At 34.5% G+C, this 72,089-nt stretch overlaps 2 protein-coding genes across 6 annotated transcripts; both read right to left on the bottom strand.

Moving 5' to 3' along the window:
* Window positions 1–15,969: 15,969 nt before the first annotated feature.
* On the bottom strand, window positions 15,970–39,551 carry LOC141909829 (uncharacterized). 5 transcript variants are annotated; one of them, XM_074800470.1, is made up of 24 exons: window positions 39,425–39,551; window positions 37,797–38,067; window positions 37,245–37,295; window positions 36,627–36,888; window positions 35,855–35,965; window positions 35,292–35,450; window positions 34,353–34,614; window positions 33,557–33,667; window positions 22,447–22,598; window positions 21,734–21,797; window positions 21,377–21,508; window positions 21,167–21,300; window positions 20,805–20,895; window positions 20,598–20,726; window positions 20,248–20,483; window positions 20,050–20,161; window positions 19,505–19,755; window positions 19,307–19,415; window positions 18,946–19,202; window positions 17,869–18,007; window positions 17,417–17,461; window positions 17,128–17,253; window positions 16,903–16,946; window positions 15,970–16,808 (listed from the first exon to the last, which is right to left on the bottom strand). In XM_074800470.1, the coding sequence occupies exons 8-24, from the start codon at window positions 33,651–33,653 to the stop codon at window positions 16,632–16,634; spliced, it is 2,295 nt and encodes a 764-aa protein (XP_074656571.1). In that variant the 5' UTR covers window positions 33,654–33,667; window positions 34,353–34,614; window positions 35,292–35,450; window positions 35,855–35,965; window positions 36,627–36,888; window positions 37,245–37,295; window positions 37,797–38,067; window positions 39,425–39,551; the 3' UTR covers window positions 15,970–16,631. The 5 variants fall into 5 exon arrangements, with proteins under 5 accessions (XP_074656571.1, XP_074656572.1, XP_074656573.1 ...); XM_074800471.1 differs by having other exon boundaries at window positions 35,330–35,450; XM_074800475.1 differs by lacking the exons at window positions 15,970–16,808; window positions 16,903–16,946 and having other exon boundaries at window positions 17,178–17,291.
* A 3,631-nt stretch (window positions 39,552–43,182) lies between these two features.
* LOC141909701 (uncharacterized) lies at window positions 43,183–51,435 on the bottom strand. The gene is made up of 4 exons (XM_074800284.1): window positions 49,870–51,435; window positions 48,205–48,389; window positions 47,014–47,134; window positions 43,183–45,837 (listed from the first exon to the last, which is right to left on the bottom strand). The coding sequence occupies exons 1-4, from the start codon at window positions 50,993–50,995 to the stop codon at window positions 45,611–45,613; spliced, it is 1,659 nt and encodes a 552-aa protein (XP_074656385.1). The 5' UTR covers window positions 50,996–51,435; the 3' UTR covers window positions 43,183–45,610.
* Window positions 51,436–72,089: the final 20,654 nt, after the last annotated feature.

Here is a 72,089-nt window from a genome sequence, read left to right as displayed (position 1 = left end):
TCCTGCCATCTAACTTAGCAGGACAATGTTAAATAATACACAGGGGTTCTTCTGAATATTGCTTCAACAACACCAGAAGAAGATGATGAATGGGGAAACTATGTACCGTGTTCTAAATGTAACCGTCTGTTTAATTTTGAAAACGAGATCGTCCAGTGTTCCAAGTTCAGTCAGTCAATTTGTAATAACTGCTCCAACTCAGCTGAAAATGCAGAGAATCTGCCGGTAAAATATCTGTGTAGTCGATGTTTGACTGATTTTCAAACTGAGCAGAAATTTCAAGAGATGGAGACCATTAAGTTGGAGATAAAGAACATGAGAGAAATATTCTTCAACGCTATAGAAATTTTAGAATCCCGGATTACCAAAATACATCAAGAAGTTTCTGCAAAAGAAAGCTATAAAACAAATAAATGCATAGCTGACATCAGAGAAAAAAATCAAGACCCATAGTAGACTATTGGATACAAACTCAAAAAATCTCGATATTCTTTCAAATCAAATTAAGCAGATTGAGGGTGAAAATATGGTCTTCAAGAAATCTACCCATAAAATGGAAGCTGGATTTAACACTTCAACAAAAACATCGACTGAGGAAATCAGTGTTTCAAATAGCTCTTCCAATGATGAGAGACAGTCACACATTATCATATATAACATACCTGAATCAGATAATAAGATCATTTTTTTTTCTCGGGTGGAAAGATTTCTAAATGGTATCATTAAACTTGGTGCAGTCAACTTAAGAGACATCAGAAGAATTGGCAATGAAAATCAAACGAGACCACTTCCTATTAGAGTGATATTTACCAGTGTAAATGATCGGGTTCAATGCGTAGAGAATTATATAAAATTAAAAAGGTCCGAACCTGCAACACTCAACGGGATCCAGTTAGCTAAGAACAGAACAAAAAAGGAGCAACAACAGCATGTCAAGAAGAAGAGTGGAACCCAACTACAGCATGGATGTGTACCGGAACAGAACAATATATCAAAAACGACACTTAATTTATAATATTCATGATATATCTAAATATTGATATCACATTTTTTTTTATCAATGTGGAAATAACTGAGAAAAACTTATTTAGATAACTTGAGTATGGATAACTAATCTCAATAGTCTTTCTCCAAAAAACTATTAGAACTTATTAACTATATATAGATAACTTTATTATTCTTTAAAATCTAAACTCGAAATGATAGATTATTGATATCAATATTTTTAACTAGTCATGTAATGTTACAATACTTGGCAACCATTCTAACTGATCTTAAGAACATTTAACGCCCATCTTTAAGATGGGCTAGGTGCATATCAAACTATGAGCATTGAGAAATACTTTAAATATCACCTAAATTTATGTAAATTACCAAACCAGCCGGACACCAATAGGCCTCAACAGGCCTCCATAAGTCCGTGATATTGATGATGATGATGATGATCTATCCTGAACTCAACTGAAACGAACTGGACTGGGCTTTCTGAACTATCTCAAAAATGTTAATTAGGTATTTTTAAGTGATGACTAGAGTTGACATAAGCGTAAAACTGACATGTGAGAGAGTGCCAAACTTACAATATACTATTCAGAACTATGATGATATTAATTGTCTTTCTCCAAAGTTGGTAATTACTAAATCAATAGAGTATCTACTTAAATTGTTTTTATTTTACTGATAATCATAAGATATACATCTGATATTGAAACTATAGTGTAAAATCCTCATTTCATAACACTCACTCAGATCAGGAATTCCCCTTAATAAGTAAGCTAATCCTAACGACTTCTTGAATAAAGCTCTTTTTCGAGCCCGTCGCACTCATTTTTGTAATTCTCGAGTTTCGCGCCCTCAGAAACAGCCCATCGTCGTACCTTTTGTTCCTTTCTTGGAAAAATCAAAAACCCATTAACAAACAGCTCATTTACACTTACAATAATAAACTTAGTCATAACTTAACTCAAAATTCCTGCAAAACGGAACCTTTAAACATTGGTGTATACAAGATACCTTGTAAAGTATGTAGTGAAATATATATTGGTGAAACCGGGCGTGATTTGAACAAGCGCCTCAGAGAACATAAAAATGACGTCAAAAATTTCAAACCCGAGAGTGGATTAGCTAATCACATTTATGAACGTCTAGTCATAATTTTGATTTTGATAATGCCGCTATAATCTTTCCCTGTCCCGATAAAACTAAACGTCACATTACGGAATCTGCCCTAATTATTGAAAATATGGATAAATGTGTTAATTTGAATAATGGTTTTACTCCTCACAATATTTTGATCTAAATTTCTCGCTTCACTTGTACCCTCATTATTCTAATCCTGTTAGCTTGTTTTCCTCCGTTCGACACTTCCACTCATTCACTCACTCACTCACCCACTCAACCACCCACCCACCCACCTGACCACTCGCTCACTCACTCACTCACTCACTCACTCACTCACTCACTCACTCACTCACTCACTCACTCACTCACTCATTCCTTCATTATCCCTTTGATGTGCTTGCCTTTTGTTTTTGTCTGATTACCCCTTAGTTTGTCTGCCTTCGAACCCTCAGGCTTTGTTTTTAGATTACTTTAATCTCGCACTACATCCCCTTAATTTGTCATTTGCCTTATTTGTTTTCTTCCTTAGTGTTCCGGTTTTTGTTATTTAATTACTTTAATCTTAATCCTTTAATCTTAATCATTTGTCATATTCTAGTATAAATATCCTGTTATTTGATTTTATTCTCAGTACACCTGATGATGGCTAACAGTTGTACGCCTGATGATGGCTAACAGTTGTACGCCTGACGATGGCTAACAGTTGTACGCCTGATGATGGCTTACAGTTGTACGCCTGATGATGGCTAACAGTTGTACGTCTGATGATGGCTAACAGTTGTACGCCTAATGATGGCTAACAGTACGCCTAATGATGGCTAACAGTACGCCTGATGATGGCTAACAGTTGTACGCCTAATGATGGCTAACAGTACGCCTAATGATGGCTAACAGTACACCTGATGATGGCTAACAGTTGTACGCCTAATGATGGCTAACAGTACGCCTAATGATGGCTAACAGTACGCCTGATGATGGCTAACAGTTGTACGCCTTATGATGGCTAACAGTACGCCTGATGATGGCTAACAGTTGTACGCCTTATGATGGCTAACAGTACGCCTGATGATGGCTAACAGTACGCCTGACGATGGCTAACAGTACGCCTAATGATGGCTAACAGTACGCCTAATGATGGCTAACAGTACACCTGATGATGGCTAACAGTACGCCTGATGATGGCTAACAGTACGCCTGATGATGGCTAACAGTACGCCTGATGATGGCTAACAGTTGTACGTCTGATGATGGCTAACAGTACGCCTAATGATAGCTAACAGTACGCCTGATGATGGCTAACAGTTGAACACCTGAAGATGGCTAACAGTACGCCTGATGATGGCTAACAGTACGCCTAATGATGGCTAACAGTACGCCTGATGATGGCTAACAGTACGCCTAATGATGGCTAACAGTTGTACACCTGATGATGGCTAACAGTTGTACACCTGATGATGGCTAACAGTTGTACGCCTGATGATGGCTAACATTTGTACACCTGATGATGGCTAACATTTGTACACCTGATGATGGCTAACAGTACGCCTAATGATGGCTAACAGTACGCCTGATGATGGCTAACAATTGTACGCCTGATGATGGCTAACAATTGTTAGCCGAAACGTCGCTCCTCAAATATAATAATCTTTCTGATATAGAATTATCCAATCTTGGCTTCGTTATTGTGAGAATCTCTCGATATTAATAAATACTTAAACGTGTATAATCGTCTCTGATTGAAATATCTAGAGGGGTAGGTCTGAGGGGTAGGACCAGTAGAAGTCATATATACCCTAGGGGAGGTTGGGGTAAACCTTCAGACGATTTGCGATCATTTCAGAGATTGAGATCTTTTTATTTAAATGAAAAAACTGCGTTGTATCATAGCATAGTAGACCATCATTTTTTGACAGATAATTTCACTTCCTTGAACGAGACGTTATTTTGTGAATGATCGGGATCATTATCTCTCTCTCTATCTCCTCTTCTATTGACGCACTCTGATAAACTATTGGAAACTAGAACACATAAAATTGAGAGAGGGTTAGATTTAACTTTGTCATATACATCGGGATCTAAGATCTAAGAAAATAATTTTTCAACCTTTATCCAGTTTTGAAATTTCAACCGATTTAGATTTTTGGAGTTTTTGTTGAGCGAGGCAATGGGGTAAAAATAACGGATGTATGGTCAAGGAAAAAATGGCCACGAAAAAAAGGCCAAGGAAAATGTATGTGAACTACTGCCAATGTTAATAAAAACATTAAACTTTCAATTTAAAGACATCATTTATTTTTCATGGGGCTTAAAACAATTAATAACGGTAGTAATGAGTTCAGAAATGTGATGAACTTACATTTCATTTCATTACATATAATGAATATATCAAGAACTATCCTGCAAGTGGTCAATGGATAAACTTACTAGTGATGAACTTAAACTTAATAAGATAACTAAATTGATTATTTAAAACATCTAAGTAAGCTATTAGGGCACAGACTGTCATAAATCATCAAAGGTAAATGCATCGAAATTGTGTGATACAGCAAATTGGTGCAGTGTCTGATAACATCAAAGTGAGATATGATCAATGTAAATTTACCTAAAATAATTCAGGAATTGGTCTAATAATCTCGAAAAGTGACATGCCAAAACATCGGAAAACATCAATGCAATTGATTTCGTGTTAGTTAATAAAATGACAGTCAGTTTTCCATTTAATCTTCCTTGGCCGTCTTTTCCGTGGCCATTTTTTCCTTGGCCATTTTTTCCGTTCACCAAAATAAACTCGTTTTGAGTTGATCACAAATCAGCTGAATGTTCATAAATATGACATTATATGTTTTTGAATGAGAAAACTGCGTTGTATTATAGCATAGGAAACCATCGTTTTTTGGCAGATAATTTCACTTCCTTGTACGAGACGTTATTTTGTGAATGACCCGGGATCATTATCTCTCTCTCTCTCTATTGACGCACTCTAATAATAAACTTTTGAAAACGAGAACACATAATCGTCTCTGATTGAAATATCTAGAGGGATAGGGGCTTGAAGGTTGGCGGATAATTGAACATAGCTTCCTTATATCACAGTCGATATTGCCAAAAAATGAATGATAAATTGAGAGATTTTTATATGTATAATAATCAATTTCGATTCCTGCTCGAGTTGCGTGGATTCAAAATGCTTCACTGATATATTTGCGTTTTCTAAAACCCTTTCGAATTAATTCACGTTATTACCAAATTCCCCTCAGGTCGAGAATCAATCTGCGAGGTCCAAACAGTCGAATTATTTGCCCCTAAATCAACACGAGTTTCCATTCAATGCTTATTGTCTTTCATTAGTTCATTAATTAGACGCGGTTATTTTCTAATCATATTTCTACTATCATCCATTCTATCTTTATACTAGTTACATTAAGTGTATAGAATAAATCCTGGACCTTCGTAATCTGAATTGAAATACTCTATGATAAAGGAAGGATGGCTGGATATCTACCAGAATCTATTTATCATCTTGCCTTCCTTGTAAATGGTCACTATTTTCGAAATAACCTAAAGCCCGGCCCACGCAACCGCTCGGCAACCGGCGACAGAAATCGCTCGTCGTCGAGAGGATTTACTCCGCGTCGCGCCCCAATATCAAACATGTTTGATATTCATGCGCGGATCCAGACTATCGCACATGCAGCACGTGCGGTAGTCGCAGTTTTCAAATGCCCTCGAAAATTTTTGTTTCGGGAAAAAGTAAATAAAAAGGCACACAATTTGTGAGCCATAAAAAAATAATTACCTTTCTGTACTAGGACTAAAGCAAAATGTGAATGAAAATAAATTGACCAAAATCAAAAAAGGCAATCGATCTAAGGCATTTTCCTTTACTCAAAAGGCTCTATTCTAAAAGAGACATTATTGTTGCTCTATAAATCTAATCGAAAATGGGCAAATTTCGCCAAAAATCTAAAAAAGGCACAAGCAAATTGAATGTTAAGGCAAATTAAGTGGCATGATACCAATAAATGGCACTCAAACTCAAACTCGCTCGCTGGGCATTAATACTGGCCCTTTTCAAAGTTGGTGCCCTTTTTTCACTGTGCTGTAGTCACCGAATGGCTCTGGATCCGCGCCTGATATTGGGAAATTGCGGTCGTGTGCTAGCTGGAGCTGGAAACGCCCGTCGACAAGCGAGTCATCGACTAGCCAATGAATGTGCGAATAATTATCACGTGATACTTTGCGGTCTGAAGCGCGCATAAATGATAAATGATGGCTGTATAATAAAACACCCGCATCTATTAAAATCATCATCTTGTCACATTTCACACTAGCTGCGCCTTCCTTGTATATTGTCACTATTTCGGGAATGATACAAGAGATCATTGTCTCTGAAGAGCGTTCAAAAAATCCTCGGAAATATTATCTTAATTTTGCTGCGTTGTGATTTATTCTAATCATTCGGATTAAACTAAAAAACGTTTTTGTTTAAACACACTTTCAATTTTGAAATCGAAACTTCATCTTTTTTTTGATAATTAACTTTCTTTCTCTGCAAAACCATAATTAACTTTCAATTGTTATAGCAATCAAATAAACTATAGATTTCTACACATAACCATAACTATATCAGGAGCAGCAGATGCTGAAAGATTGGCTAAGAGTTAACCAGTCGATAGTTGACATAAGTCGCGATCACACGGAGACGATTTGGCCCGGGCCAAATTGGCACGGATCAGGCTCGGGCCAAATTGGCACGGATCAGGCTCGGGTCAAATTGGCACGGATCAGACCCGAGTCAAATAATACAAACCAGATAATACAAAAGCAATCTCATGCTAAACAGTTCCTGGAAATTTCTGGAAAGACTCAAAAGTTTTCCAGAAAATTTCACCCTTTCGATATAGGCCTACTTATCGGTTATGATCTCCGTTCACAAACCTGCGTCGCTAAAAAAAAAAACTATATACACCCGAATTCAGATTATATTTATAACTCAACATTACAAACCCTCATATGATATAAGAGCGCATTTAAAGAACTTCTTAAAAAAGCTACGTCCGGGATGTTTAATGCGGCGACAATCGCCTATATTTAAAACAAGATGATGGTGTAACCACGCGTAGCCACTTAGACCCAACTCTAGTAGCCGAACTCAATCCAGCAAATTCTGAGAGTTTGTTACCGTTTTATTTCCAAACTCAAACCCGCATCGTACCTTAGAAAAGTCGATGATATTTTTTTCTATTTTTTTGGAATTAATTCTAATTACTAATTTGCACGTAGATATTTCGTTATTACTAAACTAGAAATATTTGTTAATAGAAATTTTTAAAACTAGGATAATATAATTTCTGATGCATGTATCGCGCGTGTTGTTTGCTGAGTCACAGAATGACGTCATTTTTGATGCGAGTAGCTAACTAAAAGTCACCGATTATCCAAGGCGAATATTCGAAAAAATCCAGACTGATCGTTAAACACCTACGGAGTGAATGATATAAAATCACCGGTGTTAGATATATTGCTAACTCATACTATTCCTGTTTTCAGGTGGTAGAATAAGCAAGTTTTCGCGGTAAATTGGACAGAAACGGATCGGGCCATTAACCGGTGTTTGGGATAACCGGAGACATTTAGATGGATGGACTCGTCTTACAGCAGTTATCAGCGGGAAACACGAATAACCAGTTTTCAGAGTAGAATTCCGAGGTGTAGATTCATTCTATGAAATTGAGCCCCAGAATCCAAATTTAGAATTCTGGAAAAACTTTCCATCTGCGATATTTCATCAGATCCTAACCGCACTTTCAGGGTTAACGATGATACATTTGATGGATTTACATATATCCGCTATTTCTGATATTTGTTTCGTATATTTTTGTATTAAAACTTGTGTGAAATAAGCTTCAGAATAACATAGCATACGAATATTAGTGTTCCGTTTATGAGGATTGGTTTATGTTTCTAAGGATTATCTGGTCGAGGTTGTTCCAGGATTGACAGTAGTTCCAATTTCATGTAGTCATAACGTGGCTCATTTCATATCATTCTGTAGTTCAGTTTTCTCACTTTGTTTCTAGTCTCTTTCTAGTGTCTGTAAATCTTACTGTGAAGTTGTCACTTGCAGTGTATTTTTATGAGTGTTCTCAAACGGTGGATCATTTAGTGAGTTGAATTGACTGTAGACGGCAGCACTAGCTGGATAACGCATACATATCTCAAAACATCCTACAAACCAGTTTAATAAATTCATCAAAATAGGATTAGATGTTTATAGATCCCTCTAATAGTTGATATATTGTAAATAGTGGATGTTTGTATCATTAACAACTTTGTTATATTTTATCGAGAAAAGTTCCTAATTCCTAATACATTATTTTACCTATTCCGTTCACTCATAACATTATAATTTTATTGGCGTTTACTGATAAAATTTGAATTTCTTGCGATTTGTTTACAAATATTTTCACGAATTAAGAGAAAAATAAAAACATTTCAATGAAAAACATAACAAGGTTATTTACAATATATACAAATACATGTACTATTTACTAAAACACACGACAGACAGGAGGATAGAGATTAGACTGGTCTCTTATTACCGATTAGATTTATACAATTAAACCGGTCTTACCTGTGTTTGAGGAGATTGAGATCCACTTCCGTCCAGCACTATTCACAGAAGGCGAAATCAATTCACGGATTAAACGTCTGAATGAGTTGTCAATCACGAATCAAACTCCGCCTAAAATAGAAAATCATACATAACACAATGAGAAATGCTAACACACGAGGAAGGGCCGTAATCTGGCGTGGACGTATAATTTTTAAAATCTTTTTTTCAACCCGCTAAGCGCCACGCAGGGCATTAAAAGCGGGTTCCACGTTTCTTTCTCCCGATGGGGGAGAGACCGAAGAAGAACCTTCGACCGAGAAACTCTGTCGCCACCGGGGTTTGAACCCGTAAACCCTGGATTGACGAGACCAGTGACCGGCGGCTTAAACCAACTCGGCCACTGCGTCGCTTGTATCATTCCTCGTGTTTGTGGTCATTCGTAGAATTACCATCAAACTTCTCCTTATACGGGTAAGTCTCAGTTGTAGATCAGGCAATACCCGAGGTTAATCAATAAGAGTAGAATCCAATGACAAATGAATTGATAGCTTAAAAGTTAATCTAAAATATTAGAAATATTTCGGGTTTCTTCGGTCTGAAAATGCATATTTCTAGACCGAAGAAGGATCTTAGCAAACACCTGCAATATTTCTAATATTCTAAATAAACTCTTTAGGTGTCAATTCATTTATTGTGTAATTTTACGGGTAAGTCGTGTTTAATTGTATAATTCTACTCATTTCCACAATTCACACGAAATTCTACGAGATTTCAAATGAAAAATTCATTTCATCGATAAATCAAAAGCCCGTACCGACTACAGTTGTGCAGATCCTCGCCAGAGTATTCTCAGAAGTTCCGATCATCGGCTTATTATAAAACTGTGCAAACGTGTCTTCGCAGTACGACCATCTGAAAGTGTTCGCATCGAGCTGCTTCAACAGCTGAAGCAACCGCTGCCCGAGTTGAATGACTCCCACATCTAGAAGTATCAGTTCCTGTATCCGACATAACATCTTTCATTCACGACTTATATATTGTGTCTCCCGATACCTCGGCATCAGGCTCGATACGACCTATAAATAAAAAGCAAAAACCAGCTCGATTATTAGCAGACGACAGTCAAATAGAACTCAAAATTAGCAGACGACAGTCCAATAGTGAATGGAGTGAATGATATAAAAACACCGGTGTTAGATATATTGCTAACTCATACTATTCCTGTTTTCAGGTGGTAGAATAAGCAAGTTTTCGCGGTAAATTGGACAGAAACGGATCGGGCCATTAACCGGTGTTTGGGATAACCGGAGACATTTGGATGGATGAACTCGTCTTACAGCAGTTATCAGCGGGAAACACGAATAACCAGTTTTCAGAGTAGAATTCCGAGGTGTAGATTCATTCTTTGATATTGAGCCCCAGAATCCAAATTTAGAATTCCGTAGAAACTTTCGATCTGCAATATTTCATCAGATCCTAACCACACTTTCAGGGTTTACGATGACACATTTGATGGATTTACATATATCCGCTATTTCTGATATTTGTTTCCGATTTTTTTGTACTAAAACTTGTGTGAAATAAGCTTCAGAACAACATAGCATACGAATATTAGTGTTCCGTTTATAAGGATTGGTTTATGTTTCTAAGTATTATCTGGTCGAGGTTGTTCCAGGATTGACCGTAGTTCCAATTTCATGTAGTCATAACGTGGCTCATTTCATATCATTCTGTAGTTCAGTTATCTCACTTTGTTTCTAGTCTCTTTCTAGTGTCTGTAAATCTTACTGTGAAGTTGTCACTTGCAGTGTATTTTTATGAGTGTTCTCAAACGGTGGATCATTTAGTGAGTTGAATTGACTGTAGATGGCAGCACTAGCTGGTAAACGCATACATATCTCAAAACATCCTACAAACCAGTTTAATAAATTCCATCAAAATAGGATTAGATGTTTATAGATCCCTCTAATAGTTGATATATTGTAAATAGTGGATGTTTGTATCATTAACAACTTTGTTATATTTTATCGAGAAAAGTTCCTAATTCCTAATACATTATTTTACCTTTTCCGTTCACTCATAACATTATAATTTTATCGGCGTTAACTGATAAAATTTGGATTTCTTGCGATTTGTTTACAAATATTTTCACGAATTAAGAGAAAAATAAAAACATTTCAATGAAAAACATAACAAGGTTATTTACAATATATACAAATACATGTACTATTTACTAAAACACACGACTGACAGGAGGATAGAGATTAGACTGGTTGCCGGTCTCTTATTACCGATTAGATTTATACAATTAAACCAGTCTTGCCTGTGTTTGAGGAGATTGAGATCCACTTACGTCCAGCACTATTCACAGAAGGCGAAATCAATTGACAGATTAAACGTCTGAATGAGTTGTCAATCATAAATCAAACTCCGCCTAAAATAGAAAATCATACATAACACAATGAGAAATGCTAACACACGAGAGAGGGCCGTAATCTGGCGTGGACGTATAATTTTTAAAATCTTTTTTTCAACCCGCTAAGCGCCACGCAGGGCATTAAAAGCGGGTTCGACGTTTCTTTCTCCCGATGGGGTAGAGACCGGAGAAGAACCTTCGACGGATAAACTCTGTCGCCACCGGGGTTTGAACCCATAAACCCTGGATTGACGAGACCAGTGACCGGCGGCTTAAACCAACTCGGCCACTGCGTCGCTTGTATCATTCCTCGTGTTTGTGGTCATTCGTAGAATTACCATCAAACTTCTCCTTATACGGGTAAGTCTCAGTTGTAGATCAGGCAATACCTGTGGTTAATCAATAAGAGTAGAATCCAATGACAAATGAATTGATAGCTAAATAGTTTATTCAAAATATCAGAAATATTTCGGGTTTCTTCGGCTTGAAATTGCATATTTTTAGATCGAAGAAGGATCTTAGCAAACACCTGCAACATTTCTATATTCTGAATAAACTCTTTAGGTATCAATTCATTTATTGTGTAATTTTACAGGTAAGTCTTGTTCAAGTGTATAATTCTACTCATTTCCACAATTCACACGTAATTCTACGAGATTTCAAATGAAAAATTCATTTCGTCGATGAATAAAAAGCCCGTACCGACTACAGTTGTGCAGATCCTCGCCAGAGTATTCTCAGAAGTTCCGATCATCGGCTTATTATAAAACTGTGCAAACGTGTCTTCGCAGTACGACCATCTGAAAGTGTTCGCGTCGAGCTGCTTCAACAGCTGAAGCAACCGCTGCCCGAGTTGAATGACTCCCACATCTAGAAGTATCAGTTCCTGTATCCGACATAACATCTTTCATTCATGACTTATATATTGTGTCTCCCGATACCCCAGCATCAGGCTCGATACGACCTATAAATAAAAAGCAAAAACCAGCTCGATTATTAGCAGACGACAGTCAAATAGAACTCAAAATTAGCAGACAGAAGTCAAATAGAACTCAAAATTAGCAGACGACAGTCGAATAGAAATCAAAATTAGCAGACGATAGTCTAATAGAACTCAAAATTAGCAGACGACAGTCGAATAGAAATCAAAATCAACTGATTCAAATTGTCCTAGAGTCACAGATCCTGTAAGTTACCTCTCACACGCCACACGTCAGCAGGCTCCGCATCTCGAGATCAATTTCTTCCTGCAAGGTTAAACGTGAACTCGATTATTACACATTCTCATCAACTCGCGATACCAGACCTGAGTAGTATATATTAGACAACTCGAGAAGAACGCCCTACTTTCCCGGTTCCTTGAAACAAATCCGTGTTTAATGAATCAGTTTAGTTCAACTGTTTAGATTTATTTTACTATCAATCAATCAATACGCTCTGTTAGGAGCTGAGTTAGAGAGCTACTGTAGTTAACCTTAGTCTGATTTGTGAACAAATTATATTTTATCGAAGCCAGTGAAAAGAATAACATTCGAATAGATCGTTTCGAACCAATGGCTCCGGCTTTCCTGGAACCAGGGCAGGTTCAAATCCCAGAAAAAAGGCCATTTTTCAGGGGCACACAGGAACCTCGAAGCCCCAAAGAGGGTCGGGGAATTTTTCGAATTTTAAAAGCCTCAGTCGCTAGAAGCCGTTTCCTGCATTCTGAACCTTGGAATATGAACAAGTTACTCACCACTTACACCGCTATTGTCTGTGTCTCCGTCAGAAAACTTTTAAACTGAAGCACCCCGAGGAGGATGATCATTCTGTATTGCTTGCCGATTGTGAACAGTATTGAGATCATTTGTCTGTTGTATCAGAAGTGTAATAGGATCAGCAGCGACATCCTTTTGCTGTGGTCGATTGTCAGATGATTGTGGAATTGGATTATCGAAACATCAGACGATTGTGGAATTGGTTCATTAACATGATTTGGCTGTGGTCGGTTGTCAGATGATTCTTAACTGAAATTATAAATAAACTAGAATTGTAAAAAATCTTTGAAGTTAGGCTGAAAAGAAAATTGATACATTGTTTCTCCGCTCTGCTGAGCTTAAAACTTGACCCGGCCGGCCGCCTATCTACCCTATACATTACTTTTTTTTTAAAATCGTGATCAATTTTACCATAACAGACCCGGCCGCTATAGAAATGAACTGTTTACAAATTTTACAAAAATGACCCGGCCGCTGCGGAGAAATATTAAGGTGCTATCATTTTTGTTTAGCCTTATCTAAAAAAACCGATTCATGTAATTTTATTCGACATTAAGGGGAATCTTGTTTTAATAAGAAAGGCAATTGACCGGGATGAATTACTACCTAAAGACCCTGTATTAATGGACGATCACATGTCGGCAATCAGAAGGTTTAGGATCTTAAAATCTAAATACTGAAGACAGCATGATTTTATTTTGTTATTTTAGGCAATGTGAAGGTCAGTAAAACGGCTGCTGCAGAAAGAGGCGTCTAATGGGATGAATTAAGGCTAAACTAGAGGCGCGTGATGGGACAGTGAGCCTCACGAGGGGAATTTTCCAAAAGCAGCAAATTTGAAGTGAATATAAATTATTGATGAAATTAAGCTTAAAACAAAAAAATTGCATTATCATTTAGTTATTATTATTAGTATTATTATTATTGCCAGGTTTATGTTTCTAAACTGATTAATGTCATGAAGATGCTATTTTGAATTTAAGAGGCCAAGTTTGATTTTCAGCTATTCTCTTTATGAAATTGATAACAGATAAATGGTATTTATCATCGGAATTTAAATCAATTTGCGATCTAGCCTCAACTTAGCCCGCGAGTGCTACGAGTGTAATGATCTTTACATTTTTAGTCCACGAGTTCAGGAGATATTGAAGTTTGTTTCTATGAAATATTGCCTTCTTAAGATCATTGTATTGAAACGTGAAGTCGACACTTTTTTTCGCCGAAATTTTCAAACAGCAATTAGTCTAGAAAATCAAAATCTATCGTTTAATTTATCATCACTAACCAATGACAAGATTACTAGCGACACCTAGCGGATTCAACAGGAGTCAGTGGCTCTGACAGTTCTATGAATAGTCTATATGTACACGTGGCGATTTGAACACAGACTACACTTGACATTAAAATAGTGGATAAAAAGCGTCTTTTTGCAAAATTGACGGGGAAAATGCTGATGTTTTTACATTTCGCTGTTGCTTCGACTTGTTCCTTGTCTTACGCCGAATCGAGCGGTCTTTAGTCAGCAGTTTTTATCTGAAAATCATTATTTTATGCGCAGCGAAACAGAAATCAAAACAAATCCGCGCCATCCATTTCAAAGACTGGTTGCCTGTTCTGGAATTTTCTCAATACTAAAATCATTTGATCTTCATGGTGTTTGATCTAATCATGGCTCCAACCACCCCAATAAAATTATCAAACTGCTCCAGTCTAAAATGTATCTTTTATATTCTTCTTCGTGGCTATTTCAAATCAACGACAGTAATTCCAACCCCAAATTAAGAACTTACAAACTTTTTAAAAAACGCTTTGAACTAGAAAAATATATAATTTCGAACTCTTTCCTTAAAAGACGCGAATTTTCCAAACTGCGTCTCGGTTCCCATCGGCTTAGAATCGAGACGGCGCGTCACTGTCGTCCATTTTTACCAGCCAATGAGAGATTTTGCCTCTACTGTACTGTAGATAAAGTCGTTGAGGACGAATCCCACTTTTTACTCGAGTGTCCCTCGCTTCATCCTGCCAGAGTTTCCATTTTATCCTCACTTGTATGTTTCACTGAGTTTGAGTCTTTTTGTGTTTTCGATAAATTCTTATTTTTGATGTCTTATAACAACAGAGACTATGAAATTGCCAGCCTTATGTGTAACCTAGTTAACTCTTTACTTTAACACTTTGATTCTTTTTATATTATATTCACTTGATTGTATCTCCACCTAGTTTCCTTTTGCTGTAGTATCATATTTTGTTTTACATTTTACATATTTTATTTGCAAATATTCTCTATTCCTATTGTAGCGGAAATTCCTGTTAAATAGTTTAAAATGTTGTCGTTATAATGTATAGTTTCTGTTTTTCCTCCTCATTTTTTTTAATTGTAATGTTTTTGGGCGATAATTAGCTCGCGCCTTTCATTTCACGTTCTGTGCACCTCATTTTCTCTGCATATAGTAATATAATTAATTTCAGCTTTTAACAATCAAAACTGTAGGTTGATCACTTTTCGCTCTCACCTTATTTTACTACGTAAGATCCCGATTTACTATTTGTATAGTCGTCTAAACTTTTAAACTCGGAGCTTTTGCGCGGCGGCCATTTTTTGTGCTGTGTGACGTCATCCTCCATGCACGGTGACGTCACACTGTGCGGATCTATAAAAATGGGTCAGCGCGCGCAAACGTCACTCTCGTCTCGACCTACATTGATTAGAGGTAAACAATAACGCCCGCTCTCCTGTCCTGGGGCGACCCAGGTCAGGCCGGGCTCTGACGTCAGTCAACTCGACGATATGTATCTATTTTTAATCCATCGGGAATAGTCAACCTGGCGGCTTTTTCCTCTCGGATGAGATGTGTCGTGAGATCTGTCTCTGATACCTTTTTAATTTTATGCCATGGGCATTATTTTGGGTCTTCGTGGGCCTAAATTCAGCGACCATTGAGTCATTAATCGTGGATTTTTGCAAGGACAGATCCTTGCACTAGCCTCTTTTATAGATAATAGATTATAAATAATAAATAATTCATAACTAAGATAGATTAAGATTTTTTTTAGACCATTTATTTAACCTTTTTATATATACATTAAATATGTATACAAATTATACAGTAGTTATTCCTTTTTTACGAACTATAAACTTTTTGTCTCTGAAGCTGTCCATCCCTTCGGCGGAAACTTTCTGAGGATTTCCCCTTTGTAGTTCCACTCCCCGCGACTACAGGACCAAGACGGACCCCCTGTAGCCACGCTTATTGATAAGATAGATAAGATAATTTATTACTCTCCAACCATTTCCATGGAACGTGGAGGAAAAAAAAGATTTCGTTTACAAATATTTACATATCGAGAGAATAATAAAAAATATTTTAAAAACATAACAAGAGTATTTACAATATTGAGGAGATCTGATGATCACGACACCTATCGGTCGCTACCAGAGGATGACACTAAATCGCGGACGCGTACCGGCTACACTATGTTATCCATTTGCCCTCTCTTTATTTGACCTCCGTTCAACACTTTAATTCTTTTTATATTATATTCACTTGATTGTATCGCCACCTAGTTTCCTTGCTGTAGTATTATATTTTGTTTTACATTTTACATATTTTATTTGCAAATATTCTCTATTCCTATGTTATCCATTATAAAAGCGATTATAAATGTATGTCCACTCTCGTACTGTTTTTCCTGTGATTTGATGTTAATATTTTATTGCATGTTATTTCCTATGTGACACCTGCGAAAATGTAGGTATCTTCATGACACCTGCAACAACCTCTGTAGGGTACCTGATGATATCTACATCATCATAGACATCATCATCATCATTTTCGATGTCTTCATACACGTCGTCCTGAGTTTGATAGATAGGGTCACCACGACCGGCAGTTGTAGGCTGAAAATAATTCAGAGAAACACAAATATTCCACACGTGGTATAAATAAAGGGACATGATTAAAAATAACGGAAATGTATTGATATGAACAAACCTGAAGGTAAATATCCCCGGGATCGGGATCAGTCGTGTTGTTACCTGTATATACAACAATAGAAAATACTACATGAATTCAAAGAGTTTCTGATTATATTCTCATAGACTCAGTAACACTGTTATCAAATTTACACCTCTCCCGCTTAAAATCCCCCTCTACTTAAAACACCCTATCCCCCTCTCAACACCTCCCCCCTTCGGAGTAAGATGATAGATAACAAACCAGTATTTCTGCGGCGTCTGAGCAACATGACGGTAACTGTGGCAACGATTGTTATCAGAGTTACCAAACCGATTCCACCACCGACTGCTAACCAGAAACTGAGTCCGTTAATACCAGCCGCAGTATCTGCAAAACCAATTTTTTCATATGTACCCGTTATGTTTCTAAATGAAATTTACCTATACAGTTTCAAATTCATTTTCGTGGCAATATATGTCTCAAAAAATGTTCTGCGATAAAGTAATCATTTTGCAAAATAGAATGAACACTTTCTATAAAAATAACTCACTTGATGTTGAGGTGGTTTCTGTGACTTGTGTAGCTGTTGATGGTCCTACAAATATATATTATCAATTTTGAATATGGTTCGACTCGTGGTGCCGCCGTGTTTTAACTGAAGTTCAACCTACAGGACTTGGATTCAACTCAACACCATCAAACAAACTAACAACTTACGCAACCATTTTCGGGCTTAAGAAGTCACAACTGTGCAGGTTTACAGGTGCTACTCACCGAATTCTACAGTGTTTCACTCGATGTACTCATTGTGGTACTCACCAAACTGCACAGTGTTTTTTAACTCGATGTACTCATTGTGGTACTCACCAAACTGTACAGTGTTTAACTCGATGTACTCATTGTGGTACTCACCAAACTGTACAGTGTTTAACTCGATGTACTCATCGTGGTACTCACCAAACTGTACAGTGTTTAACTCGATGTACTCATTGTGGTACTCACCAAACTGTACAGTGTTTAACTCAATAACAGCCACTTGATTCGATACAATGTATGTGATGGCGGATGAGCCTGACATCGTTTTGGGTGTGTCAGCGACAAATTGTTGATTCAGGAAAATCTTACTGGAGTTCATTGAGAACTACAACGAGAAAATCATCAGAGATAGATTTAAAAACCTGAGTGAGGTGTGAGGTGAGGGAGTGAGGAGAAGTGAGAGAGTTAGTGAGGAGGTGAGGGAGTGAGAAGTGAGAGGGTGTGAGGAGGGTAGAGTAGCAGGGGAGATTGTGAGGGGTAAGGAGGTGAGAGAGTTAGTGAGGAGGTGAGGGAGTGAGAGGGTGTGAGGAGGTGAGGAAGTGAGAGAGTGAGGAGTGAGAGGGTGTGAGGAGGGTAGAGTAGGAGGGGAGATTGTGAGGGGTGAGGAGGTGAGAGAGTTAGTGAGGAGGTGAGGGAGTGAGAGGGTGTGAGGAGGTGAGGAAGTGAGAGAGTGAGGAGTGAGAGGGTGTGAGGAGGGTAGAGTAGCAGGGGAGATTGTGAGGGGTAAGGAGGTGAGAGAGTTAGTGAGGAGGTGAGGGAGTGAGAGGGTGTGAGGAGGTGAGAGAGTGAGGAGTGAGAGGGTGTGAGGAGGGTAGAGTAGCAGGGGAGATTGTGAGGGGTGAGGAGGTGAGAGAGTTAGTGAGGAGGTGAGGGAGTGAGAGGGTGTGAGGAGGTGAGGAAGTGAGAGAGTGAGGAGTGAGAGGGTGTGAGGAGGGTAGAGTAGGAGGGGAGATTGTGAGGGGTGAGGAGGTGAGAGAGTTAGTGAGGAGGTGAGGGAGTGAGAGGGTGTGAGGAGGTGAGGAAGTGAGAGAGTGAGGAGTGAGAGGGTGTGAGGAGGGTAGAGTAGGAGGGGAGATTGTGAGGGGTGAGGAGGGCAGTGAGAGGGAGTGAGGGGAAGAGGGCAACTGGGAACCTGTATTACTTATTGTTCATCGAGAACTACAACAAGAAAATCATCAGAAACAAGTTGTAAAATTTGAGAGAGGTGAGGGAGTGAGGAGGAAAGAGGGGTGAGATTTGTATTGATTATTTCAATCAATTCACCTGTAAAATGTAAATTGTTGATGATCCTCGATTCCAGATAGCGACGCGAGTAGGATGACCTACTTTATGAGCAGGTTGACCTACATTACGGGTAGGTTGACCTAGATCACGAGTTTTGGTGGTTAGTGTCTGTATCTGGTAACCTGTAGTGATACGACCGAGTCGACTGTAACCAGATTGAACTCCATTTGATCCAAACAGATTCATATAAAGCTCGTCAGTTTCTCCATTAGTTTCAATCTTGATTTTCCATTCAACTGAAACAGTTAAAACTGTCATGAACAATCAATGTGTTTATAACTGATAGAAATAGTCAATATTTGTGTCGACAAATTCATTAAAATCAGATCTAATTTTGCACCTTCTCTGGTTGTATTCGGGACCAGAGAAACTTCGTCGTAATCCTTTCTATCCAAGAGAACATCAAAACCGAAATCCGTTTCAGTGACGTCATCAGATTTGAGTTCAACCTGAAATTATGCGCATAAACAAGTGTATAAACGACTGTGAATTCATTTTACCAGTCCGGACTACAGTTTAGGACTTACTGACAACTTACTCGTTTTAGGAACCACCATTTTTCTCCATATCCTGGTTCGCCTTTTATTTTTACAGTTTTAGGTTTTCCAATATTTTTCGTAAAAATGATCACATCTTTTCGTTCTCTTATCTTCCCGAATAGTGAACCTAGATATGTAAACTGTGATTCATTTCGGTCACCGATAATCTGAATATCAACTCTTCCACTGGTATAGTATAACCTGGAACTACTCCGCTTGATTCCACTAAAAACAGCGATCTGCCATTTAACTAGAAATAACAGGAAAAAATATGACTTTTCACACTTGACCGCAATCTGTGAGGAGGGACCCTTTTACGACATTTGAGGATAATTATAACACGGATTGAACCGGATAATCATCATTATCATCAGTTTTCAGCGTGGAGCCTTAGTAGACTTTACACCTTGCCCGCTTGAGGCGTTAAGTTGCTCATAACTCAGGTTTTAAAAGAAAAGGTTTGTTAGCCTAGGCTTACCGCAACAGTCTAATTATAAGTTCAGTTAATAGGGTATTCTGAGTTCAATAATACGTTTTAACGAACCTGGTTTATGAATTATTGATTGATTAATACAAGTCTTTGTGTTTGTGTGGCTCTTACTGCAGTTATACATGTACACAACATTGTCACCATCTATCACACCTACTAGCGCCACCTATTGGATTTAAATATATGAATATATGAGTTAATATCAAATTCACACCAGCCTCTCTCTCCCCTCCTTCTCCATATTTCTATAACCTGGATGACGCGCCAGTTCGTAGTCTGTGCAGTTTTCAACATGAGTTTTCTCGGTGGATGTGGATTTGTGATGTTCACTGGTAACAACAGTTTATGAGTCTTGTTTGATCCGGCCTCGAACTCGGTTCCCAGGTGGAAGTACGTGACGTCACTACCTGTCTCACCGAAACCTAACATGACTGTTTGTGTTGTAATACCTGTACGCCCTGTAAACACTATCACCTGCCAAACTGAACCTGAAAGAAATAACAACAGATTTATGTGGTATCCATGGATCTCATCAGTTTCAGAATTTCGTTCAAATATTTCATTTTTTACCACTTTTATTGATAAACTATCTTAACCTTTACCTCGTACAAACCGCCAGTACAGTTTGAACCCGACATAGTTTGTATAGCTGTCTGATGTAAATTGTATTGTTATATTTCCAGTGTATAATCGTTTACCAGGAGCTGTCCAGCCACAATATTGATTACTCCCTGATGAAGAAATAAATCTGATAAAACTTTATGAATCATAAAAATTAACCACGTCGTGAAGAGTGTTTAGATTTTTACCGATTTCACTTTTTATCGTCAACTTGTCATAGCAACCACCTGTATATTTGGGTTGTATATGAAAATTCTTGTCAAATGATATTTCAACCAGCTGCAAAAATATAAATACGAACTTAGAATTAAATTTTCATTCATTATCTAATTATTTCAGGAACCGTTTTTTTTAATCAGTTTTAACTTAAACCCGGAATTATCGGTTAAACTAAATCCCGGGATAAAGTTAGACCTAATCTTACCCCCATTGAGTTCCTACTAGTGCAAATATTACTCACTCCTGAGACCTGCTCGTGCAGAAATCGCGACAATATCATTTTTTTTTCTCTAGGATCAACATTTCACAAATACACAATGTATATATTTACCTTGTTTTTTGGAGTCTCAATCCTCCAGCTACAATTGAGGCTGTTATAATACTTGTCCGGATATTTGGGACTGGTAATGTGACCTGATGTACTATTCTGTATTATAGGAGTCACACTACACAGTCGCGAATCAACTACAAATAAATATTGAATTGAATTGTTTTATATGTGATTTACTGATTCCATGATAAACTTCTCATTATGAGCTACCTTTGACAAACTCCCAATGGAGTTTAAATCCACGATAGTTGTACAGGTCGTTTGATCTAAACTCTATTAACACATCATCGGTATAGTATCGTGTAGAGGGCGCTGTACTGCCACAATATCTAATTCCACTTACTGTAATATAATAATCATAATGATTCTAATATATCTTTATTCATCTCCACTTTTACTAAATAATTATTATATAAATACTGATAAAAGATGAAAGTCAAAAGTTCAGTTTCACTGACAAGATTTAAAACCATTCTAAAGAGTGAAGACTATTTTTGGACTTATGCGAAATTAAATCATGATTCGTTTCGTAAAAAGAAAATATGAAGAACGTAATTCGATTCTTACTCCGTATATAGTCGTCATAGCAATTCCTGGGCAGGTCGATTGTTTCAAACGATATTTGAACTTTCTGAAATAAAAATAATTTAGATTCATCGTTATTGAAATGTGTTCGCACCATTCTAATTGGTTGTAATCATTAAGGGTTAGCCCTATTGATAATGAGTGATGTAATGTAATAGTTAAACAGTTCAGCACCCGATTGTCAGGTTCAAAGAGAAATATGAGTTCCGTTCCAAACTCGTACAAAATGTGCTGACAAAAATATTCTTCCTAAAGCCCGGCGCAAACCTGTGCGATCGATCGTATGATTGCTTCATCGCATGGTTTTATCGCGTCGTCGTAAAGGTATGCGGAGGCATCCGGAGCCGATTACATCGCATCATCGCAACAAATCAAACATGTTCGATATTTTCGCATGCCATTTTTCCGTGCGATAAAAATCGTAAAGGTCTGCGGGCTACGCTGCCGATTTTCCGAACGAATTTTTTTTAGTAGCCAATCAGAATTAAGGATGAAGCAGTCACAAGATGCTCAAAATGGCGGCTCAGTCACGTATTTGAGGCCTTCATAAAAATCGCAAAGGTATGCGGGGATGATGCGATTTTCATTGTGTCATCGCATGCGATGATATGATGATCGTAAAGGTGTGCGCACCCGGTTTAACAGTGAATATTTCTCACTCCTGAGATTCACAATTTCCTGTGTTTTATATTTACCGTGTTTACAGGAACCGGAATATTCCATACACAATCCAGGTTCTCACCATAATTGTACGGATACCCCGGACTAGTGATATAACCTGATCTACCGTGCTGTAATCTAGGAGGCCACCGACTGCAAGTTGAATCAGTGTTCTCATCTTCTGAACCTGTATAGAAAAATTACCGTATCTAAAATTGAGAATTGTTTATAACGTAATGCTTGATATTGGGGTCTGACAAAAAAAACCTTTTATAAACTGAGAATGAAAGCGGGTACTATCAGTGAATAGTGTCACCGCACCTGACTGATCACCAGTCACTGTACCTGACTAATCACCAGTTACCGCACCTGACTGGTCACCAGTTACCACACCCGACTGATCACCAGTCACCGCACCCGACTGATCACCAGTCACCGCACCTGACAATCACCAGTTACCGCACCTGACTAATCACCAGTTACCGCACCTGACTGGTCACCAGTTACCACACCCGACTGATCACCAGTCACCGCACCCGACTGATCACCAGTTACCGCACCTGACTAATCACCAGTTACCGCACCTGACTGGTCACCAGTTACCACACCCGACTGATCACCAGTCACCGCACCTGACAATCACCAGTCACCGCACCTGACTAATCACCAGTTACCGCACCTGACTGGTCACCAGTTACCACACCCGACTGATCACCAGTCACCGCACCCGACTGATCACCAGTTACCGCACCTGACTGATCACCAGTCACCACACCCGACTGATCATCAGTCACCGCACCTGACTAATCACCAATCACCACACCCAACTGGTCACCAGTCACTGCACCTGACTGATCACCAGTCACTGCACCTGACTAATCACCAATCACCACACCCGACTGGTCACCAGTCACTGCACCTGACTGATCACCTGTCACTGCACCTGACTAATCACCAATCACCGCACCCGACTGGTCACCAGTCACTGCACCTGACTGATCACCAGTCACTGCACCTGACTAATCACCAGTCACCAGTCACTGCACAGCGCTTAGGCAATGATTTCCTTAAGTTATATGTCTGACCAATAATCATTTCGTTGCTACAGTTTTAACTGCTGTCAATGTGTAATGTATAAATGCGTCACGTCAAAATCTAATCTATTAATAGATTTACAATCAACTTCCTATTTGATGTGATATATACGAATATGTGCTTGAAATCATTGACAAAAATCACTTCAATCTATTTTGAATCTTGTGTTAAAATTAACAGGGCTGCAACTGATAAAAACTGTTATCAGTAACAAATTGAACTTTCTATTGAAATATGAAAGACAATTAATCAGTAATCGACAGTAAGACCCTCAGTAACATCTTTCATATTTCTGTTCAAATAAATCAGTAATCAACAGTAAGACCCTCAGTAACATCTTTCATATTTCTGTACAAATTAATCAGTAATCGACAGTAAGACCCTCAGTAACATCTTTCATATTTCTGTACAAATAAATCAGTAATCAACAGTAAGACCCTCAGTAACATCTTTCATATTTCTGTTCAAATTAATCAGTAATCGACGGTAAGACCCTCAGTAACATCTTTCATATTTCTGTTCAAATTAATCAGTTATCAACAGTAAGACCCTCAGTAACATGTTTCATATTTCTGTTCAAATTAATCAGTAATCAACAGTAAGACCCTCAGTAACATCTTTCATATTTCTGTTCAAATTAATCAGTAATCGACGGTAAGACCCTCAGTAACATCTTTCATATTTCTGTTCAAATTAATCAGTAATCAACAGTAAGACCCTCAGTAACATCTTTCATATTTTTGTAAGCATCAAACAAATCAAATCAGTATTTCTCTGGATAAAGAAGTAACAAATACTGAAAATCCAGAACAGTTCACAGTTCTGTATTAGTTCATCTTCAAAGATTTAATCCTAGAATCATAAACTCAAGTGGAACTATGGAACTGGATCCTGATAATAATTAATCTAAATCTTTGAATAGAAGTCTGCACCAGTGGGGGGAGGGTTTATGAAGAGAGGATGCTACAGTATCCTATCACAACCATGGAGGAGGGCGTGTTACAGGGATCCACACATCAGATATACTTGCAGTCTTCTACATCGTCTTCGGAGCCTCTGGCAATTTGAAAATTGATCATCAAACCCGACCCCGAATTCAATCATTAAGTGTATAAAATAAATCCTGGACCTTCGTAATCTGAATTGAAATACTCTATGATAAAGGAAGGATGACTGGATATCTACCAGAATCTATTTATCATCTTGCCTTCCTCGTAAATGGTCACTATTTTCGAAATAACCTAAAGCCCGGCGCACGCAAGTATTGGAGTAATCGAATCAACATTTATTTTTGATCTCGTGACAAGTCGGGCAGCAGAGTTTTGGATAAGCCGAAACTTTTTCTATATTGTACTGACTTGTACCAAGTAACAGACTATTGCAGTAATCAAGTCTAGAAGTTATAAAACAATATACTAATCTTTCCATGATTGGATTATTTAAAAAATGTCTAATTTTGCCTATTTTGTAAAGACCAAAAGAAGCTGTCTTGCAGACTTGTTTAACATGGTGATCCATGGTCATATTGATGTCAAAATAATCACCCAGATTCCGTACCACTTTGCTAGGATGTATTGCACAATCTCCGATTTGTATAAACTCTAAAAACTCTGATCTACTTTTCCTTTGAAATTTTGAGGTAAAAACCATTAATCATTAGGTCATTAGACAGTAGATCATTAGACAGTAGATCATTAGAACATTTAACAGTTCATCATTAGATTATTAGACAGTTGATCATGAGTGGAAAAAGATAAAAAAGGATATTATAAATAAAATATTATAGATAAAAATAAATAAAATAATAGATAAAAATGATAAATAAAATAATGAAAAAAAAGATCATTGGGCAGTTCATCATTAGATCATTAGACAGTTCATCATTAGATCTTGGACAGTAGTTGGAAACTAGAACTTTACTTCGGGTTTGAAAAACAGTATCGTTACTATCATAAGATCTTTAGACATTTAAATAACTGGAACATGAAACAACAAACAACAGATTATTAGAACATTAGACATCAGATTAGACAGTTGATAAATGCTTTTTAAAATATGGATCAAAAATTAAGAATCTCTTCTAGAGTAACAGATTATTAGAATATTAGACATCAGATTAGACAGTTGATAATTGCATTTTTAAAATATGGAACAAAACCACTCCTTATTGTCTATAGTTCTAGAGTATCTGTGACTTGCGTTTGAATACGTTAATTAAAAATAATGTAGATAATAAGGAAAGTGCCTCCTAGGTCGTCGGAGCATTGAATCCAACGTGAGAATGAATCCATTGACATCGATCGCCCAGAGATATTGATATAAATATGCGCTTACCTAGAGAATTCCCGACGTATAAAAATACAGCGACTACAAACAAACTCTTCATCGACGCCATATTGAGACTTATAGATACTAAACAACTAACTGTGAACCACTAACAAAAACTGTGTTTATATAATATTCACACGGACACCGATATCATCAACTTTATAAATCAGAAAACTGCGTCGCACTGTGCGTTAAACCATTAGGACACCAACGTTTTTATATGAAAATTTCATTTCCTTCTACAAAAAAAATGTCCATATAAGGAAGAATCATCGTTTTACAACTATCAGGGCGGATATATAAATACTTAAACGTGTATAATCTTCTCTGATTGAAATATCTAGAGGGGTAGGTCTGAGGGGTAGGACCAGGAGAAGTCATATATACCCTCATATATCAACCCGGTATACGTGCCGGGATTGAGGGAAATGAGGGATGCCCTGAGAGAGGGAAATGATGGACACCCTGAGAGAGGGAAATGAGGGATGCCCTGAGAGAGTGAAATGATGGACACCCTGTGAGAGGGAAATGAGGGATGCCCTGAGAGAGTGAAATGAGGGATGCCCTGAGAGAGGGAAATGATGGACACCCTGAGAGAGGGTAATGAGGGACACCCTGAGAGAGTGAAATGAGGGATGCCCTGAGAGAGTGAAATGATGGACACCCTGAGAGAGGGAAATGAGGGACACCCTGAGAGAGGGAAATGAGGGACGCCCTGAGAGAGGGCAGCTCATCGGGGAGGGTTTCACTATAATATTATATCACTCATAACCACTTTTTGATCGCTAGGTCCAGTTCCGATCCATCGATTCTGCCGCCCTAATCAGATATACTCATACAAGATTTGGGTTTAGACGAGAAGATACACAATATCCGTGTATGATGATGAGGAGAGAAATCCTACGATAACGAAGCCAAGATTGAAACATTCTATATCAGAATGGTTGTATTTGAGGAGCGACGTTTCCGCTAACAACTGTTAGCCATCATCAGGTGTAAAACTGTTAGCCATCATCAGACGTACAACTGTTAGCCATCATCAGGTGTACTGAGAATAAAATCAAATAACAGGATATTTATACTAGAATATGACAAATGATTAAGATTAAAGGATTAAGATTAAAGTAATTAAATAACAAAATCCGGGGAGGGAGGGACGGAGGGAGAGTGGATGAGTGGAAGTGTCAAACGGAGGTAAACAAGCTAACAGAATAAAGAGGGTACAAGTGAAGCGAGTTTCTGAGGGCGCGAAACTCGAGAATTACAAAAATAGGTGCGACGGGCTCGAAAATGAGCTTTATTCAAAAGGTCGTTAGGATAAGCTAACTTATTAAGTGAATTCCTGATCTGGGTGAGTTCATCATCGAGAAAAAGGGGGTCGCAAATCCTAAAAGCACGAAGAAATAATCCCTGAGCAACACCGAGTTTTATGCTATAAGTGGTAAAGGGAAAATAACGCAAGTAGGATCCAGAATGAGTGGGTTTCCTATAAACTGAGAATTTCAAACACGACAAATAATTATGAATGCACACGTCTAAAAATGGGATTTTTCCATCAACTTCCAATTCAAATGTGAAGTTCATCGAGGGGTAAACAGAGTTAATGAATGAGAGAAATAAATCAATATCAAAATCACAAGGAATAAGCGCATGAACGTCATCAACATATCGTAACCAAAGCTTAGGGGGAGTGCTAGTATAGAGGAGGTAATAATTCAGTTTCGACATGTTCGAGAAATAAATTTGCTAAAATGGGGCTAAGGGGGTTCCCGTGGACGTGCCAAAGACCTGTTCAAAATATGAATTATTAAAACTGAAAAAGGAGTTCTGAGTGCAAATTTCAATTAATTCAATGATACAATCAGTAGGAAAATAAAAAATTGAAGTCTAACAAGGGTAGTTTACGTTTGAGAAAATCCAAGGTAGGCGCGATGGGGACATTGGTAAACAGAGAACTAGCGTCGAACGAGATGAATTTATCATTACCAGCAAACGTTCAAGTAAATCTTGGTTGTGCCGTAAGTACGAGGGGGAACCGAGAACCGAGATAATTGTTTAGCCAGAAATTTGGATATCGAGGGAGAGTTGCAGCTAGATACGATAGGGCGCAGGGGAACATCTTGTTTGTGAATTTTAGGCAGCCCGTAAATATATGGGAGAGACGGAAGGTGAGATCGGAATTTCAAAAGAATGTCTTTAGAATCCGGGAAACGTTTAATAATATCAGAAAGATTCTTGTTGAATGAAGCTTGCAGCCGAGGATTGGATTTTAATGGTTTGTATACATTGGAATCACCGAGAAGGGAGAAGATTTTTTAATTTTAGTCGCAGATATCTAACCGAACAATTTTACCACCTTTGTCGGCTTTGGAAATACGAACAGAGTCCAATTTTTTGAGTTCAGCGAGGGCAATCCTAAAACGGCGAGGTAAGAATTCGGAATAGTTATTCCGAAGGTTATCACAGATAGTTTGTAAGTTCGTAAACAAAAAACTATAGTCCAAATTTGACGACGAGTTTTTGACGAGTTTTAAATCCGACATAAAATCCAGAATATTCGACTTACGACGGGGTAGAGAGAAATTCAAACCGAATCCGAGAAGTTAAAGTTGATATGTTGAGAGCGTAGCTGAGGAGAGATTCACAATGATGTCGGAGTCACTATACTTAGTCCAAGGACTAGCACCGACGAGTTGATGTAACTTCCGAGCTTTGCTAGAATTTCCAGAAAAATGACGGTTACTATAACGATAGAGACGAGAGTAAACGGAAAAGATGCGGGTCCGGAAGTTGTGATCTAAGATACTGATAATCGCAGTCGTCTTTAACTTTACTGATCGCTGTTTTGAGTTGAATACTTGCTCGCTGCGGAAACGAGCGCATCAAATTTCCTGATCCAATTCAACGAACGGAGATTCACTTTTTCTTGAACGAATTCAACTTTGGTTTTCGCAGTTTTTGTGCCGTTTTTTCCGAAGTCCGAAAAAAAGAGATGAGATGAGATGCGGAAAAGTTACGACGAAGAATTGAAGAACAATTTTACGATCCGATTTACATGATTAGCCGAGAAGATACACAATATCCGTATATGATGATGACGAGAGAAATCCCGCAATAACGAAACCAAGATTGAAAAATTCTATATCAGAATGATTGTATTTGAGGATTGTATTCTATATCAGAATGATTGTATTTGAGGATTGTATTCTATATCAGAATGATTGTATTTGAGGATTGTATTCTATATCAGAATGATTGTATTTCAGTACGCCTGATGATGGCTAACAATTCTTAGCCGAAACGTCGCTCCTCAAATACAATCATTCTGATATAGAATTTTTCAATCTTGGCTTCGTTATTGTGGGATTTCTCTTGTCAAGATTTGGCGCCCGTAAGGGTTTCAAAACGCCTCAATAGGGTGAGAAAAGGGCCCAGAGGGTTAGGTTTAGGGGTCCTCAAGGGCTAGGGGAGGTTAGGGTAAACCTTCAGACGATTTGCGATCGAGATTGCAATCTTTTTATTTAAATGAAAAAACTGTGTTGTATTATAGCATAGGAAATCATCGTTTTTGTGACAGATAATTTCACTTCCTTGTACGAGAAGTTATTTTGTGAATGACCCGGGATAATTATCTCTCTCTCCTCTATTGACGCAATCTAATAATAAACTTTTGAAAACACATAATTGTCTCTGATTGAAATATCTAGAGGGATAGGGGCTTGAAGGTGGGCGGATAATTGAACATAGCTTCCTTATATCATAGTCGATATTGCAATACTTTATGATAAAGGAAAGATGACTGGATATCTACCAGAATCTATTTATCATCTTGCCTTCCTCGTAAATGGTCACTATTTTCGAAATAACCTGAAGCCCGGCCCACGCAACCGCTCGGCAACCGGCGACAGAAATCGCTCGTCGTCGAGAGGATTTACTCCGCATCGCGCCCCAATATCAAACATGTTTGATATTCATGCGCGGATCCAGACTATCGCACATGCAGCACGTGCGGTAGTCGCAGTTTTCAAATGCCCTCGAAAATTTTTGTTTCGGGAAAAAGTAAATAAAAAGGCACACAATTTGTGAGCCATAAAAAAATAACTGCCTTTCTGTACTAGGACTAAAGCAAAATGTAAATGGAAATAAATTGCCCAAAATCATAAAAGGCAATCTAAGGCATTTTCCTTTACTCAAAAGGGCACTATTCTAAAAGAGACATTATTGTTGCTCTATAAATCTAATCGAAAAAGGGCAAATTTCGCCAAAAATCTAAAAAAGGCACAAGCAAATTGAATGTTAAGGCAAATTAAGTGGCATGATACCAATAAATGGCGGCTCAAACTCGATCGCTGGGCTACACTGGCCCTTTTCAAAGTTGGTGCCCTTTTTCACTGTGCTGTAGTCACCGAATGGCCCTGCAGTGTTCTCTCTTCTCATCTAATTATTTCAGGTGTTATGAACGTCTGGTCGTCGGTCTCTGAATCGAAAGTTTCGGCGATTGAGAATTTATTTATGAAATACGTTTTCAGGTGAGTAGTGTATCGGTATGTGTACCCCTCAGGGCCCAGTTTTTACGAAAAGGATTTAGGCCCAAATCGATTTAAGATAAACTGAATTAATGAAGAAATTGAATCGATTTAACCCTTTCAGTGCGTCTACACCGCGGTGCGGTGTATAAATCAGTTTCAAATGTTTTCAAATGCCAGTGAAAAATTTTTGTTTCGGGAAAAAAGTAAATAAAAAGGAACACAATTTGTGCGCCATAAAAAAATAATTACCTTTCTGTACTAGGACTAAAGCAAAATGTGAATGATAATAAATTGACCAAAATCAAATAAGGCAATCTGAGGAATTTTCCTTTACTCAAAAGGGCACTATTCCAAAAGAGACTTATTGTTGCTCTATAAATATAATCGAATCTAAAAAAGGCACAAGCAAATTGAATGTTATGGCAAATTAAGTGGCATGATACCAATAAATGGCACTCAAACTCAAACTCGCACGCCGGGCATTAATACCGGCCCTTTTCAAAGTTGGTGCCCTTTTTTCACTGTGCTGTAGTCACCGAACGGCTCTGGATCCGCGCCTGATATTGGGAAATTGCGGTCGTGTGCGCGCTGCAGCTGGAAACGCCCGTCGACAAGCGAGTCATCGACTAGCCAATGAATGAGCGAATAATTATCACGTGATACTTTGCGGTCTGAAGCGCGCATAAATGATAAATGATGGCTGTATAATAAAACACCCGCATCTATTAAAATCATCATCTTGTCACATTTCACACTAGCTGCACCTTCCTTGTATATTGTCACTATTTCGGGAATAATACAAGAGATCATTGTCTCTGAAGAGCGTTCAAAATACCCTCGGAAATATTATCTCAATTTTGCTGCGTTGCTTTTTATTCAAATCATTCGGATTAAACTAAAGAACGTTTCTGCTTAAACATGCTTTCAATTTTGAAATCGAAACTTCGGTTTTTTTGGTAATTCACTTTCTTTCTCTGCAAAACCATAATTAACTTTCAACTGTTATAGCAATCAAATAAACTATAGATTTCTACACATAACCATAACTATATCAGGAGCTGCAGATGCTGAAAGATTGGCTAAGAGTTAACCAGTCGATAGTTGACATAAGTCGCGATCACACGGAGACGATTTGCCTCGGGCCAAATTGGCACGGATCAGGCTCGGGTCAAATTGGCACGGATCAGACCCGAGTCAAATAATACAAACCAGATAATACAACAGTTATTTCATGCTAAAAAGTTCCTGGAAATTTCTGGAAAGACTCAAAAGTTTTCCAGAAAATTTCACCCTTTCGATATAGGCCTACTGTATCAGTTATGATCTCCGCTCGCAAACCTGCGTCGCTTAAAAAAAAACTACGTTCACCCGAATTCAGATTATATTTATAGCTCAACATTACAAACCCTCATATGATATAAATGCATTTAATGAACTTCTTAAAAACGCTACGTCCGGGATGTTTAATGCGGCGACAATCGCCTATATTTAAAACAAGATGATGGTGTAACCACGCGTAGCCAGTTAGACCCAACTCTAGTAGCCGAACTCAATCTGGCAAATTCTGAGAGTTTGTTACCGTTTTATTTCCAAACTCAAACCGGCATCGTACCTTAGAAAAGTCGATGATATTTTTTTCTATTTTTTTGGAATTAATTCTAATTACTAATTTGCACGTAGATATTTCGTTATAACTAAACTAGAAATATTTGTTAATAGAAATTTTTAAAACTAAGAAAATATAATTTCTGATGCATGTATCGCGCGTGTTGCTTGCTGAGTCACGGAATGACGTCATTTTTTATGCGAGTAGCTAACTAAAAGTCACCGATTATCAAAGGCGAATATTCGGAAAAACGCCGCGGAGAATTTGACGTTTGAAACTAATCAAGTTTTCCGACGTAAGAATATCGCAAGTTCAAACACGCGTTCAATGCAGAATTTTCCCGCAAAACCCGAGTTTTAGAAACATCGCATTTTTGCTGGTGTAGACAGTAAACCGGGATAGGTACCGGGTCTTGAGCGTTAAACACCTACGGAGTGAATGATATAAAATCACCGGTGTTAGATATATTGCTAACTCATACTATTCCTGTTTTCAGGTGGTAGAATAAGCAAGTTTTCGCGGTAAATTGACAGAAACGGATCGGGCCATTAAACGGTGTTTGGGATAACCGGAGACATTTAGATGGATGAACTCGTCTTACAGCAGTTATCAGCGGGAAACACGAATAACCAGTTTTCAGAGTAGAATTCCGAGGTGTAGATTCATTCTATGAAATTGAGCCCCAGAATCCAAATTTAGAATTCTGGAAAAACTTTCCATCTGCGATATTTCATCAGAACCTAACCGCACTTTCAGGGTTAACGATGACACATTTGATGGATTTACATATATCCGCTATTTCTGATATTTGTTTCGTATATTTTTGTACTAAAACTTGTGTGAAATAAGCTTCAGAACAACATAGCATACGAATATTAGTGTTCCGTTTATAAGGATTGGTTTATGTTTCTAAGGATTATCTGGTCGAGGTTGTTCCAGGATTGACAGTAGTTCCAATTTCATGTAGTCATAACGTGGCTCATTTCATATCATTCTGTAGTTCAGTTTTCTCACTTTGTTTCTAGTCTCTTTCTAGTGTCTGTAAATCTTACTGTGAAGTTGTGACTTGCAGTGTATTTTTATGAGTGTTCTCAAACGGTGGATCATTTAGTGAGTTGAATTGACTGTAGACGGCAGCACTAGCTGGTTAATGCATAAATATCTCAAAACATCCTACAACCCAGTTAAATAAATTCATCAAAATAGAATTAGATGTTTATAGATCCCTCTAATAGTTAATATATTGTAAATAGTGGATGTTTGTATCATAAACAACTTTGTTATATTTTATCGAGAAAAGTTCCTAATTCCTAATACATTATTTTACCTTTTCCGTTCACCCTTAACATCATCATTATTTTATTGGCGTTAACTGATTAAATTTGGATTTCTTGCGATTTGTTTACAAATATTTTCACGAATTAAGAGAAAAATAAAAATTTCAATGAAAAACATAACAAGGTTATTTACAATATATACAAATACATGTACTATTTACTAAAACACACGACAGACAGGAGGATAGAGATTAGACTGGTTGCCAGTCTCTTATTACCGATTAGATTTATACAATTAAACCAGTCATACCTGTGTTTGAGGAGATTGAGATCCACTTACGTCCAGCACTATTCACAGAAGGCGAAATCAATTGACAGATTAAACGTCTGAATGAGTTGTCAATCATAAATCAAACTCCGCCTAAAATAGAAAATCATACATAACACAATGAGAAATGCTAACACACGAGAGAGGGCCCTAATCTGGCGTGGACGTATAATTTTTAAAATCTTTTTTTCAACCCGCTAAGCGCCACGCAGGGCATTAAAAGCGGGTTCGACGTTTCTTTCTCCCGATGGGGGACAGACCGGAGAAGAACCTTCGACCGATAAACTCTGTCGCCACCGGGGTTTGAACCCATAAACCCTGGATTGACGAGACCAGTGACCGGCGGCTTAAACCAACTCGGCCACTGCGTCGCTTGTATCATTCCTCGTGTTTGTGGTCATTCGTAGAATTACCATCAAACTTCTCCTTATACGGGTAAGTCTCAGTTGTAGATCAGGCAATACCCGAGGTTAATCAATAAGAGTAGAATCCAATGACAAATGAATTGATAGCTTAAAAGTTAATCTAAAATGTTAGAAATATTTCAGGTTTCTTCGGTCTGAAAATGCATATTTCTAAACCGAAGAAGGATCTTAGGAAACACCTGCAATATTTCTAATATTCTAAATAAACTCTTTAGGTATCAATTCATTTATTGTGTAATTTTACGGGTAAGTCTTGTTTAATTGTATAATTCTACTCATTTCCACGATTCACACGCAATTCTACGAGATTTCGAATGAAAAATTCATTTCGTCGATGAATAAAAAGCCCGTACCGACTACAGTTGTGCAGATCCTCGCCAGAGTATTCTCAGAAGTTCCGATCATCGGCTTATTATAAAACTGTGCAAACGTGTCTTCGCAGTACGACCATCTGAAAGTGTTCGCGTCGAGCTGCTTCAACAGCTGAAGCAACCGCTGCCTGAGTTGAATGACTCCCACATCTAGAAGTATCAGTTCCTGTATCCGACATAACATCTTTCATTCATGACGTATATATTGTGTCTCTCGATACCCCGGAATCAGGCTCGATACGACCTATAAATAATTGATCACAAAAACCGGCTCGATTATTAGCAGACGACAGTCAAATAGAACTCAAAATTAGCAGACGACAGTCAAATAGTGAATGGAGTGAATGATATAAAAACACCGGTGTTAGATATATTGCTAACTCATACTATTCCTGTTTTCAGGTGGTAGAATAAGCAAGTTTTCGCAGTAAATTGGACAGAAACGGATCGGGCCATTTACCGGTGTTTGGGATAACGGGAGACATTTGGATGGATGAACTCGTCTTACAGCAGTTATCAGCGGGAAACACGAATAACCAGTTTTCAGAGTAGAATTCCGAGGTGTAGATTCATTCTATGAAATTGAGCCCCAGAATCCAAATTTAGAATTCTGGAAAAACTTTCCATCTGCAATATTTCATCAGAACCTAACCGCACTTTCAGGGTTTACGATGATACATTTGATGGATTTACATATATCCGCTATTTCTGATATTTGTTTCCGATATTTTTGTACAAAAACTTGTGTGAAATAAGCTTCAGAACAACATAGCATACGAATATTAGTGTTCCGTTTATAAGGATTGGTTTATGTTTCTAAGGATTATCTGGTCGAGGTTGTTCCAGGATTGACAGTAGTTCCAATTTCATGTAGTCATAACGTGGCTCATTTCATATCATTCTGTAGTTCAGTTTTCTCACTTTGTTTCTAGTCTCTTTCTAGTGTCTGTAAATCTTACTGTGAAGTTGTGACTTGCAGTGTATTTTTATGAGTGTTCTCAAACGGTGGATCATTTAGTGAGTTGAATTGACTGTAGACGGCAGCACTAGCTGGTTAACGCATACATATCTCAAAACATCCTACAAACCAGTTAAATAAATTTATCAAATGTTTATAGATCCCTCTAATAGTTAATATATTGTAAATAGTGGATGTTTGTATCAATAACAACTTTGTTATATTTTATCGAGAAAAGTTCCTAATTCCTAATACATTATTTTACCTATTCCGTTCACTCATAACATTATAATTTTATTGGCGTTCACTGATAAAATTTGAATTTCTTGCGATTTGTTTACAAAAATGTTGACGAATTAAGAGAAAAATAAAAACATTTCAATGAAAAACATAACAAGGTTATTTACAATATATACAAATACATGTACTATTTACTAAAACACACACGACAGACAGGAGGATAGAGATTAGACTGGTTGCCGGTCTCTTATTACCGATTAGATTTATACAATTAAACCAGTCTTACCTGTGTTTGAGGTGATTGAGATCCACTTCCGTCCAGCACTATTCACAGAAGGCGAAATCAATTGACAGATTAAACGTCTGAATGAGTTGTCAATCACAAATCAAACTCCGCCTAAAATAGAAAATCATACATAACACAATGAGAAATGCTAACACACGAGAGAGGGCCCTAATCTGGCGTGGACGTATAATTTTTAAAATCATTTTATTAACCCATTAAGCGCCATGCAGGGCATTAAAAGCGGGTTTAATGTTTCTTTCTCCCGATGGGGGAGAGACCGGAGAAGATCCTTCGACCGATAAACTCTGTCGCCACCGGGGTTTGAACCCATAAACCCTGGATTGACGAGACCAGTGACCGGCGGCTTAAACCAACCACTTAAATCATTCCTCGTGTTTGTGGTCATTCGTAGAATTACCATCAAACTTCTCCTTATACGGGTAAGTCTCAGTTGTAGATCAGGCAATACCTGTGGTTAATCAATAAGAGTAGAATCCAATGACAAATGAATTGATAGCTTAAAAGTTAATCTAAATTATCAGAAATATTTCGGGTTTCTTCGGTTTGAAAATGCATATTTCTAGACCGAAGAAGGATCTTAGCAAACACCTGCAATATTTCTAATATTCTAAATAAACTCTTTAGGTATCAATTCATTTATTGTGTAATTTCACGGGTAAGTCTTGTTTAATTGTATAATTTTACTCATTTCCACAATTCTACGAGATTTCGAATGAAAAATTCATTTCGTCGATGAATAAAAAGCCCGTACCGACTACAGTTGTGCAGATCCTCGCCAGAGTATTCTCAGAAGTTCCGATCATCGGCTTATTATAAAACTGTGCAAACGTGTCTTCGCAGTACGACCATTTGAAAGTGTTCGCGTCGAGCTGCTTCAACAGCTGAAGCAACCGCTGCCCGAGTTGAATGACTCCCACATCTAGAAGTATCAGTTCCTGTATCCGACATAACATCTTTCATTCAGGACTTATATATTGCGTCTCCCGATACCCCAGCATCAGGCTCGATACGACCTATAAATAAAAAGCAAAAACCAGCTCGATTATTAGCAGACGACAGTCAAATAGAACTCAAAATTAGCAGACGACAGTCCAATAGAACTCAAAATTAGCAGACGACAGTCTAATAGAACTCAAAATTAGCAGATGACAGTCCAATAGAACTCAAAATTAGCAGATGACAGTCTAATAGAACTCAAAATTAGCAGATGACAGTCAAATAGAAATCAAAATTAGCAGACGACAGTCTAATAGAAATCAAAATTAGCAGACGACAGTCTAATAGAACTCAAAATTAGCAGACGATAGTCAAATAGAAATCAAAATGAACTGATTCAAATTGTCCGAGAGTCACAGATCCTGTAAGTTACCTCTCACACGCCACACGTCAGCAGGCTCCGCATCTCGAGATCAATTTCTTCCTGCAAGGTTAAACATGAACTCGATTATTACACATTCTCATCAACTCGCGATACCAGACCTGAGTAGTGTGTATTAGACAACTCGAGAAGAACGCCCTACTTTCCCGGTTCCTTGAAACAAATCCGTGTTTAATGAATCAGTTTAGTTCAACTGTTTAGATTTATTTTACTATCAATCAATCAATACGCTCTGTTAGGAGCTGAGTTAGAGAGCTACTGTAGTTAACCTTAGTCTGATTTGTGAAGAATTATATCTTATCGAAGCCAGTGAAAAGAATAACATTCGAATAGATCGTTTAGAACCAATCACACTGACGTCTCCGGCTTTCCTGGAACCAGGGCAGGTTCAAATCCCAGAAAGAAAGGCAATTTTTCATAGGCACACGGGAGCCTCGAAGCCCCTAAGAGGGTCTGGGAATTTTTTCGAATTTTAAAAGCCTTTTCAGTCGCTAGAAGCCGTTTCCAGCATTCTGAACCTTGGAATATGAACAAGTTACTCACCACTTACACCGCTATTGTCTGTGTCTCCGTCAGAAAACTTTTAAACTGAAGCACCCCGAGGAGGATGATCATTCTGTATTGCTTGCCGATTGTGAACAGTATTGAGATCATTTGTCTGCTGTATCAGAAGTGTAATAGGATCAGCAGCGACATCCTTTTGCTGTGGTCGATTGTCAGATGATTGTGGAATTGGATTATCAAAACATCAGACGAATGTGGAATTGGTTCATTTACATGATTTGGCTGTGGTCGGTTGTCAGATGATTCTTAACTGAAATTATAAATAAACTAGAATTGTAAAAAATGTTTGAAGTTAGGCTAAAAAGAAAATTGATACCTTGTTTCTCCACTCTGCTGAGCAGATAAGTTGACCCGGCCGGCCGCCTATCAACCCTGTACATTACTTTTTTTTTGAAATTGTGATTTTACCATCCGGCCGCTATAGAAATGAACTGTTTACATATTTTACAAAAATGACCCGACCGCTGCGGAGAAATATTAAGGTGCTATCATTTTTGTTTAGCCTCATCTAAAAAAACCGATTCATGTAATTTCATTCGAAAGTAAGGGGAATCTTGTTTTAATAAGAAAGGCAATTGACCGGGATGAATTACTACCTAAAGACCCTGTATTAATGGACGATCACATATCGACAATCAGAAGGTTTAGTATCTTAAAATCTAAATACTGAAGACAGCATGATTTTATTTTGTAATTTTCGGCAATGTGAAGGCCAGTAAAACGGCTGCTGCAGAAAGAGGCGTCTAATGGGATGAATTGAGGAAAAACTAGAGGCACGTGATGGGACAGTGAGCCTCACGAGGGGAATTTTCCAAAAATAGCAACTTTGAAGGGAATATAAATCATTGTTGAAACTAAGCTTAAAACAAATCAAATGCATTATCATTTAGTTATTATTATTAGTATTATTATTGCCAGGTTTATGTTTCTAAACTGATTAATGTCATGAAGATGCTATTTTGAATTTAAGAGGCCAAGTTTGATTTTCAGCTATTCTCTTTATGAAATTGATAACAGATAAAATGGTATTTATCATCGGAATTTAAATCAATTTGCGATCTAACCTCAACTTAGCCGCGAGTGCTACGAGTGTAATGATCTTTACATTTTTAGTCTATCTCCACGAGTTCAGGAGATATTGAAGTTTGTTTCCATGAAATATTGCCTTTCTTTAGATCATTGTATTGAAACGTGAAGTCGACACTTTTTTTCGCCGAAATTTTCAAACTTCAGATCGCGATTTCTCGAAAAACTACCGAAGATAATTCAAAAATGTGAAAAGCATATCGTTATTCGAGCCCACCCTGTTCTGACTAGTTTTATTTCGGTAAGATTGGAGCTATCTGAATTTTTTACAGAGGCTAGAACAGAGACCAGCAATTAGTCTAGAAAATCAAAATCTATCGTTTATTTTATCATCACTAAACGATGACGCAATATTACTAGTGACACCTAGCGGATTCAACAGGAGTCAGCGGCTCTGACAGTTCTATGAATAGTCTATATGTACACGTGGCGATTTGAACACAGACTACACTGGACATTAAAATAGTGGATAAAAAGCGTCTTTTTTGCAAAATTGACGGGGCAAATACTGATGTTTTTACATGTCGCTGTTGCATCGACTTGTTCCTTGTCTTACGCCGAAGCGAGCGGTCTTTAGTCGGCAGTTTTTATCTGAAAATCATGATTTTATGCGCAGCGACACAGCAACAAAACAAACCGGCGCCATCCATTTCCGACTGGTTGCCTGACCCATCCAATGAAGTTCTAGACTGGTTACCGGTCTCTATAGAATTAGACTGGTCGCCGGTCCTTACTTTCGAGCCGCGAGTTTTGTTCTACTGGTTTCGATCATATCTTTTCCCGTAGATCAGTAAACGCAACTTCAATCCTTCAAATGTATTTAAATTAACTCTAATATCAGGATCTCGTGTGTTAATTAATTCACTTTATTTTATTTCGCTCTGATCTAGGTAGAATTCATGTTAAATGTTGTGAACAGTGATTCACTATGAAACTCGTTCTCACATCCGCCTCAGATCTTGACTGTCTGGTGCTGCCCCTCCAAATAACGACAGCGGGGAAAACGCGAACTAACGTAATACTCAGATAATAAGATAAAATCCCACTATTTACAGATTAAAATAATTTAAAAACCAGAATTTATTTATTCAATCAAAAATATATAAAAGACACGACGTTTCGATCTCACCCTAGAGATCATCGTCAGGTGACGGTCGTCAATTCTGGTTTTTAAATTCTTTTTAATCTGTAAATAGTGGGATTTTATCTTATTATCCGTTCACCACGTTTGAGTGTGGTTATCGTTCTATAACGTAATACTCGCTTGCCACAAACTTTGAACCGGTCAGCCAGATTAAGCGCCTATACGACAAACAAACTCGTGGTGTTACCTGATACAGTACATACAGTACCGCCGCAAGTTTGAGGGGACCCGATACATGCAGCAAGTGCAAGAAATTGGTGGAGGGTCTTTTCGTCTAAACCTCTCACAAACAACAGCATTCCCAAACTCGTGACTAAGATATTTACACTATATACAAGTCTAAACGAGGTCTGTATAGGACATCAGCTATGACGCAACGACTATTATTCGCAGGCAAAACCAAATAGGAAAAGTGACTTGAGCACTTACAGACAAGTAACTTGAGCACTTACGGACAAGTATCTTATAGACTTAAGGACGCCCCAAGTTAGGCGAGTTGGTCCACTATCTCATTCCCTAATACCACTTGGTGTCCCCTGACATAGTGAAAGTTGAAGGTGATGTTTTGCGACAGCTTATGCAGAAGTTTCCAAAGGTCACGGTTTTCCACGAGTGGATCCACTAAGTAACACCGAGTATCACGTATTTCGCCTTAACCCGAGTTCTGTTGCCTGTAGAGGGCGATGATAACAGCGGTAAGTTCCCCTCTGTTATTTGTAGGACAAAAAACGGGCTCATTTGAGTTGAGTTTTGCGGCCCCAATCAATACCAAAACCGGATTTGATTCCCCGTGTAGAGGTTTTTCTGTTCACAGGCTTCTTAGTTATTCGGTTGACCGATATTTTTATTTTGTAAGGGTATTGTCAAACAAATCTGAGCGCGTTATCAGATAAATAGACCTCCAGACTGTTAAGTTGCAGTTTTAGATGTCGTACGTTTATCAAAGGTCACCGATAATGTGCTTTACACAGCGTGATTTACAGTGTCTATCCTAGATATTACCTGTTTGATATCCGACAAACTAGTAGCTACTTGCCCGTTTATAATGTGTTTGAAGATAGTTATCCGCCGTTTTTTACTGCCATTTAAAGACATTTATCGGACCCATAGAACAAGGTTCAATTAATTTGTTAAATTTGACATTGAAGCACAATAGGGAACTTTAGACTTTGTTTCGAGAGTGGTGATTTCATTTCTTATCAATTTCGTATATAGCGCTCAACTAAAATCATATTCTAAATGCTTTATATTACAAAAACATTTGCAGTGAACTTAAAAATTTTACACTTATAAATAAAAACATTAATATTTCTAAAAATGGTTCGTTTTAACACGATATTTAAAAGATTCAACCGTGGGACCTTCGTTGTATGTTTGCCGGAAGAGCATTTACAAGCGTGGGACACAGATATTAAAAGCACAGTCGCAAAAAGAACGGTTTGAGACAGGAGGTAATTAATTAGACGGGTGCTATCCTGACTAGAACGAAGAGCCCGTAATTAAGGCTTATAAACTGCACGCCATAACATAAGATAAACAAAAGTAAAACCATGCAAACACTTATAAGAAGAAGAATTTTGAAATGAACACGGGCGGAAATTGGAAGCCAATGAAGCGTAACCAAAGCTGCAGTATCATGAACACATTTTTTAGTTTTTATGATAAGGCGAGCTGCGTTGTTTCGGACTAACTGCAGACGATGAATTCGAGTTGTATTTGCACCAACGAGGAGAGAATCTGCCTAGTCCTAAAAACAAATATTAGGCTTAACAAAAATGATACCTTGTTTCTCCGCAGCGGCCGGGTCATTTTTATAAAATATGATAAATTTTGTAAACAGTTCATTTCTATAGCGGCCGGGTCTGTTATGGTAAAATTGATCACGATTTAAAAAAAAAGTAATGTATAGGGTAGATAGGCGGCCGGCCGGGTCAACTTTACTTTTAAGCTCAGCAGAGCGGAGAAACAAGGTATCAATTTGTTTAGCCTTAGATGATGCATTTTAACATTAGAGTACAAATGAAACTTGACAGTTCTACGAAAGGAATTAAAACCTGATCTGTTAGAGAAAGGTTTTCATTTCTGATTTTGTATCATGGAAAAATTGCGCTCAGCAAATAGTAAGACGAAGTATAATATCAGTCCTCAGTTTTATAGATTGTATTCTGGTCACCAGTCCTCAGTGTTATAGATTGTATTCCGGCCACTAGTGCTCAGTGTTATAGATTGTAATCCGGTCATCAGTCCTCAGTGTTATAGATTGTATTCTGGTCACCAGTCCTCAGTGTTATAGATTGTATTCCGGCCACTAGTGCTCAGTGTTATAGATTGTATTCCGGTCATCAGTCCTCAGTGTTATAGATTGTATTCCGGTCATCAGTCCTCAGTGTTATAGATTGTATTCCGGTCACCAGTCCTCAGTGTTATAGATTGTATTCCGGTCATCAGTCCTCAGTGTCATAGATTGTTTTCCGGTCACCAGTCCTCAGTGTCATAGATTGTATTCCGGTCACCAATCCTCAGTTTTATAGATTGTATTCTGGTCATCAGTCCTCAGTGTTATAGATTGTTTTCCGGTCACCAGTCCTCAGTGTTATAGATTGTATTCCAGCCACCAGTCCTCAGAGTTAATTGTATTAAGGCCGCCAGTCCACAGGGTTATAGATTGTATTTGGGCCACCAGTCCACAGTGTTATAGATTGTATTCCAGCCACCAGTCCTCAGAGTTAATTGTATTAAGGCCGCCAGTCCACAGGGTTATAGATTGTATTTGGGCCACCAGTCCACAGTGTTATAGATTGTATTCCAGCCACCAGTGTTATAGATGGTATTCGGGTCATCAGTCCTCAGTGTTAATTGTATTAGGGCCGCCAGTCCTCAGTGTTAATTGTATTAGGGCCGCCAGTCCACAGGGTTTGAACTATACTTCCATTGAATGAGTGAACAAACAAATATAGTTTTAAATATGACAGTTTAATCAATACATATACATATATGTATATATATATATATATATATATATATATATATATATATATATATATATATATATATATATATATATATATATATATATATATATATATATATATATATATATATATATATATATATATATATATATATATATGATCATATATTACTCGAAAATGTGTTTTGCTTTTATTCTATGTACATCTTTTAATCTGTTTTATCGATACGAATAAAGATATTAAAATCGAGATTATCACAATATCGAAAATAGAAACATGTCTTTAAACTCTTAATAGGTTATAAACACTACGGATGTACATACAATTTCATCATAGCTTTAAGCCACGCAAAGAAATACCATTGTTTCTCATCAGTCCTTTTTGGAAAAGTGACGAGGGCGGCAGCACTAGTCGATAGTAGCTTCGTCAGATTACTGGGTTCAAATCCTCCCCAGCTCCCTTTCCTGGGCGCGTCTTGCTGCTCGTGGGCGGCGTCTAAATTCTACACATTTCACAATGTTAATAAGAGAAAAAAAACCCACTATCTGAGCGGAATAAATCGTGAGTATAGCACCGTAAATCATGAAAGCACCGTATTTTGATATTTTATGTACAGATATAACTCTTCAGTATAATACTTATATTAATAACTAGAAATAAAAATATAATATATGCTTAGGCAAAACAATACCTCGTTTCTCCTAATCGGCCGGGTCGCTTTTGAAAAAAGCAATATTTTTTATCAGATCATTTCAATATTGTCGAGTCTGTTTTTATTGTTAACTTGATCATGATTACAATTTAAATGAAATGTACAGGGTACATAGGTGGAAGGGCCGGGTCACTTTTTTAAGCTCAGCAGAAAATGAGAAACAAGGTATCAATTTTTCTTAGCCTAAATATTACTCGCTTTTTGTTTCATTGCATAAATTTTATCAGAAAACTTTTAATCATAGAAATTTTTCATTTATCTAGATTCGACACGAATTACCCACATCGAACATCATTGGTATCAATACAATTTAAAATAGTAGCGATTTCTGTATATTTACAAACACATTTTACTTATGAAGTAGGTGTCCAGGGACACATTGCCCATGAGGGAAATGCTGCGAAATGTTCAACAATCTGACAAACTTCGATATTTAATGCCCCCTGGTGAACAGTACAGAAACTAATGACGTTGAAAACTCACAGCGAACATATGATATCGATATATGTCCAATATAATGTAGTCTAGTTGCTTGGTTCCCACAGTCAAGCCTAAATCAGTTGAAAATTCCCAAGATTTTCACGGGCGATTTTTCAATTTTTCCAAAAGGAAATGAACAGATATCATCGTGCTTCAGTCAACATTTTACTGGTTGATAAAGGTGATTTTCTAAGGAAATCGCTGTAGAAAGTTCCCACAGCAAATGCAATACCTGAAATGTAAATGGATTTCCCAAATACTTCCATGATTCGAGGAAAATTTCTCAAATTGCCCAATATTTCCCTCGGAATTTCCCTATTCTGTGAGAACCATAGTTGTATAAATTGAATTTTCAACTAGCATCTACGTACAAAGTTAAGTAAGACTTGTAGCGATATAGAGAATTTACAAGCGCCACCTGTAACAGCGCGCCCTTAAGGTCAAATTGGGTAACCGGCTCTACATGTAAAACTCTCTGGTGCTTAGCCCATATCAGCTTCATACCAAGTTTGGTCATGATCGGAAAAGAACTGTAGCACTAGAAGTGAATTGAAAACTTGCAGGCAGCGATAGATAATCAATCTTCCTAACCCCATCAGTCACAGCGGAGCTAAACAAATTTTGTTCCATCTTAGAATGAGGACTGTCGTTACTTAAGCTGGCCATCGATCGAAAGGCTACTGACTTGGGTTCCAGGGATAACAAGATCACTTGGGGAAAATACTTGGACAATCTGATCATTTTAATATTCATCTCTCCTTGATGCACAGCTACAGTAATGAATCAGTTAAAAAAAACTCATAAAACTTGTCATCAGCAATGATATTACAATTGACTGTTTACTAAATACACAAAGAGAAAGCCATAATACCATTTCAGTCAACAGGGTCCCAGCACAGATCAGCCATTCCAGAAATCAACGAGTTTTCAAGGATAGAATTTCAAATCTCGAGGAATTTATGTATTAGTTTCATATCCAAATTATGGGTAGACTCCTGTACAAACCAGCTTAATTAAATAATACGCAATTCTTTTGTTCAAGAGGTTCAACAGAATCTCAGCACACACTTTGTATCATTCATACTAAGTATAATGAGCTGACGAAAGATGGTGTGTGTCAAAGGCCTTTGGCCGTGTTTTCGAGTTTTCTAGACATTTTGCTCAAATTCAAGGATATTCAAGGACCTTCAAAAATGTTATTGGTTTGAAAGTTTTCAAGGATTCGAGGAGTCGTAGGGACACCTTGTTCAACGCCCTCTGGTGAACGTAAAATAAATCCGGAATTTCCTGATATAACAACCCTTATTATCAGACATGTAGCGTGACTGATTTTATGGTCTCTTCATTTTTATTAACGTTGTTGTTGAAATTTTGGATCCTAAGGTGGTTCATCATTTCATCATTCAGATTTACGAGTAAAATACAAATCTTTCCTTAATGTGGTTACGACACACGGCATTTGTTTGTATTCGTTATTTTCCTTTTTGTTGACTTTTTTCGCAACTTTACGCTGGACTCGTGTCAACATTCTTCCAAGGTCCAATGAAAGATAATTATCCTTCATAACATTACACAGGGTCTGAATAAACCATGATCCTTCTTCTGTATGTCTATACGCAAAGTAACCTGCGGAAAAAAGCGAAACGATAGTGCTTAAAAATGAAATAGGGGGTGACTGTATACATAAAAATATTTATAGATCTTCTTATTGAAAATGATGTTAGTTACCTAATCATTGGTTCATCAAGGAAGAGAAGGTAATTACGATTAGGCCTAATAGATTTTGAAATGAAATACATATAATAAACTATAAGCCTCCTAATAAATTATAAGGTTTCGTTTAATCAAAAGCATCTCAGATGTCACATTTATATTACTGTTGCTAAAGCTGAAATCAAATCTAGTTGTATCGGGAGATGAAATAGTATTCGCAAGTTCATTACAAACTGTTTCTTCAGGATTTTCAGGATTCAAAGCCAAAACCTAAGGCTAAACAATTGATACCTTATCTCTCCCCTCTTATGCTGATAGGCCCTTGGGAGCTACAAATACATAGGCCTATGAAAGATCAAGATAATTCATTGAAAAAATATCTTCAAAATATCGAAAATTTGTAAAAAAAAAGTGCTGATTTTGGCAAAAAATAATAACAGCCAGGTGGCCATCTTGATTCTGATCGGGCCAGTTTTGGGGCTGAAGATGTGTCTAGGAATATCAAGACAATGCATTGAAGTGTCTTCTAAATAAACAAAAATAACTGGATTCCGTCTACGGACGGACGGACGAACATACTGTCGGATGGATCAAAAGTGAACGCAATATATATATATATATATATATATATATATATATATATATATATATATATATATATATATATATATATATATATATATATATATATATATATATATATATATATATATATATATATATATATATATATATATTCAAATGTATACGAAAGATCAAGGTAATTGATCAAAGCGTCTTCAAAATTTCCCTCAAAGTTCAAAAAGTGTAAAGAGTGCTGATTTTAACGCCAGTCAGCCATCTTGAATCTGACAGGGCCAGTTTTTGGGCTGAAGATGTGTCTAGGGTAGATACATGTATAAACCAAATATCAAGACGTTACCTTGAAGCGTCTTCAAAACTTCCCAAAATAACTGGATTCCGTCTACGAACGAACGACGGACGAAAAGTGAACGCAACATAGTCTGCTGGAAAAAAGTCCCAAGTGGGCTAAAAACACGCAGATTTAGTAGGTTTTTCACCAATCTGAAGCAGGTGCAAAACTCTTACCTGGAACGGTTGCGTAGGCGATCAGGACATCAGCTTCATTCGGAATTCTCAAACCTCCATTAGCATCAATTGGCTCAGAATCAGCGACTACACCTCGGTCTCTTTCTCCACCCCGACAAGCCTGTCAATTAAAATATTACCACAACTCAAAGTATGGTGCTCTTTGAATAGCTTAGGTTTGGTTTAGGTATCACATTCGCAAGGGGACAGTAGAGACTGAGTAAGATACGATACCTGCCCCCCCCCCCCCCCACCTGACAGACTATACAGAATCAAAAAGATAAAAAGATATCCCAATAATTCAAAATAGATTTAATTTATCCTCAAAATGCTCATCATGTGACCATCTGAGCCGTTGCAATTGCTAGTAATCGCATCCGATATAAGCAGGGAAGCAGCTGGGAGGATCTCATATCCCGATAGTCGGCCTCAGTTGCTGCGAATCGGAGCACAGTCGACATAAGCTGGGCTGCGATCGCGGTTGCTCTCAGTTGCGTCGGTAGGCGTCGCGTTGCTTGTCGACATAAGTCAGCCTTTACGACGTAACAATGGTCATGTTTATTGCATGAATCACGATCCATATTTTTTCCATACAAAATCTATTTGTCCAGGGACACCACGCTGAAGCTAAAGTCCATAAGGATGTGTAAACAAGAGCCCCAAGGGGCACTATGGCCAGCCTGTCAGCTTTTCAAAAATGGCAAATGATGATGCATTCTGTGGGTTAAATTTGTCAAAATACACTTCCAGCTCAAAAGTCAATACCTAATAATTTACCCAATACAACCGTAGAATACAATCTACTTTTAAAGTAGCACAGACAGCGACTGGATCTGGCAGGAACAAATACCTCAGATAAATCGTTTCCCTTGGTCTTATTGATTCTAATGCGGAATAGAATTCAATTTTCTGAATGTTGTTCAATAAAACAACATAGAATTGGATTTCATATTTTTATTTGTTCAATAAAGTAATATTGAATTGGATTTGATATTTTTTTTTGGAAGAAAAGTGATCGCAATAGCACACTGAGATTTAAATCTCAAGTGGGCTAAAAATGTTTTGAATTGTCAATTTCTCAAAATTCAAGTTTTCGGGGATTTTTGGGAATTTAGCAGAAATTCATTTTGGAGTTATCAAAGGATACACGGAATCGTAGCGAGCCATCGTAACTTCCTGAATACTGTTTACCTGAATAAAGAATAGTTTTGGTTTTCCAGCTAAAGCTTCACACGCATCACCTTTGAATGGTTTGACTAGTTCTTCAACACGAACAGTGTTCCCATCAGTTCCAATAACTTCGTCACCCTGTCTTACATGACTAAGTATTACACAAACAAAGGCATCCGATTCATCATGAGGATAATCTTTGGCAGCTGAAAAAGTATTTAAATCGGTTAAATGCAATTTGGCAATGGAATCATATCCACAACTGGTCACGATATATCCTTTGGAACTAGCAATCAGAGGATACCATGGACCACTTATCCACAACAACATACACAGTAATAGTCAGGGTGGATACAGGTGGATTGAAGAGTAATAGTCAAGGTGGATACAGGTGGATTGAGGAGTAATAGTCAGGGTGGATACAGGTGGATTGAGGAGTAATAGTCAGGGTGGATACAGGTGGATTGAGGAGTAATGGTCAGGGTGGATACAGGTGGATTGAGGAGTAATAGTCAGGGTGGATACAAGTGGATTGAGGAGTAATAGTCATGGTGGATACAGGTGGATTGAGGAGTAATAGTCAGGGTGGATACGGGTGGATTGAGGAGTAATAGTCAGGGTGGATACAGGTGGATTGAGGAGTAATAGTCAGGGTGGATACAGGTGGCTTGAAGAGTAATAGTCAGGGTGGATACAGGTGGCTTGAGGAGTTATAGTCAGGGTGGATACAGGTGGATTGAGGAGTAATAGTTTAGGTGGATACAGGTGGCTTGAGGAGTAATAGTCAGGGTGGATACAGGTGGCTTGAGGAGTAAGAGTCAGGGTGGATACAGGTGGATTGAGGAGTAATAGTCAGGGTGGATACGGGTGGATTGAGGAGAAACAGTCAGGGTGGATACAGGTGGATTGAGGAGTAATAATCAGGGTGGATACATGTGGATTGAGGAGTAATAATCAGGGTTGATACAGGTGGATTGAGGGGTAATAGTCAGGGTGGATGCGGGTGGATTGAGGAGTATTAGTCAGGGTGGATACAGGTAGAGAGGAGTAATAGTCTGGGTGGAGACGGGTGGATTGAGGAGTAATAATCAGGGTGGATACAGGTGGATTGAGGGGTAATAGTCAGGGTGGATACGGGTGAATTGAGGAGTAATAGTCAGGGTGGATACAGATGGATTGAGGGGTAATAGTCAGGGTGGATACGGGTGAATTGAGGAGTAATAGTCAGGGTGGATACAGGTGGATTGAGGAGTAATAGTCAGGGTGGATACGAGTGGATTGAGGAGTAATAGTCAGGGTGGATACAGGTGGAGAGGAGTAATAGTCTGGGTGGAGACGGGTGGATTGATCAGTAGGCCTAATAGTCAGGGTGGATACAGGTGGATTGAGGAGTAATAGTCACGGTGAATACGGGCGGATTGAGGAGTAACAGTCAGGGTGGATACAGGTGGATTGAGGAGTAATAATCAGGGTGGATACAGGTGGACTAATACACCGCAGTGCTGTTTCAACCCCAAATCATGCATTGCACTGTTATGTAGACACACTGAAGGGTCCAATGAGGAACCTCTCGTTCATTCTAGGAACCATTTTTGACCGGGGTCCGACTCTACGCGTCTGACCTACTAGGTACTGATCTAGCCTAATTGTGGCTGAAAGTTGAAATAATAAAACTCTTATACTTGCCTTCACGCATTTCCGATTTCATTTCCTCCGCAGTCAAATTCTCATGGACGACAACTTCGAAGCCTAAATCACTAAACACCTCGCGTAAAGACTCCACATCAAACTCGGTGCCAATCCGATTTTTGCTGGTGTCAAATTCCTTATTTGATATAATAAGAGCGCGGCCTCGGCGTACATGATTCATATAGTATTGATCTATTCCACCCGATTCACACACATTCCCTCTGACATCTGGAGCTGGTTCCACAGTTTTTATATTGTAGAATCTCAGTGAGTTCTGATCATTACTGTAATCCCAGTGATTGATAACTGCAGTGTTACTGTTTAACACGTGATGTATGTCACCTGTCATACTGTCTGTAGAGTTCAGTATTATACGGTGATCTATAAACCCCACATCATTATATCTGATACGGAACACAGCACCTCTGTTATCAGTATTAGAGTATACCGATAGTAATATATGATCATCATTAATAACACACGGGGATCCTGTAAGTGGATCAAACGTTAGTCCGCAATGTTTCATCCAGATACAATGCATCAGTTCCGCTTCTGGTGTTAGATACAGTAATCTGTGTGTACGCGAACAGTAAACAAATATCCGTCCCTTTGAATCGACATTGTAACAGTTGATATTACTGTAATCTCCACCCGGGAGCTGATATTCCTTCACTCGGGTTCTATCAATCAAACTGTTTTCAGCAGGGTTTTCTATTGAATGTAAAACATGAACGTCTCTCCGTGCCTGTATAAAGATATTGTGATCACGGATTACGAAGGATCCACAGCTTACAGACAGGATATCAGTGATTTCATCTTCAAACAGTTTTATCTCATTTTTATATTTTCTCAGGGTGTATTCACTGTTTTTCCACACGAGCGCAAACAGAAACCCGTTATTATCAGTATCGAGTCCTCGTATCTCACCGCCATCAATCTTTATGTAGCTCTTTATCTTATCATCATCATTCACACTATATATATCACCAGTCGAGCCCCAGTGCGCACATATAACACGTGACTGTTCACCCTCGTGTTCACCGGGTATTGACGTCATCAGGTGGGGTCTGAAGCCTGTATCTACCTGTTTATTGAACTTCAATGAATCGTTTTTAACTTCCATGTTACGAGTTTAACCCCAACACAAGTTTAAAACAAACCAAACAAATAACTGATGACTGATTGATGTGATCTCCTCTCCTCACCGACGACCGAGGTGAAATCTCCTCCGTTGTAAAATGATCTTCGGATTCACGATTAAACTGCTAACAAATAGTTCACTCAGTTGTATTCACTGCGATTAACTGATTCCTAAAATTGGCGATAAAATACCGTCAGTGTCACCGCTGCACAAGGGCGAGTACTGGATCGTAGAGCGGCTGCCGTTGAGTGTGTTTGATCGGGTTTGACGAGCCGGTTTTAATTCGACACAGACTCAAGATGGCGCTTCACAAGAGAGGGCGCCACCAAACGACAGCTTCACAAACGTTCCCAAGATCCGCCGTTGCCATCCGACGTTGGCGTCAAATTCCCAAGTAAAGGCTATTATTACATCATTTTGTTAATCAATGATGTCTTGCTGTTTATCAAGTAATCAAACATGACTAATGCGGATAACAGGCTCAGCGTAGCCTTTTATAGATGTAGCGTTTTAGTTACGATTCGCAATGTAAATAAATACACGTTTTCACTCTTATCTCGGTTCTAAGAAAATGCAATACACTAAGGTCGAAAAATAAACCGCAACGACAAAATCCAATCCAACTAGGCGGCAATAACTGAGGCGAGATAATTTTTATATCGATTGTATATTCAACATGAGATTGATTTTAAATTTTTACAGGTAATAAAAGTCCAATACGCCATGAAAAAAGTACTTCCGATGACACTTTTGAAACGAACGACGTCTATACATTCAATGGTAAGGTAATTCATTATTGACACCCAGAAGAACTCTCCGAGTAAGCATTTAATAAAAACATGAAAGGGGTGGAATTTTTCAAGCTACTTATTATAAACATTTATAACAAGTAGTTTGCTGGATCCATGAATTTTGATTGCGAATTATTTGTTTATATTTCATTGCAAAAGTATGCTCAGAATGCACAGACTCCGCCTATTCTCTGTTCTAGTTTTATCGAATACCGACTCAAGAGTTCGGGGAATTTTTCGTTAACAGTAGATGTTTTGAAATGTTACTTCGTACTGGATCGGCCATCACATTACATTTTGGCTCAAAGGGAAGGTAGCTGAGTTGATCCCCCACGTTACTACATTGTACTTCAATTTTTGAGTTTATCCTTCACGTGATGACCTAAACTTCTGTTTGGCGGGGATGGCCGCCCATACCCTATTGCTTTAATTTTCGCAAGGCCCTTTTTCAAAATGAATCCGCCCATAACATCAGCCCCGGGTTGTTCTATGTCGAAATAAATGCTGAAATTACATAGTCAATAATCGCATGGAATTACATGCCGCGACTTGAATTGTTATACAAATCTAACAATAAAAAATGTTATTACTAATATAATCATTAAAATAAATGTTTTATTTGAAATGTATTATTTCTATTTAGAACAAGATCCTGTCCATGGACTCCACTTAAACACTGCCCTCAGTGATTCAACTAATGCTATGTATTGTTTAAGATATCGTTATTCCGAGCTGTATTAGAGTGTAAAAATAACACCAATTTTGCCTTTGTGAAATAAGTGAGGTCTCTTTCACACCTCCCCTGGTGATATGTTTGTTATTCTCAAGAGTGATTCGAGTGTTTGAGTTCATTATATGACTTAGAATACAGTAGAATGCTCTCTAGTAGTTGATTATACGTTCCGACCTTAAGTGGTGGTAGACATGTGTCCAACTTGAGTGACGTCAAATTGAGATGTGATAAGATATCCGAGTTGATCATATCTGAATTGAGTGTAGTGTTACATTTTTATCAAATTCCATTCTTGTTTTGTTCTATATTTTCGAGCGACTTTTCGAGATCATATCGATCGATAATCTCCCTCTTTTTAAAACAAAGTGTTAATCATCCATCAATCAAACAGGAACGTATTTAATTCAATGTTACAACTACTCCGGACACTACGAGTTGCTATCAGAATTCATTGAGACTTAACAATTTACAAATCTCATCTCTTGTAGGTTGTGATGAATTAAAATCCCTTGAACCATCGGAATTGTTAAAATGTCATGATGGTAGGTCTTCATGTGTTACTTTCACTTAATTGCTTTCGGGAAATAAAGAAATTCACAGACAAAAACAACATGCCATATAATTTGCTGAAAACATATTACCTCAAATACCTCAATTTCCACATTTCTGAAGTAATACAAATGAAAAAAATTTGATTATCAAATTAGAATCGAATTAGATTCAACATTAATGAGTTAAGTTATGGTGACACTTATTCGTGGTAAATTTACAGAAATGCCTGTACAACAAATTGAAAATACCGAAAACAGATCTTCATCGGTTTGTTCAGGTAAGTCAACCAGATAACATCTTGCATTTCATAATCGCTTCGAACAGTTAATTCAATTATATCAATTTAATTTATCCCCTTTCTTTCCTGGATAGATATGCTTCAAAAACAGGTTATACGCTTCAGACAAGGTGAGCTGATTTTCAAATATTCGTTATCAGTGTCTAATTTCCGATGCATCATCCTGGCTCTTATAGATAAGGCTAGCTAGCTACCCTATAGGAAATGAGACGGTGGTCATCCCAAAAGAATCAGTCGTGCATAATGTTTACAAGTAATTAGAAGATGGCGTTTTCAGATCAGAGTACGAGAGTACGAGACACCACTCATCACCACAAGTAATTTTTTTTCCTAATAAATGGGGGAGAATGAACACCAACTAGAAAACAATAATGTCAATAAAAATCAATATTATTGTCAATATTGTAAAAAATACATCGATAAATCTAATAAATCTAAACATGAAAAATCTTCAAATCATATAAAAAATGTTATAGATTTTGAAACTCCAGAAAATTCCAATGAAAGAAAAGAACGATTAGAAAATATGAATGTGGATGAAATAAAATGTGAAGTTTGTAATGAATTTATAGTAAAAAGGAATTATAATAGACATCTCGAATCACAAAAACACCACCAAAATTTGAGTAATAATGTTTTAAGAAAAGATTATTTTGACGATAAAACTCAAAAAGTAAAAAAACCAACTTCAAAAACTAAATCCATTTCAAATAAACCTTACATGGAAAATGTTAGAAATTATATTGATTCACTAGAAATCAAAGATACAATTGAAATCTTAGAAACATTACATAGTAAAATTGGTCCTGCAGCTATTATATTTAGATTCTTTAAAGGTACAACAATAGAAGATTATAGTAAATTTAATGAAATAATAGAAAAATTACTAGATTTGATAACAGATGTTGAATATCCAAAAATTAGTATCTCTGGGAAAGTAAGTTTTATAAAGTCAGAAGAAAAAATGAATTATAATATTCAAACACACTCTGAAGAAATAATTTCAAAAACACAAATAAAAGAGAAGTTAGAAAAAATATTAAATGAATTTAAACGTCATATTGAAGAAAGATATTTTGAGGGTTCTGGCTTAACATTGTATGAAATTATATATTTAGATTTAAATGTTTATAATACAAAAAGAAATAAAACATCAAAAAGTAATAAAATGTTTAAAAATGATTCAAACTTTATAACAGAAAAAGATATGAAAGCATCAAGTTATATCAAATTACCGTTTATAACAAAAGCAGTAATAAATATTCAAAATGAAGATAATAAATGTTTTCTATGGTCAATTATTAGTTGCTTACATCCAACAGAAGAACATGTTTATAGAATAACAGATTACCGGAAATATGAAACATTATATAAAATTGATCAATATCCAGTAACTATAAAAATGATTCCTAAAATAGAAAAAGTTAATAATTTAAAAATAAATGTATTCGAATTAATGCAATTACCAAAGACAAAAGGTGAAAATATTAAAGATTATACATTGGAAGCTTTATATTTAACAGAATATTATGATGATGAAAATGCTATAGATTTGTTATATTACAAAAAAGATGAAAATGAACATTATATGTGGTTAAAACAAATTGATTTATTCTTTAGAACAGAAAGTGATTTTAACAGCCATAAAATTTATCTATGTAGAAAATGTTTATCTAAATTTAGAACTGAGAATACATTACTAAAACATAAAGAATTATGTGATAATAAAGATTTTTGTAAATTAATAATGCCAACAGAAAAAGATTATAAATTGAAATTTACTAATCATAAATTTAAAAATATTGTTCCATTTGTAATTTATGGGGATTTTGAATCGTTGAATAAAGAATTAACTGATCAAGATAGAAAAGAAATATATAACAAAAAGCAATTATTAAAATCAATGGATAAAGGAAATGAATTAAATGAAGACGCAATACAAGACCCACCAATTATAAATACAATTAAAAAAGTTCATCAAAGAGCTGCTGCTTATGGAATTTATATAAAATCAAATTATCCCGAATTATATGAAAGTCAATATATTTCTTTTAGAGGTGAAAATGTAGTTAATGATTTTTGTGATAAAATTATTGAATTAGAAAGTGATTTTGCAAAATTATTAAACAAAAATAAAAGAATAGTTATGACAAAAGAAGATGAAATTGATTTTAATTATGCAACTCATTGTTGTTATTGTGAAAAACGTTTTTATTCATTTGATAAAAGAGTTAGAGATCATGATCATTTAAATTCAAAATATCGTGGAGCTGCTCATGAAGATTGCAATTTACAAGCTAAAAAAGTAAATTTCGTACCAATATTATTTCATAATTTATCAGGATATGATACCCATCTATTTATAAAACAATTATCGGGAAAATTGGGCGCAATTAATCAAGAAATAGAAGAATATAATGCTATGAATGAAGCAAATGTAAGAAAATATGATTTTAAACTATTAGCTAAAACAACTGAAAATTATATTTCATTTCAATTTGGTTGCATTAGATTTTTAGATTCTTATAGATTTCTAGCAAGTTCATTAGATAATTTATCAAAAAGTTTAGTTGATAATGATTTTGTTATAACTCGATATTATTATCCAAATGACCAAGATTTTAAATTATTGAGATATAAAGGCGCAATTCCTTATTCATTTTATAAAACACATGATGATTTTAATGTAATTATTAAAAGATCAATTTTATGATAAATTAAAAGAGGAGTATGTGAAAGACGAAGTTTTTGATAGAACATTAAATATTTGGAACCATTTTAAGATGAAAAATCATGGTGAATTAGTTGATTTATATTTAAAATCAGATGTTATGATATTGGCTGACATATTTGAAAAGTTTAGAGAAGTTAATCTAAACCATTTTAATGTTGATCCTTGTTATTGCTACTCTAGTCCTGGTTTAACCTGGCAATGTGGTTTAAAATATACAAATGTAGAATTAGATTTATTAAAAGAACCAGACATGGTTTTATTATTTGAAAAATCAATTAGAGGTGGAATTAGTGGTGTTATGGGAGATAGGTATTTTAAAGCAAATGATGAATATAAATTATTATATATTGATGCCAATAATTTATATGGTTGGGCAATGATGCAACCTCAACCATATAAAAATTTTATATTAACAGAAGTTGAAAATGATGATAAAACTGATTGGGAAAACGCAATTGCGAGTTTAAAAGATGAAGCACCAATTGGTTATTTCTTTGTAGTTGATTTAGAATACCCTGAAAATATAAAGTTTAAAACAAGAAACTTACCTTATTGCCCAGAACATTTAACTGTAGATGATAGTTATTTAAGTGAATACCAGAAGAAAATAAAACCGAAAGATCATGTTTTTACAGAAAAATTAATACTTACTCAAAATAATAAATATAATTATATTGTTCATTATAGAATGTTAAAATTTTATCTAAAACAAGGAATGAAATTAAAGAAAGTACATAGATATATTGAATTTAATCAATCGAAGTGGTTAGAAAAATATATAGATTTCAATACTCAACAGAGAACCATATCAAAAACTGATTTCGAAAAAGATTTCTTCAAATTAATGAACAATAGTTTTTATGGAAAAACTTGTGAGAATATTCGTAATAGAAACGACATTGAGTTAGTAAATGATTATAAAAGATTAAGGCATTTACAATCAAGCCCCAGACATTTACAAAATAAAAGATTTGAGGATTATTTGACCGCGGTAAAATTAAAAAGAACATCAATGAAATTTAATAAACCCATTTTCATAGGTTCAACCGTTTTAGAAGTATCAAAATTATTAATGTATGAATTCTATTATAATGTATTACAACCACTTTTTGGGGAAAAACACATAGAAATTCTATACTTCGATTCTGTAACAGCTGACACCCCAATATTATTAAAATGTAATAATAAAATATTGGTAAGAAGAATTTCAGAAATAATTCCAAAACAAAATGAATGTTATATTTCATATGGTGAAAAAGAATTAATACAAATAAATGGATTAATGGATGTTTGGACAAGAAATGGATGGAAAAAATTAAATAATATTATTAGACATAAAACAAATAAGAAAATCTATAGAGTTAGAACTAAATTAGGATTTGTAGATGTTACAGAAGATCATAGTTTAATTAAACGAAATGGTGATGAAATAAAACCAACTGATATAAAAATTGGAGATGAATTATTACATAAAAGATTTTTCCCAAGAATGAATCATATGTCATTTGATGAAATAATTGATAATATTTATAATATAGAACGAGAAACATTGGAAGAAAAAGAATATTTTATCAAAGGATTTTTCATGGGTGATGGTTCAGCAGGTGTGTATAATTATGTTAGTGGAACTAAATATTGTTGGTATTTATGCAATCAAGACTTAAAATTATTAGAAAGAATTAAGAAATTCTGTGAAGAAGTTTATCCAAATAAAACATTCAAAATCATAGATGTTATGAAATCATCAGCAGTTTATAGAATACTTGTGAATAATCCTAAAGATTTTGCTATAGAATATAATGATGAATTCTATATTCATGCAATAGTGAAAAGTAATACTTCAACAAAAGAAAAGATAGTACCAGATTATGTATTAAATGCAAAAAATAATTTAAGAAAATGGTTCTTCATTGGATTCTATGCAGCAGATGGTACTAAAAGTTTCAAAAACCGCAAAACAATATCTTTAGCTCAAAAAGGAAAAGTTGCTATATCAGGATTAAATATATTATGTAATTCATTAGGCTTCAATATGAATATTGGATTGAATAAATCTAAACCAAATTGTTTTAATTTAAGCCATGTAGAAAATGAGTTAACAGAAGAAGTTAAGGATTTATTTGAAATATATAACCCAACTGACTATGTTTATGATTTATCAACAGATGATGGAACATTCAATTCTGGGTTCCCATTAATCCAAAAAAATACTGACGCCTACATACTAAAAATCAAGACAAATGATATAACAAAAGACTTAAAAACATTGAAACATTATTTCGACTTTAGCAATTACCCCAAAGATCATGAATTGTTTAGTAATGATAATAAAAAGATTCCTGGTAAGTTTAAAGATGAATTAGGAGGTGATGAAATGATTGAATTTGTTGGGATAAGAAGTAAAATGTATAGTTACAGAACAAAAGATCATGAAGCTAAAAAGTTAAAAGGAATAACAAAACATGTGGTTGATAAACATATAGAATTTCAAGATTATATAAAATGTTTATATAACTCAATTGTAATGAAACACAAAATGAATTGTTTAAGATCAGAAGATCACGAGATGTACATTAATGAAGTTGAAAAAACTAGTTTAAATCCATTTGATAATAAAAGGCATATTTCAGATGATGGTATAAAAACATTACCTTATGGCCATTAAAACATAAAATCAATATCATCATACTCGAAATCACTATTAGCTTCTTCATTTTCATTTAATTGTTCAGGTTCTTCTTCCATTCCATTTTTCTCATTTGAATAAAGTTCTATCTTGTTCCACATTTCATCTCGCTCTCTTTGTTTCTTTTTGTTTGTTAATTCATCAAATGGAATTATAATATCTAGGTTTAAATAATTTACAATCTTATTTAAAAAGAATTCATAATTTATTGAATCTGTTATTCTATTTTCCAAATGATACATTAATATTTGTTTAAATATTTTTTTTATATTTTTCATATCTTCTTCTGTTAATTTAGGTTTTTTATAATAATCGTTAAATAATAAATATAAATACATTTTCTTTTGTTTTGTGTTAAATGTTGGTGGAATAATTGTTTTTATAATATCTTTTTTAGTTATTCCACCATTTTTATTTTCTATTATTTTCATTTTTTCAAGCCATTGCATATATTCTGGTGTATGATCTTCTATAGAACATATTTTAAAAATTTCATCAAGATAATTTAATTTTGGATCTATAAGAAAATTTCTAGTTTTTTCTTCATCCCATAAATTCTTTTGCCATCCACAATCAACACAAAATAACACAGTACCTTCTTGTCTTAAGGTCGCATAACTACATTGTGGACATTTTCGTTTATAATTTATTGGTAATAGATCTTCATTAAGCTCTTGGTATTTTCTTACGTTTTCTTTATGTTTTATTGTTCTATTATGTAGATTTGAATTACTTGTTGTAATAATCAATTTACAATATTTACAATAATATGTTTTTCTTGTTAATTCATTATATTGTTTTTCTAACTTTTCAACTGTTTCTTCATTATCTGGTAACGTTTTCTCATATTTTATTTTTTCTAATAAATTATTTTTTCTTTCATTGAATTCAGTTTCAAATTTATTAGAAATTTTATCTATATGTGCTTTACGAAATTGATGATTCTCCCAATCTTCTTTATTATCAGGGATGTATTTCATTCTACAAGGCTCGCAGAAATTATTCTTTACATTATTCTTGTCATAAAATAAAAAAGGTCTTTTCCAAATAACTTCAGGTTCAACTTCAGCAGAATTACTATCAACATTAGCTGTTGCGTTATTAATTCTACACTTCTCTGAATGTTTTTTAACATAATTTCTTGAGAATAATTTATTACATTTTGGACAGTTTAGTTTAGGGGGTTTATAATTTTCATTATGTTTTTTCATATGTCGAGCCATATTACTTTTTCTTAGAAGTTCACCACAAATTTCACATGCTATCTTCTCGTCCATTAATTAGGGAAAAAAATTACTTGTGGTGATGAGTGTAATTTTTTTATGTTATAAATAATGGTAGAATTAAAAGAATACAGAATATTTGTTGATTCAAGAAGACTTACAAATTATAAATCACATAATTTATTAGTTCAATTAGATAGAGAATTCAAGAATTGTGTAGATTTAAAATTAGTAAATATAAGTTTATGTAACTCATTTTATAATATATCAGATAAAACTGATGAACATAGAAGCCTTCTTATTTTTGATAAACTTGAAAAAAATGGATTCAACTTATGCTTACACCAGGATTATATAATTTAGAAACATTAGCGCAAGAAATTAATAGAAAAGCTCGGATTAGATTAGGTAATGGTAATTCCAAATTTAATATTAAATTCATAAAAAGTGAGAGCTCTAATAAAATTAAAATAAAGTTTGATGATGAACTTATTAAACTTGTTAAATCTAATCCATTGATGACAAGAAGACATAATTACATGGTAAAAAAACCTTTTGCTAAACTGTTAGGAATTACTCCAAATGATTTTATTGGTGTAAACATACACGGTAACTCAAATATAATACCTTTTACACACTTTTATATTTATTGCAATTTAATCGATCCTACAAAAACATTTGAAGCAACTAAAGATACAACATGTAATTCTAGTATATTAAATATTTTACCATCGAAGAACGTTAAACAATTTGGAACGCAAATAAATTATAATTTAGCTGAATGTGATTTTAAACCTTGTATTCCTCAATTTAACAATTTTAAATTAGAAATAAGAAATCATAATGGTTATTTAATTGATTTGAACAACTTTCCTGTGATATATGAATTAGTTATAAGATGTAGAGAGTAATTTTTTTGATATATAAATGAATATAACTGTTGGACCGAGTATATGTTTTGGATTTGATTTTAAACGTGAGAAAGAAATGAAATTTAACATTAATGATGTAATAACACATATCAAAAATATTGTATTTTCTAATGAAACAACATTTGAGTATGAAACAACAATTGATAAAGAAACTTTAAATGTAGAAAAGATTACTAATTTAATTAGAGAATCTTTAAGATTTTATGAATTAGATGAAGATTTTATCATCGATGATATTAAGAAAATAATAATTGAAATATATACAAATGAAACTAGTAATAAAATAAATGTTGAAACTAAGTTAACTAAATATTTTGATGATAGTAATTTTTTTGATAAATAAATGAGTGATAATAAGTGGATAATAACTGGATTATATAATGGCGCATTACTATCAGTTGGAACTGTTGGTTATTCAATGGTATTAAAAAAAGTATTCAAAATGGGAAGTGTTAATGTTGATAGATTTGATATAAATGATATTTTAAAGTTAACATTAGCAGTTACTTTATCTAATTTAACTATTGATTATTTGGAAAAACAAAAATATATTCCTCCTATATAAATACATAATTTTTTTTGCTAAATAAATGGCTTCTGCAATTATAACTATTATAGGATCAGCAATTGTTAACGCTTTAGCATTTACTGGTGGTGGATATTTATTTAAACATATTGATAAAAATAGTTCATTAGGAGAACAAAGAAGACATAACTTATCGTTAGAGAAATACAATAAAGCTGCAGAAGAATATAGAGAAAAGAGACAAAACTATATGGATTACATCAATAAAGAATTATATGATCAGAAGATTTCACATAGAGATTTTCAATCAGTTGATGATGCAATGAGTTTATATAACGCAGTAACCAATAAAGAAAAATTACATCTATACAAACCTAAATTATCAGATAATTATACCCCAAGTAAAGAACAACAGAAATATGAAATAATATGGATTTTAGGTGGAACTGTTATTGTTATATTTGTTGCTTATAAGTTTACTAATTAGTAATTTTTATTCTAAATAAATGGAAGATAAAGTTGATAGTATTGATATTATTCCTCATGATATAAATAAAACTAAATTAAAAATATATCTAGAAAAACAAATATTAGAATTTGAAAGTGACTTAAAGATAAAAAAGAAAAAATATTTAAAAAGTAAAATTATATATTATTTGATTATAAGTGGTTCGGTTACAATTAGTTCTGTAATAACATTTCTAGCAATATTCAGTCCATTAACACCTAGCTATATCAATTGGTGTGTTAGGATTAAGTTCAAGTGTTTTAACTGGTATAAGTTCAAAATTAAATATAAAAAGTAATAAAGAAAAAATAAAATCTAATATAAAAGAAATTAATAAATTAAAGAACACACTAGATTATATAATAAGTTTAAATGGTCATATAACAGTTGAAGAACAAGATAAATTATTAAAAGAATTAATAAATTATTAATTTTTTAGTTATATAAATGGTAGATAGTTTTCCAAAAACTTTCCGATATAATAAATCAATTAAATATAATATTCCAGCAATAGATTTTAATAAAGATATTACATATAGAAATGAAGTTTTAAATTCATTAATTGATTTAGAAATTTATGTTACTGAAACTAATAATTTTAATGCAAAGATGGAAAATATATTTCATGTATATTTAATTAATTTTAAAAAATTGAAAGATGAAAAACAATGGTTATTAAAATCTAATATGAAGTATTGGCAGAACCAATTAAATTTTGCTGTTTATTGTGCAACAACAGGATGTGGAATTAGTTGGAATAATCATTTGAATAATTCTAAATATAAACTAATTCAAAGTTTATTTAGATTTCATACATACTTTCAAATCAGAATAATATTAAATGAATTAGAGTGTGCTTTACCAGGATCTAGATATTTTAAAGAATTAGATAATAATATTAATCTATCTAAGTTTTATAAAATTTGCAATGAATTTAATATAGATATAAATAATTCTGATTTTAGAACAAAAATTGGAACAATAAGATCACTTCCTTGCCCTAGAAAGATTGCAGAATATTGTGCACTTCCCATACCATCTAATAGTTTTTATAATATCAATAATAAAAAATTAGGTTATGGTCAAATAGAAACAAAGGATTTAGAAACATTAAATTTCAATAAATTACCAAAATTTTATGATAATTTAAAACAAGAAAACAATAATGGTTGGGTTTATTTTATTTTAGAAAATAGTGAAGGTTTTACTAAATCAGGTATAGAAAGAATAAATCAATCTATTAGAACTTATTTGATTTGTATTCTAGGATCACAAGTTGAAACAAGATCACCGATAATTGGAAATTTGAATACATCATTCGATACACAAAAACAATTTAAAGTTTTATTTGAAGATTCAATTCATAATGATAAAAATAGATCGATTCCAGAAAACATTATAAGATATCAAAATTATTTAGATAAATCTCATGTAAGACTTAATTATTGTATAGGCCCTAATCTATTAATTATTTCTAATGATTTAGTATTAAAGATGGGAAATATAATTGGTTATAATAATCTAATTAAAACTGCAACAATAAATAATTCATTTGGGTTAAATGATATAAATAAAAAGATTATTACTGCTCCAAAATTAATCGAAGGTGAAAAAAATTAAAAACACATTCAATCAACAGAAACTAAAACTAAGAATATTAAATTAAATAATGATTCTAAAATAAAAGATTACAATACTACAGAAAATAATAGAACTGATAATGGTGCCATATGGCACCCACACGGTGATATTCAACATGATGTAATTAAACTAAATGATGATAATAAATCCCATGAAAATACTAAATTAGCTATAACTTGTATAGGAATTGTAATCGGAGGAATATTATATTTTAAATTTTAATTTTTTTTATTATATAAATGGATGTAGAAGGTGTAGAAGATATTGGAATGGATCCTTTTAATGAACCTGGTATAACTGATGAACAACCACCTGATTTTGATGAAACAAGTTTTAATGATGGTAATGAACCAGAATATAACAATAATTTAAATATGCCTGATTATATTAAAAATGCTGAATCACAATTAAATCCTGAAAATTTAGACCCAGATTTAGTAAAACAAGATTTAGATAATTTAAACAAAATACCTAAATTAGAAGATTTAATTGAAAAATCTAAACTTAACATAAATGATGAAGACGTTGGACTTTTAGCAGATCAATTAAAATTTTTAGATAATGGTAAATGTTATTATCGTTTGAAAGGTGATTATTATATTGATATCACTTATAAAAATAATAAAAATAAAATATTATCAGAATCAACTTTAGAAAAATTAAAACCAGATAGAATTAAAATAATAAGTAATAGTAATGAAATAACTGATGTTACACAAAAAGAAATAGATGATAATATAGATGTATTTAAACAAAGAATTAATGAATTATTTGAAATAATCAAAAAGAAATCAGAAACAGAAAAAACTTCTGAACAGAATAAAACTTCCAAAACTAGTAAACTTAAATCAAATAAAGTTCCAATTGAAAAACTTTTACCGAATGGATTACTTGATGCAACAGATCAATAATTAGAAGATTTAGATATATTTTCTGATAAAGCAATTAGAGAAATTATTAATATAAGACTTGCATCTGATAAAATTGCGCATAATAAAAGTATAAGAGATCAAAAAATTACGTATTTGGAAAAAGAATTAACTGATAAAAATAAAGAAATAGAACAATTAAAGTCTGATTTAGATCATCAAGTAATTGATGAAATAGAATATAGGCAAAAAGAATTACGTTTAGAAAAAGAAATTAGTAATTTAAAAGATAATTTAGAAGTACAGAAAGAAGAAATTAAATTATTGTTAAAATCATATGATTATAATATTAATAGATTAAAAGTTATTTTTAAAGATTTGTTGATTAAACCAAATTCTGAAATATCATTAAAAGATAGGATAAAGTTATTATTTAAATTAGAAGGAATAACAATTCTTTCAATTCTAACAGCTGTTACTATGTTATTTACAACAATAGGTTTAGCTATATCAAATGCTTTAAAATCTACTCCTACTCCCACTCCTAATAAACCAGATAAACCTCCAGGCAATAATTCTATACAAGATAAAGTTAAAGATGGTTTAAAGAAATTAGCAAAATATTTATGGGAACTATCTAAAAAATCTGCTGCAGCATTGCCAGGAGTTATTGCATCAATTGTTGGTTTTGTTTTAAAATCTGCAGGTAATATTCTTAACTTTGCTGCTGAACATATTATTTTATTTTTAATTACAGTTGTAAGTGCTATTATTTTTGGGTTAGTAAACATGATAAAAAATAAATGATTAATTTTTTTGTTAAATAAATGAGTGGGAGTTATATAAGTCCTTCTAAGATTTCTAGAATATCTAATGCTATTAAAGCAGAAAGATCACATCATATAATTACTCATAACCCTTCAAATATTAATCCCGATGAAACTTTATACGTTAGAATTCCTAGATTAACACAAAATACTTTTTATGTTCCAAATAGTATTTATTTATCAGCCGATATAAAAGTAATCGGTAATAATAATAATTATGTCGTTGATAATGTTGGAAGATATTTGATTAAAAAGTTAACAATAAAGATTGGTCCAGAAACAGTTTTCTCATTAGATGATTATAATTTATTTATGCATTATAAAGATTTATGGTTAACTAAAGAAAATAGAAATAATATGATATTTCAAGGCATCCAATCAGAAAACCAAAAATAAATTAAGATCTGAAGCCAATAACGCAATAGTAAATAATGACGTAGATAATTTGATTAAAAAGATTTATGGAAGCAAATATAAAATTCCATTAGATTTTGAATTGATAAATAATAATGCCCCTTTATATAAATACGCAATTCAAGAAGATATTATATTTGAGATAACATTTGCTCCTGTAAATGAAATTGTATTATCTAGCGTTGTTAAAGATATGAGTTATAAATTATCGAATATATGTTTAGAATATAACACAATAACTAATGAAAATATTGCTAGCACAATTCAAACTCAATACAATCAAGGGTTTTCATTATTATATGATTATATTGATAAATTTAAAACTGTAACTATTAATGCAAATGATGAAATAATAAATGAGAATATTAACTTTCCTAGAAGATCTATTAAAGGTATATTAATATTTTTTACCATTGGAACGTATACTAATGGTGCAATAAATGTTGACAATTATTATAATCCTGAAATAACAAAAGTAGAAATAACTATCGAAGGAATAGCGAATAAAATATTTTGTCAAGGAATGAGAATGATTGATCAATGGCCAGAAATTAGAAAACATTTTATGAATGAAAAAGTAAAATCATTTGAAAATTGTAATATTAATCAAATTGATTATTATACCGGTAATAAATATGCATTATAGTTAGATTTTAGAACAACAGAAGATAATTCATTACATGGTTCTGGAAAAAAACTACAGAACACTAAAGATGGAATACAATTATTCATGAAAAAGAATAAAGGAATCAAAAATTTTAAAATCCACATTTATATTATATCTGATGCGCAATTAAATATTGTAAATTCACAATTAGATAGTATTCAATATTAGAAATATAAAGTTAAAATTAAGGATATATAAATGGGAGGTAAAAAAACTCCTAATACTAAAGAACAATATTTAAGAAATTTATATTACAACCCTGAGAGTTCGGTTGCTTATTCTTCTACTAAAAATATATGGCGTAAAGTAAAACAAGATAAATTAGATAAGATAATCCCACAAAATTTAGTTAAATATAAAGATATAAATGAATTTATGTTAGAACAACCAACATATACAAAACCTAAAAAAATTGTTAGAAAATATAAAACTCGTAAAACTATGGTAAGTTATGTAGATCAACAGTGGCAAGGAGATTTAATTGATATGAAAAATGTTAAGAAAGATAATGATGATTATTGGTGGTTATTGAATATAATTGATATTTTTAGTCGTTATGTATGGAGCTTCCCACTTTATAGAAAAGATGCTGTACAAACATCAAATGTTTTAAGAAAATTTCTTTCAGGTGGTAAACTAAAACCAGAAAAAATTCAATTTGATGATGGAAAAGAGTTTGATAATTCACTTGTTCATGAACTCTTAGATAATCATAATATTAAATATTTTTCAACAAAATCAGATAAAAAAGCAGCAGTTGTTGAACGATTTAATAGAACATTAAGAACAAGAATGTGGAAATATTTTACAGCAAATAATACTTTTAAATGGATTGATGTTTTACCAAAATTGATAGAAGGATATAATAATTCTTATCATTCTTCTATTGGAATGAAACCTATTGATGCTAGAAAATCTGAAAATGCTGAAATTGTTTGGAATAATTTATATGGAGCATTTCTTGTTGATGATTTTGGTGAACCTAAATTTAAAGTTGGTCAAAATGTTAGAATTTCTAAGTATAAAAAGATATTTGATAAAGGATACGATCGAAATTTTACTAGAGAAATATATAAAATAAAAAAGGTAATAACAACAAAACCATATGTCTATAAATTAGAAGATTTAGATGGTGAAGAAGTTGATGGATATTTTTACGAAGAAGAATTAAGTTTAACTACTGAAAATCTAGAACAAGAATATAAAATTGAAAAAGTATTAAAAACAAAAACTGTTAAAAGAAAAAAATATTCTTTAGTAAAATGGGTTGGATGGCCAGATAAATTCAATGAATGGATATTATCAAGTAAAATTAAAAATATATAAATGAATAAGGAATTATTTATATTTGAGCCTCATAATATGTTAATTTCTGGTGTAACAAATTGTGGAAAAACTTATTTTATATTACATTTATTAGAAACTGTTTATGAAAACTATTTTGATAATATAGTATTATTTTGTCCAACATATGAATTTAATCAAACTTATGATAAAAATATTACTAGGAATAATAAATTTATTATATTAGATCCTAAAACAGTAAAAGAAAATTTAGATAATTGTATAAAAATAGCAATTGATATTTATAAAGGATCAAATACATTATTCATTATAGATGATTGTGCTAATCTACATGATTCAAAAGTTAGAGAAAGTGAGTTATGCTATTTAGCTTTCTCTGGGAGACATTTTGGGATAACAACTTGGGTTTTAAATCAAAAATATAATTCAATTGTTAAAGATTTTAGAGAAAACATTAGATTTCTAGTTTTATTCTACAATAAAGATAGAAAATCGATGAAAAATGCACTTGAGGAAAATGATATTATTCCACATGATTTACATAATGAATATATGGATAAGTTGAAAAATATTAAAAGATCAAAATTACTATTTAGATTACAACACCCATTTAAATATGAATTTATTTAAATTCAATTAGTTTGTTAATCTAGTTGAATTCTAGTTATTGGTAGTTGTAACAAAAATCAAATAGATTTAACAATATTTTAACTAGCTTGTTAATCTATTTTAATTCTAGTTGAATTCTAGTTGTTAGTAGTTGAAACAAAAATCAACTAGATTTAACAAGAAATAAACAAAAACAACAATATTTCAACTAGCTTGTTAATCTAGTTACATTCTAGTTACATTCTAGTTGAATTCTAGTTGTTAATAGTTGAAACAAAAAATCAACTAGATTTAACAAGAAATAAACAAAAACAACAATATTTCAACTAGCTTGTTAATCTAGTTGAATTCTAGTTACATTCTAGTTAAATTCTAGTTGCAACATCACACAATTAATTTTTTTGTTATATAAATGGTGGGTGAAAAGAAAATAAAATCTAAAAATGGTGATGTTCCAATTGAAAAAACTTTAGATGATTTAGGAATAACAGAAACAAAATTAATTCCAGATGATGGTGCTTTAAATAATGTTACAACAAATAATAATTATGAATATTATCTTTATTGCAAACATCAATTAGAAATATTAATAGCATCTGGAAAATGTAAAAATTTTGTTGGTAAAAATTTAACTTATAATGAATTAGACATAATGAAATCAGATGAAATTATTAGATTATTTAAGATTTATGAAGCCGCGAGAACAGCTAGAATTAATGACGCGATATCAGAAAATGTAGTAAAAGGTTATAGTAAATTATGTAATTATATACTACCAATTGAAGATGAAAATAGATTATATTCCGATTTAAAAAATGATTATTTAGTTATGACTGAATTAAATAAATGGATTGGATATTTATCATTTCAATTAGGTGGATTTATGACATTATTATCAACTGGAGTTATAACATTTTCAAATATTGAAAGTAAAAATATTTCTATAATAAATGAGCGAGGTGAAAGAAGTGAAGAAAAAACCGAGAACTCAGAAACAAATTGAATGGTCTCGGCAATTAGGAATTAAATCACAAGAATATAAAAAAAGCCGTAAAAGAAAAAATAAGTAATAAAAATGTTAATAAAAATGGTGAAAATATTGTTATTTCTACTCCTTCTGATAGTAGAATATTTGATAAATATTTATATTTTACAGTTGGATTTGTAATTGTATTCATTTTGATTGGGTATGATTGGTATAAGAAATCAAATAAAATTCATGATATTAATAATTCTAAACCAACTGCTATCAAAAATGAAAGTACTTCTGAAATTCCAAAATTAACAATAAAAAAAATGGATTAATATTTTAGAAAAAAAGCAAAAAAAAAATAATTTTTTTAATTAATTGAATATCTCACTACTTTTGTCTATCTATGAGGAGCAATTAAATTGTCCAGATAAGTCATTTCGGATTCTAGATATTCATTATTTTTATTAATTTTTTTTAGATTTAATCAACAATTTCTAAATCATGATGACCGTCTTCATTTTTCCCATGATATATTATTTTAATTCCTACTAAATCTTTCAATTCCTCCATACTCAATGAAACCCATTTATCGGGTAAAAATACTTTAAATTCTCGTGATGTACTAACATTACAGTAGCTTAAATTAGCTGATACTTTCTCTCCATATTTAGTTTTTATCTTTTCTAATTTCAATATTTTATGTTCAATTTCTTTTGTAACATCAACTAACTTTTTTATTTCAAATTGTTTTTTTGCTGGTTTTATTCTGTTATTTATTGTTGCTAAGAATGCTTTTCTATCTCCCATTTATAAGGAAAACAAATTACTTGTGGTGATGAGTAGGAAAAAAAAATTACTTGTGGTGATGAGTGGTGTCTAGTACTCTAGTACTCTGGCCTGAAAACGCCATCTTCTAATTACTCAGTTATTAGAAAAATAATGTTCATTTAGTTATAGAAATTCATTGCCTTTTTGAAAATTCTATAATAATATTCGTTCTGTCCTAATGTTTATTACCGTATGAACCAATGATATGTTTTGTAAATATAATATAATAAAATAAATTTGAATTTGAATTTAATTTTGAATATCAGAATCAAGCATAACTTGTGTTTTTTCAACTTCTTACTTGTCTCTTGTTAACAGTTCCAGAGTTTCAATTACAATAAAATCCAAATTGGCTAAAAAGGAAAAAGGACTAAATGAAATGAACTGCAAACCTATTACAGTGTTATGTTTGATCGTGTTGAATCACTTTCCTCGAGATGAAAGAATCAGATCTTCTATGGTGCAACATCGGTCGAAGAGAGATATCTTGGTGTTGACTGTCCTTGACCATTTAACTTCATGTGTTTATTGTACATTGGAATCAGCATCATACCCATTTGAACTACAAAATATTCATACAACATGAAAACCTACAGTACATGTATACAGTAATCAAACTTTCACCGATGTTGGATATTTGAATGAACGTTCTCACAATGTGCCCATTCTTGTGCTTTGGATAGTGTACAGCATACTTTTTTTGACCACTTTTGTTTTAGCTTGGACACGGGAACTGTTTTTGTTGTAATGAAGAATAGCCACATGTAATATGGAAAATAATATTTTATGTTAACCCAGGACGATATGATTTCGCCAATTTAAAGTGGAAGCGTATCTACAGGTAAGTTTTCCCCTGTACCCCCTGAACCAACATGCAACATACTCACCGACTGAGCATTCCTGTGTAAGAAAAATGAATCATCTTCGGACAAAAATGGTTGAAACACTATGAAATGATTCATCTCCACTTGTCTGACCATAGGATGACATGTTTCGGATCTGTGCTAACTGCCTCGGCTTGGTGGCAATACCTTCAAAGTCAGAAGCAGCTTGAGATCCTATAAGAGAAAAGTCCAATTGAATTCTAGATGCCTTTGATTTTTTTTCTTACAGCATTTCTGCATATTGTACAATTATAGAAACATGAAATTGCGTACCAGGAAAAAGTCATTTTCTCTCTTGTTCAAGTGGTCCGTGGCTACAGTTAGTGTGTATATTCTGAACGTGCTCAACACACGCTAGCCATTTCTTCTAAATATTATTGAATTCTCCAGGCTTTGACGACAAGGCACAAAAGTACAGATGAACTTTAATATTTTGAATCCATTGTTTTATGTCTTCATTTCCTTTGCGTTTTGTCAGCTTCTCCAGTTACTATGCAAATGCTGAATAATACCAAAGTTACCATAACAATGTTATCTTATGTTCTGACTCGACGTAGGAAAACATCTGCATTGATCAACCTACGTATGACAATCAAAATAATGGAAATCCTGCAAAATTGAAGATTGAATTTACCTGCACTAATTCTGATGTAAGGATTCTATTTTGCCGCAAGTCCATTATTGTGTAAAAGCAATACTTCGCTGAATGACCTGGGCTATCGCAGTGACCATCCCTTCCCGGCAGTAGTGGTTTATTTCCGATGGAATCCAATAGCAGCTTTCTCTTTCCATTGAAGTATTTTCTTATTGCAAGGTGAATATACTGGGATTGGTGTCTGTAAACCGTTCTTATTGTGGAACAATGAATTTTCATTAAACTGAAATCATGATAAAGACTATCAGCTGTTTTACTAATGGGAACAGTCTATCAAAATATTATGAAGTAGCCTTCTAGAAAGAATCCATATACCCGTTAGAATAAATGTAAAAATACTATTTCAAGTGACACTCACTTGAACAGGCGGGTCACGTTGGTTGTTAGATTACCAGTCGAAATTATCATGGCACTTAGCATT

The sequence above is a fragment of the Tubulanus polymorphus genome, chromosome 8 (assembly GCF_964204645.1).
Source record: "Tubulanus polymorphus chromosome 8, tnTubPoly1.2, whole genome shotgun sequence".
In the NCBI taxonomy this organism is placed as follows: Eukaryota; Metazoa; Nemertea; class Palaeonemertea; order Tubulaniformes; family Tubulanidae; genus Tubulanus; species Tubulanus polymorphus.
This window is presented reverse-complemented; position numbering and strand designations above follow the sequence as displayed.

Coding starts and splice junctions, on each gene's coding strand:
- LOC141909829 (XM_074800470.1), bottom strand. CDS start 33,653: ATGATTGACAACTCATTCAGACGTTTAATCTGTCAATTGATTTCGCCT. Junction 22,599..33,556: donor CTCAATCTCCTCAAACACAG/GTATGACTGGTT, acceptor TTTTCTATACAG/GTTCAGAAGATGAGAACACT. Junction 16,809..16,902: donor CCGGGGATATTTACCTTCAG/GTTTGTTCATAT, acceptor AATTATTTTCAG/CCTACAACTGCCGGTCGTGG.
- LOC141909701 (XM_074800284.1), bottom strand. CDS start 50,995: ATGGAAGTTAAAAACGATTCATTGAAGTTCAATAAACAGGTAGATACA. Junction 48,390..49,869: donor GAAATCGGAAATGCGTGAAG/GCAAGTATAAGA, acceptor ATACTTTTTCAG/CTGCCAAAGATTATCCTCAT. Junction 47,135..48,204: donor CAAAACTATTCTTTATTCAG/GTAAACAGTATT, acceptor TTTAATTGACAG/GCTTGTCGGGGTGGAGAAAG.